Genomic DNA, 72,089 nt, shown 5'->3' with positions numbered 1-72,089 from the left:
TTGGAAACAGTGATCAGTGACTAAGGAACAATACATTCAACTTGTTGGCTGATACCCAGTTGTGTGTTGTGTTCATTTTACGTTGTTACGCTGTCCAATTGTCTGTTTATTTATATGCATTATTTATCGTTTTACTAGGGTAGTCGAGCACAATTGCTTCTGACCCAGTAGATATTCCCCAAGCACTCTGGATTAGAGGTCGTCGACTCCATCGATCTGAGGATCTGGTAGATGGACAACCAGTGTACCACTCTCTACCCTCGGTTACTAGACGGAGGACAGCTAGGTAGAGGGCATCAGTTCAACAGTCAGTACAGAGGGCTTTATCTACCTCACCCGTGTACAGTAGGGATCAGGATTCTGCTTCTCCCACAGAAAGAGAACATATACCGATAATTCAGTTAGAGCAGAACAGTATGACCAATTTAGAGGAGATGGTGCGCCAGCTCCAAGAGAGTATGAAAATGATGCAGAAAGATGCTGTCCGACAGGCAGAGTTCGCCAAGCAGCAGGCCACGGTTATAAATGGACAAGCAGAGTTAATCGTGAGGTTACAGCAGCAAACCGGAGCATCTGCTTCGCAGCAAGTTCCTCCCCCGCTAGGAATTCCCACCCCCGGGGAGACAGCTAATGTTCACAATGATACGGACATTCCCACGGGACCACCTCTACCCCAGATCCTACCCCAAATCCAACCCCAGTTATCCAAAACACCCACTAACCTACCGGACTCTCCCTTTCAGTTCGAGACAGACCCCACAGCATTGAAGTTGAGCAAGCTCAAAAAGCTATTCAAGAGATCCCAAGGAGTCAAGACTATCCCGTACATCGAAGATGGATATACCGACGCAGCTGTGACGCTGCCTAACAGATTCAAAATGTCGCACATTGATCGATTTGATGGGTCCGGGGACCCATGGTGCACCCGAGATTGTTTTCGGACATCTTAAGGCCAATGGGCCTCAGCAGATTCCAGAAGCTGTCTCTGTTCGGCCGAACCCTGTCGGGTGTGGCGGCCATATGGTATGCCAAATTAGAAGATGATGTCAAGAGAAACTGGGACGAGATGGCCGAGGCCTTCATTATGCAATACTCATACAATACAAAAATCGAGATCACAACCCGTGATCTCGAGACAACAAGGCAAGAGCCTAAAGAGAGTTTCTCAGAATTCATGACTAGATGGAGGGCCAAGGCTTCGATGATGGCCTTAAGGCTTACAGACAAAGACCAGATTCGGATGATTGTACGCAATCTTCAGTCAAAGTTGATGCAAAAGATGATTGTACTCCCCTTCCCTACCTTTTCTGATCTACATGAAATGGGGGTGCAGATTGAGGATGCCTTAAAACAAGGCTTAATTGATAATGACTGGGAGCAACCCTGAAGAATTTTCAATCGCAACACTAATGCAGGCCCGAGCGGTACTACAACTACAAGAGCCTCTGAAGTGAGCATGGTCACCACCAACCCCCCTCCAAGAACCATGGCAGCTGTGCCATTCTCCGGTGCGTCCGGAAGTCATACCCAAATAGCCAAATACCCACCCAAAAAACACAAGAACCTTCGCTCCACTGTATATGCCTCTATCCAAAGCTCTGGGGGTTTTAATCAGAAAAGGGCATTTGAAGCCCCTAGAACCGCGGCCCGTACCAGAAGGACTTCCCCCTACCCACAACCCAGCCAAGTATTGCGCATTTCACCAACAGCACGGTCATGACACTGATCTGTGCTTCCGATTACGTCATGAGATTCAAGATCTCATCGATGACGGGGTGATTCTGCCTCCTGAAAAACCCAATGTTACAAACAAACCCTCTCCCCACACATAACCAAGCCCCACCACCTAAGAGGATCAATTTCATCCAAACTGGGGTCGTGCCTTACGATCCTAGCATCTATATCACTCCTTCCCACCTGCCTATGCTGGAGGTATTCCTTCCCGACTGTGCTGACTTGTGCATGATGGACATCTCCATGACCCGACCTAAGCCAACGATGGTGACTATCAAGAACAGGAGAGAGGAGATCCCAAAGGAGACAAAGGTTGTTGGTTCAGAGTCTGCAGAATCTGGGAGTCGTATTGAGAAGACATATAGTCCGAGTGACTACATTTCATCAACAGGCCAGGATGGGCCAGATGTGGAATTGCCAACAGGGGAAGAACTGTGTGTGATCCAAGGGGATAGTCTGGGATAGAGAACAGATGATTTAAGGGCTGTGGAAGAGGACCTTGCCAATCTCCAGTTTTACAGTAACCAAGATCCAGGGGGCGCAGCAGTCAACTGGTTTGATTATGAGGAATCAGCAGAGGCTGCTGGGTGGTTGGATGATCAACTTGATGTGGTGGAAGAGTTCCAACCAGGACAGGGTCCTGCAGAGGCATGAATATCGGTGACAGTCGAGAGAGTCAGAGAATAGAATACATCACCGGAGAATGCCAGTGTCAAGAATTTCGCTCGGGATTGGAGCATTCTGAATGCAGGAATTATTGAGCAGCCAGTTATGTTGATACGGTTGGAACAGAAAGGATTTGAAGATCCCGCTAGAATCAGAAAGGCAAAGGGCCATGTGGGGACTGAAACTGCTGTGGGCACAGGAACAGAGGATGCTGCGAGCATAGGGATGGAAGGTACCGCGGGTACGAGAACAGTCATACCAGAGCCCAACAGGTGTCTGTCAGCTGCTGATGGAATGTGGTGGGAAGATGAGGATTTATGTCTTGCCCATACGGATGATGATTGGGGGAACAACCAACTCGATGACCCCTGCTACCTTGGAGAAGTCGACCATATGACACGAAGTGGGCGGTATTTCAAGCCCCCATATCTAGATCAGCCAGAGGCGTCTAGGAAAGATAAGGAGGCAGAGAAGCAGAAAGAGAAACAACTTGAAGAGGAGGCTGTGCTCAAACAGTTAAAAAAGATACAAGCAGACATCTCCATCTGGGGACTGCTTATGGCATCACGAGTGCATAGACAGGCTGTCTTATCAGCCATGGACAAGGCAAAGCTTTCGATAGAAACTACGCCAGAACAGCTAGTAGGATTAGTTTTTCCGGGAGGGGCTACCCAGCGCTGACTTTCTCCGACAAGGAACTACCACCTGAGGGAGAAAACCATAACAAACCACTCTACATCTCTATGGAGTGTAAGAATAAATGGATACCGGTGGTTCTCGTTGATACCGGATCCGCCATCAACATCTGCCCGACAAGAACAGCGTATGTGATCTGCTTGAAAGTCGCAGACTTTTTACCAACAGGCCAAGTAATTCGGGCATATGATAACACAAGTAGAGAGGTCATGGGGACAGTGAAAATTCAAACTAAGGTTGGGCCAGGACAGTATGAGGTAGATTTCCATGTCTTAGAAGTTCCGACGACTTTCAACCTGCTTTTGGGGAGGCCGTGGCTGCATCGAGTGAAGGCCGTGGCTGCATCGAGTGAAGGCCGTCTCGTCCACTCTGCATCAGATGGTGAAATACCCCTATGAAAAGGGAGTAGCCATTGTTTTCAAAAATTCATCGATCCACCCACCTCCAGAGGTATTTACACCAGTCTTAGAAATTGAGCACGGCATGAAGGACATGTTTATATCAGGTTTTACGCTTGCTGAGGCTCGGGTTGTACAAAACATCATGGCTACTAACGAGGGGATATATGTCAATGCTCAAGCGGTATACCTCATGAACAAACTCCAACACATCCCCGGGATGGGGTTAGGAAGGAGCGGCCGGAAGGGCGTCGCAGCATTGGCCGAAGTGCCACATAACCCTCATACCTTTAGCTTGGGTTATCTGCCCACCAAGGAGGATTGGGTAAGGAAAGGAAAGGAAATGGATGGAAGAGCCAGAGCGAAACAGATGGAGAAGACTTTTGAGTTGATGCACCAGCCCATCCAGGGTACCCTAAACGGACGCTTCGTCCGAGAAGGGGAAGATTTTCCATTCTGTGGTTTTCCGGAGCCATGGCTGAACGCGGAGAGGAAGCGTGTACCGAGGTTCAAGATTTTCTTTGACCTACAATTATCTGGGGACGATGTTACCGAAGAGCAGACAGACCCGACAGTCGAGGCTGAGCATAGTGGGGAAATGGAGTCTGAGGACACCGAACTTGAAATGGGGGTAGCACTGGCATGTTTACTTTCAGATCCCTCGACCGAACAAAAGTGCTTGGGAGATAACTTCTCGGTGTCCATGATCGGGAATGAAATGGCTGCGGGCCTACCATCAACTATTTTGGATGCATCCATCGCACCCTCTCTCGTTTGGCAATATGAAGAGGGATTTTTGTCCAGCAACACCGGGTCAGGTAGTGAGCCAGAATCTGATTCCACCGAGTCTTGTGAATCGGAATCAGGTTCCAGCTCGACTGAGTCTGAGTCCGGTATTCCTGGGGGTGATCACCCGGATGCCACAGTCCTGTCCAGGTCGTCTTTTTCTTTCTCCTTTGAGTCTGTTGTAATAGAAGAATCGGACGATTTGGAAGTACTTAATGAGAATAATGTGGATGTGGTTTCCGAGTACTTTTATGTGCCTTTGATATATTGCTTAAATCAGGACTTTCAAAATTTTGACGTAAACGACGAGGGAGAAATTCCTTCGGTTTTGCAACGATTAATTGATCAAGAGCAGGAAAGATTTGTTAAACCTTTAGTTGATGAAATCACTACTGTGAATATTGGTACTGAGAAGGACCCGCGGCTGGTCCAGATCGGGTCCACGTTGTCTTCGGAGGAACGCGAATGCTTAGTCGCTTTATTAAAAGATTTCAAAGATGTTTTCGTGTGGTCCTACGAAGACATGCCTGGAATCGATCTTGAGATTGTACAGCACCGGATCCCTCTTGACCCCGAGGCTCGACCCGTCAAACAAAAACTCAGAAGAATTCGCCCTGACTGGGCCATCAAGATTAAGGAAGAGGTCACCAAGCAAATTGATGCAGGCTTCCTGCTGGTATCTGAATACCTAACTTGGTTGGCCAACATCGTTCCAGTGCCGAAGAAGGATGGTAAGATCCAAGTATGCATGGATTTCAGGGATTTGAACAGAGCTAGTCCGAAAGACGACTTCCCCTTGCCACATATTGATGAGTTGGTGGATTTCACAGCGGGGCATGCTTTGCTTTCGTTTATGGATGGCTTCTCATGCTACAATCAGATAGTGATGGCACCAGAAGACCGGGAAAAGACTGCCTTCACCACCCCATGGGGGACATACTGCTACAGAGTGATGCCGTTTGGGTTGAAGAATGCTGGAGCTACATATCAACGGGCCGCGACCACAATATTGCATGACATGATCCACAGAGAAGTTGAGGTGTACACGGATGACATGATTGTCAAGTCCAAAGAAATGGAGGGCCACTACACCGCCTTGCAAAAGTTCTTTCAAAGGATCAGAGAATTTCGGTTGCGGCTGAATCCTCAAAAGTGTACGTTCGGTGTCACAGCAGGGAAAATGCTGGGGTTTCTTATTACACAGAGAGGTATTGAAGTCGACCCTTCCAAAATCGAGGCCATCCTAGAAATGCCACCGCCAAGGACTGAAAAGGAGGTGCGAGACTTTCTAGGTAAAGTGCAATTCATAAGACGGTTTATCTCAAAATTAACCTTGACTTGTGAACCACTTTTTGGTCTTCTGAAGAAAAGAAAGAAATTCCAATGGGACGGCCGATGCCAGGCTGCTTTTGAACAAGTCAAGAAATACTTACAGAACCCACCCGTGTTGTCACCACCAGAACTGGGAAGACCGTTGATATTGTACCTTTCGATGACCGAGACCACAATGGGCTGCATGCTCGCGCAAGAATCAGAGGACAAAGTGGAGAGAGCCATCTACTATCTGAGCAAGAAGATGCTAGAGTATGAGACCCGCTACACACCGTTGGAGAAGGCTTGCTTAGCTTTAGTATGGGCTACCAGGAAGCTGCGGCACTACTTGTTAGCTCACTCCGTAATGTTGGTTTCACGACTCGATCCCATCAAATATCTTTTCAAGAAACCGGCACTTACGGGTAGGCTAGCTCGTTGGTTGCTGTTGCTTTCCGAATTCGATCTGAAATATGTGACGCGCAAGTCAGTCAAAGGAAGAGCAATAGCAGAATTCTTAGTCGACCATCCAATTGAAGGGAGCGAAGCAGCTGAGTACTTATTCCCATATGAGGCCATTTTGCATATCGACGATGAAACTTGGATGATGTACTTTGACGGAGCATCAAACCAGTACGGGTATGGAATAGGGGTGTTACTGATAGCACCCGACAATTCCCGTATCCCTCTAGCATTCAAACTCCGATTCAAAGTCTCGAACAACGATGCCGAATATGAGGCATGCATTGTCGGTCTAGAAGCAGCCTTGGAACTAGGGGCAAGACGGTTGGATGTCATCGGGGACTCGAACCTTGTTGTGTCTCAAGCAAAAGGAGACTGAAAAGTCAAAGAAGAAAAAATGATGATGTATCACCGGACCTTGGACTTGTTAATTCCTCGGTTTGAGAAGCTAAATTTTTCTCATCTACTAAGAGAGAACAACCGGTTCGCAGATTCTTTAACAACTCTATCTTCCATGATAGACATCCCGTCCGGAGTCCGGATGCATCCAGTCATCATTGACCAGAAATTTGCACCAGCCTACAAGTCAGTTGCTGCCATAGATGAGGTTCAGGATGAAAACCCTTGGTATTACGACATTTGGAACTTCTTGGAGAAGGAAATGTATCCATCGAAGGAAAACGCCAAAGATAAAAGGGCAATCAGAAGAATGGCCGTTCAGTTCATCATCTGCGGGGGTAAGCTGTATAAGAGAGGTCATCTGGGAATGCATAAGTTGTGTGTAGAAGCTGAGGAATCAAAGCGCCTGATGGAGGCCAACCACGGAGGAGAATGTGGGGCACATATCAATGGGGTAATGCTAGCGCGGAAGATCCTCAGACAGGGTTACTACTGGTCTACCATGGAGGAGGATTGTATCGACTTTGTTCGGCGATGCCACAAATGTCAGATCCATGCAAATCGCATGAACATTCTGCCGTCGAAGCTGTACAATATGATTTCGCTATGGCCATTTTCAGTTCGGGGAATCGATGTGATCGAGGCTGTTACTCCGAAGGGGTCGAATGGGCATGAGTTCATCCTGGTCGCGATAGATTACTTTACGAAGTGGGTCGAGGCCCAATCTTACGCGGTGTTGAAGGCTTCACATGTTGCGAAATTCATCAGAAACAACATCATCTGCCGCTATGGGGTCCCAAACGAGATTATTTCAGACAGTGGTTCCCATTTCAAGAAGGAGGTGATTGATTTGTTAAAGAAATACAATGTGGCTTTTCATAAGTCGTCCACATACCTGCCGCAGACCAACGAAGCAGTTGAGGCTGCTAACAAGAACATCAAGCACATACGACAGAAGATGGTGGAAACCTACCGGGACTGGCCAGATAAGTTGTCGTTTGCTCTGTGGGGCTACCGGACTTCAATTAGAACTTCTACTGGGGCGACTCCGTATTCATTAGTCTATGGGATGGAGGCCGTTCTACCTATCGAAATTGAGGTTCCGTCATTGCGAGTACTGGCTGAGTGTCAAATAGCCGAAGCAGATTGGCAGCAGAGCAGATTCGAGGAACTCATGCTCTTTGATGAGAGAAGACTGAAAGCATTGTACCATGTTTAAGGTTATCAGCGCAGAATTGCCCGGGCTTTCAACAAGAAAGTTAAGTCCAAAAATCTAAAAGAAGGAGATTTGGTACTCAAGGATAACCGAGCCCCCATCCAAGACCCTAGGGGCAAGTTCAGACCCAAATGGATTGGTCCCTACATCATCAAGTCAATCTGGTCAGGTGGAGCTGTCGTTTTGATGGACCTAGATGGCCTAGAGTTCTCCCAACTAATCAACATGGACAAGTTGAAGAAATATTATCCCCGAGAGGCTCGCTAGGCCGAAAACCCGAAAGGGCGACCTAGGCAAAAGTTAGAGCATTGAAAAAATTGGAAAATATAAAAACTGAGCTCGCAAGGTTGAAAACCCACAAAGGGCGGCCTTGGCAAAAGTTAGAGCGTAAAAGGAGAGTGAAAATACTCGAGTGAACCTGAGCCTGAACTACGTAAGGCTTGATTCCCATCTTTGGGATACGTAGGCAACTTCATCCTGGAGTTCAGCCATAAACACTTCCTCGATCAACTTCGTCCATTTGATCGTCTCGGCCATCTTTGTCTATTCAACATTCAAGGGTTCGGTTACGATCTCCAATGCAGTGCTCTTCAGACTAGGGGCAACTTTCCGTTGCTGCATAGTGTTGCGGTACTCTTCAGACTAGGGGCAACTTTCCAGTTGCTGGGATCCGGGGTTGTGCACCTCAGTGACAGATTTCAGACATGTCCAGTTCTGATCCATATCGAAAATGGTTTTGAAAAGTTTTAATTAAAGTTGACTTTGTTCAAAATTAATCCTTTTACAACTTAGACCATTTTTGGAGCAAAGTAGAGAATTTTCAGTACCCACAACCTTTAATTTCATTGACTTCAATACCGAGTTCTCTTGCTCTTGCATACAAATTGAAGTTGCTTTTTATTACATTCATAAAGAGAACTTGAAAGTTCTAATAAAGCAATAAATCCGGGGCATGGCTAAGTCAGATGTTCCTGCGCCCCCTCCCAGAGCTGGTCGAAGCCTTTGATACCGAAGTGGGCCCTTCCTATGCCTCTTCATTGAGCCAATCCAAACACTCATCAGATAAGGTGCAACTGAAAGTAAGAGCAGGGGCCAAGAGCTCTCTAATCCTCCATGCTGTGGCATACCGGGCAAGTTGTGCACCTCGAACCGAGAATGCAGCAGGATACTCTATCCCCTCTGGCAGGCAAGTCTGATCATGACCAAACTAGCGTCGGAACTGGAACGGAAAGTAGAACACATAGTGAGTCAGACCAATCAACTGGATCCCGGTCTGCTGGGACATGCTATAGCTCATTGCCGGGAGATTGAGCCAAGGACAGCGCCAAGCAATGCGATCTACAGACAAACCGCACATCCAGTCGAACCACCATCCCTTATTAAGGGCATCGACTAGTCGTTGTCGGAAGAAGTAGCCGCGAGCTGAGTAGGCTGGGCAAGAGTCCACAACCTGCAATTTATCCATTAACCATACCTGGGGAGGGATGAGAAATGAGAGAATAAAGAATAGAGAGATGTACGATGAGAGAAAAGTATGAAAAGGGTTTTGTGAGAAAAACTGAGCCTGAGGGCCGAGTGATATGAGCGATGTATATGTGAGAAAGGGTGAGAAACATTACCCGCAGCAGTAGTGGACTCCCCGCGAATCTGGTCGTCTCTCAGCGATAGAAAGCATCCAAGTCCATCAGCGTCTCGACCAATGTCATGGCAATGCAGCTCTTTCCTTCTTTCAAGCCTTGAGCAACTTCAATCAGACGGACGCTAGATCCGCTAAACCCCGGGGCAAGCAAAAAGTGAGATAGTATGCACAAACAAAGGGCGTGTTGCCGAAAACCTTGCCAATGATGGTCGCCGCGGTTACCGGCATCGAAAAACCGATAGATCAAGCTGGGAATGTCCAGCATTCCGTCATAAATCAGAGACCGAGCGTCACGCATAGTGAGTCCACACATTCGCCCTAAGGCTTGGACATGGCCAAAATTAAGATGGGGCAGGACCTCCTCGTCACGCTCAGATTCCAGTAAAACTCGAAAATCTTCAAAGGTAGGACACATTTCTTGCCCGCTAAAGCTAAAGACATGTGTCACCGGATTCCAAAACCTTGCTGCCGCATGGAGAAACGGGAGGTGTAACGGGGTACGACCCGGAGTGAATAGTGCGTTTATGCCAAAACCCCGGAAATTCAGCTTTTCCGAGCCATCCAAGTTGTTAATCCAAGTTGTGAGATTTTGGGCAAGAAGCGCTTCCATTTGGGGTAAATCAGTGTTGAATTGGGAAGAACCACGAAGCTGAGGCCTTTTTGTAGAAGATAGGGTTGAGTGAAGGACAGATGTCAGCATTCTGCTGATTCTGACAATTCATGGCCGGCCGGCCAAATAAAGTGCCGACCGGCCACCACTTTTGGCCGATTGACCAAAGTTTCTGACCGATGGCCATTTCTCACGGCCGAGGGCCTTTATCTCTGGCCGGTGGTCTTCCTCCTTGTTCTCTGAGCTGTTTATGCTGAGGATTGGGGAATTCCACCACCTCCAATGCCCTCCGGTGATCGATTCTTATGGAGTCACGCCTATTTGCTTATCGAGTTGTTGTACATTTGCTTATTGAGTTGTATGTCACTCTCTTCAAGTCTTTAATTTGCTTATCGAGTTGTACTCACGCTTGTTTGGTTATATCGAGTCTCTCTGTTTTGCTTATTGAGTTGTAAATGGGTTCACTACCTGATTATTACGATGCGAACACTCTATTTTCAAACGAATTTCATTCACATTGTTATGTGATGCCATGCGATGCAATGCATAGAAAGCACAAATGTAACACCCTGTTGAACAAAAATAGCAGTTTCATTTCCATCATGTGTTTTGCGAAAATACAAAGTTTTGAAAAAATGATAACAAACCTGCCTGAGGCAGTGCAATGTGCTTAGATTACCAGTAAAAAGGAAAGTAAAGCAAAAAGAGAGTAGGGCAGCAAAGTATCAGAGTTGATACCGGTAACCCATCCCTTGAGGTCAATACATCTCTCGCACCTTTGTTGGGATCCATTATTTGGTGTGGCACCTCAAGTTTCTCAAGGCAGTGCAAGGAAGTACACCTTTGAAACGTCCGTAGACCTCCGAGTTGACCTCAAATTGTGTCTGCTATGAGCAATGCTCTGTGCGTGCGAGGAGCATCCCCTCCCGTATCCTTTGTGTATCTTGTGAAATCCACAAATCACTTCAATTATAATATATTGCAGTACTTTGTATTTCGACATCTTGGATAGCTTACCTTTACCATATTTCAAGTTTCTTTTTATACACATTGCTTGCGTAGACCGCATGCTTTACATACATGTGTTCAAGTTTCTTTTTATACACATTGCTTGTGTAGACCGCATGCTTTACTTACATGTGTTCAAGTTCCTTTTTATACACATTGCGTGCATACATGCATTGCTTCACTTACATGTGTTCAATTTCAAGTTTTTATACACATTGCATGCATACGTGCTTTGCTTTACTTACATGTGTTCAATTTCAAGTTTTTATACACATTGCGTGCATACGTGCTTTGCTTTACTTACATGTGTTCAATTTCAAGTTTTTATACACATTGCGTGCATACGTGCTTTGCTTTACTTACATGTGTTCAATTTCAAGTTTTTATACACATTGCGTGCATACGTGCAACACTTTACTTACATGTGTTCAATTTTAAGTTTCTATACACATTGCGTGCATGCGTGCATTGCTTTACTTACATGTGTTCAATTTCAAGTTTTTATACACATTGCTTGCGTAGACCGCATGCTTTACTTACATGTGTTCAAGTTCCTCTCTATACACATTGCTTGCGTAGACCGCATGCTTTACTTACATGTGTTCAAATTTCTTCATACACATTGTGCACGTTGTCACGTGTTCTTTACTTACATGTGTTTGTGCCTGTTAAGTTGTTTTCTTTTGCAGGCACGATATTGTATGTACGATTCATTTGAGGCTGGTGCAGCCAGACGAACCGGACAAGTACTGTATTCTCCGAGTGAGACGTATCGAGAATTGCATAATTCTCTTACATCCTTTCTGCATTGTAGTGTAGTTTGGTGTATGCTAGCTTAAAACTGTCGTATGTTATGCTTCGTTACAGCTTTATTTGCATGATTATAAGTTATGTTCGGCTTTGTGCATTGTCTTGCATTTTGTCCCTGTCTTCGGGCACATATCTTGTTTGTCTTGCATGTTTGTCTAAGTCTTCGGCCTTGTCAAAAATGGGTCGTCTCTGGGCTTTGACATTCACTCCCATCATTGTTATAACTTTCGAGTTCTGCCAAAGAGGGGAACCTGTAGACACCCCATTTTTGACCGTCCTCAAGACTTGGACGTCATCGCTCGAACACTCGGTGATTACTCATGTTTGTGTTTCGTTTTGAGTTCCCGGAGGTCTCGGCTACACGCCTCGCCTCAGGATCTCTCAACTCGATTGTTCTGTGTTTTGCACCAAACACGTGTTTTTTTTTGCTTCTGAGGGTAGAAAGTAGCTTGTTAGCTACCCCTGACACCCACCGGCCTTGGTTTAAGGCCACCGGCTATGTTTTGAGGCTGCCGGCCATTGGTGAATTATACCATTGGCCGGTCGGCATTCAGTATGGCCGGCCGCCCATCTGTTTGGCCGGTAACCTCGTTTTCTGGCCGGTAACCCCTTTTTACCTTCTTCAGGCATGGTGCATGCTAGCTGTGCCAGCTGGAATCCACTAAACCTACCCCGGGGCATACATGTGGCTGTTTTGCCCCTTTTGCCCCCTTTTGGTCAAAGCTTCTTGAGGAAGCTTGACCCTTTGGCAAAGCTTCCTCAAGAAACTTGTCAGCTGTCCTAGCTTCCTCAGGAAGCCTTGCCCTTTTTGCCCCCTTTGACTCTTTTTTGTTTAGCTTCTTTGAGAAGCTTCAAAGCTTTCCCTTGTCTATATAAGAGCCTCTCCTCCTCCTTTGTTAGCGTTGAGCAAAAAAACCAGAGCTATACACATATATATCTGATATATATCATCCTTTCTCTCTATATCTCCCTCTCTCTCTTCATTTTGTGTGGTTTGAGGGCCTAAAGTGTGTGTTTGTTCTTAGTTTTGCACACAAACACACACTACTACACCATACTTCGAATTTGAGAGGCTTTGGGGGTTTGTTCTTGAGGTTTTGGACTGGTTTTGATCAAAAGAAGAAGGCTGCACTTGCTATTCATCAAGGGTTCTTCAAGGGTAACTATTTTACTTTAGATTCCCCAATCTTGCACTAGACTTTTGCCTATCTTGCTCATTGTTTTAGACTTTGTGTATAACTAAAAAAAGGCTTGTATTTGCATGCTCAAGATATCTCATTAAGGTTGTTTTGGCATTGGGGGTCGACCTCCCCCTCTTAGGCCTTGTTTGGCCCCTTTTTGAGCTTCCTTTATTAAGTTTTGATTTCTTTGGTGTATTAGCCTTCTCACCACTGAAATCCAGTGGATTTTCAGTGGTGAAGAAGGGGGTTTGAGGTCTTGCATAGGGGAGGGACAACCCTCTCCCTTGGTCTCTTTTTTTGTTCATGTTTTGGCTCATAAGGGTAGCATGTATGCCTAGCTTTGTTTGGCTTAATTTCAGAGGTTATTCGGTGTTTATTTAGCATGTTTTACCTCTTTCCCATGTTGGTTTGTTGGCCTCTCTCGTGATTAATACTCTTGCTTTGTATTCCCCTATTTTGCCTAGAAATGCATCTAGCCATTAGACCATCATGCTTGCACATTCTTGCCTAGCTTTGTGAAGCTTTTGGTCATGATTTATCCTGATTGAGGTCTGTTGGGTGCTGGTTTGGTCGTATTTGATATGTTTTGTATAGCCCCTTTGCATTCTAGCATGTTGGCATCGGGTGTGTGAGTCATGAGCATGCTTGAGTTGGGTTGTTTCAGTTGATTTGGAGTCATTTCACATGCCATTTCAGTCCCTAATCCGTGCTTGTATGCTTGCATTCATCATCTCTTTCATGCTTTGAAGGGTTGTCCTTTGGTGCCTTGGAAATGGTCATTGTGCATGCCTATGTGTTTAGACATTAGGCTGCCATGTCAGTGGGTTTTGAGGGCCCTTTTTGCATGCTAAAACTTTGTTTTGTATTGAAAAATTCATGCCATGTTTTCTTGAGGGAGGCGTTGAGTAATGCTCCCTTTTGTGACCTTGAATGCCCTTGTTTTGGACTCATTCCTTGGCGTGTTTTGACCACGATCTATGTATGATTTAGTCTTGTTTTGGAGTCCCTTGGGACTGTTTCAGGTCATTATGGTCCTTTAAGGTTTGGTTGACATAGCTTTGGTTTGACCCCCTTTATTGGCTTCAAGTGTTGGTCATTGTTGCATGCCTTGCTTGCATGTTTTGTTTGATTTGGCATCATTCTCTATTCATTTTCAGAGCTTAGCATGTTGGTTTAATGCCCATATATATCGCCTTTAAGTATGCTTAGAGTTGTCCCCTTTTATGCTTAGGTGATGGACCTTGATGTGTGCATGCTTGCATGCGTCATTTGTGCTCTTGTGCATCCTATTAGGCCACTGTTTTGGGGGTGGGCTGAGGTCCTCTCGTCTCAGTATAAGTCCATCTTTGCATATTTTGCATGCTTGCATGTTGCATTGCATTGGTTGCATGCTTACATTGTATCATTTTCGCATGTTTACATGTTGCTTAGTTGATGGCATTACATAGTCTTGTTGTATGCTTGATATGTCCATATTGCATTAGTCTAGCTTGCAGGATTAGATAGTGTCATGTTGCATTAGCTTAGCATGTTCATGTTACCTTGCATGAGTTGCATCACTTTGCATTGTATATTGCACCCATGCATTACATTTTGCTTGGTTTGGGGTGTCAAACCAAGTACGAGGATTGAGAAGTGTTCATACTCCGAGTGATGTAACACGTCTCAACCCTCGGTCGTCAATCCCCTTGACCTCAACATGATAGGGTGTTGGCATTCATCTCTTTTGGTTGCATGCATTTACATCAAGTTGCAAACTTGGCCTCTTAGGCCATCATGCATCAAAATGCATAATTGATGGCCCGAGGGTCGAGGGCCATGCTCCCTTGAGTCCCTTGCATGATAGGGAGTATGCCCATGGTCACATTTGCTTGAGAATTCCATGCCATACACTGCTTGCCCTCTGCTACTGTCAACTGCAGGTTCCAGCAGGAAGATTTGGCCGGCCGGCAGTGTTGAGTGCTGACCGGTAAAGAATTTTGGCCGAGAGCACAATATTTAGCCGATAACCTCATTCCCATGGCCGGTGGCCTTTTGATCTGGCCGGTGGCACTCCACTGCACTCAGAATGAAGTTTAGAGCAGTTCTGGAGACTTTCATAAATTTCAGAGGGGTGAGGCAGAGTAAACGGAGGCAACAGTGCTATGGCAGCGAGTTTCCGAGCGAGACGAGTCAAGCATGCATCATCCACGCATCCTGAGACGGGGCTGTGGCCACTTTCATTCTGCATTTAATTTGTTAATTAATTAGAAATTATGTAATAATTAATTTAGTATCATTTATTCAGACTGTAATATTCATTCGGACCCTCCGAGCGAGGGCAATTGTGTAATAAGTGTGCGTGAGTGTGTGTATGTCTCCCAACCCAACGTCTTTCTTCCCTTTTATTTACTAGCTTTCGATGGTTAGCCTAGGGCATGTTTCAATTAGCATACGGTATGATAGCAGCGTGCATCATTCATTAGTCTTGCATGCACCAGGCTCGGTACATCATACTAACTGCATAAGTATTTCAAATCTAACTTGAATACATGCTACTTGTGCATTTTCACATATCATTTATAGACTAGCCGAGCCTACTCTAGTGACATTCTGTATGTGTTGCACTAGCCACTTAACATGGACTTGGATCATGCATTGATTGCTAACATGTTCTGTTTTGGCTCGGAGTACTAGGTAAGCATTTATGCTTTAGCATACCGCATGTGTGTGAGTGTTGCCATAATAGCATGATTACCATGAGGCTAGATGCTTATGTGATATAAACTGCTTGAATGCCTGTGGGTGAAGGTTGGATTGTTTGAGTTGGAACAACTCGTTGAAGTCCGTGCTTTAGCCTACTTGCGAGTAGCAAATTTCAAACTGTTTTTCAAACAAACGGATATGCAATGCTTCGTTCCAATTCAGGCGATTTGGTCTATACTTGTTTGCTGAGCGCATAACGTAGTAATTCTAGGCTAATAATCGGAATAAGGGCACATAACGTTTTCAAAAACGGATATCACGGTTAGTAGAGGCTGATCTTCGGATCGGGCGAGAGGGGGTGCTCATAGCTGACCTTTCCCAATCGTACCCAAGCTCCTGAGCCAAGGCAACTTTGGTGATGACGGACACATGGCCTTTGGCACCGAGTCAGGGTTTTCTAAATTTCCCAAAATAAAATATTTAGGTGGCGACTTTGTATCTGGCAAAGCAATCCATGTTTGGTACTTCTTTTCAAAAAATCTATTTCTCAAAACGATTTGCCGGAGTTGGACTCTTTGGTTCAGATTAATAACCGTGACAATTTGAGAGTCCTGAACTGTAGTGAACCCAAAACGAGCAGAACGGGGGAGGGGGGGGACTCACCCTCCCAGGGCGTTCGGGGACGTCTACAGTTACCACATGCCAAAATAACACCAAAAACATGCTGAGATAGAACCAAAATAGGCTAGCATGATGGATCAAAGTATTGATCACACAAGGCTAAATGGAAAGATTACACTACAAGTGTAAAAAGCATACATGAGGTGAATCAGCCAAACCAAAATGGAGTTATACCATGCTGAAATAAGGCCAAGAATAGGCTGAGAACAAGCCAACACATGCTAGAAACACATGCTCAATAATTAGGCCAACAAGGCAAACAAACAAGACAAGAGGAGAGGGGACCATCCCCTCTCATTTTGGACCTCAAAACCACATTTCTACCACTGAAAATTCACTGCACTTCAGTGGTTAAAAGGCCAAATAAAGATTGTCTCAAAGGCCTTAAAAGATGGCACCAAGCTCAAGCCAATAAGGCACACAAGAGGGTAGAACACCCTCAACACCAAAGAAGCCTCAAACAACCATTTTGAACACTTGAAAACAAAGCTTTTTGTAGTTGAAATCAAGGCCTAAAACAATATGTACGGAGAGCCAAATAAGCAATGAAAATAAAGCTTTTAAGAGGATATGAGACTTACCCTTGAAGCACAGCAATAACAGCAAGTTTCTGAGGCAAAACCAAGCTAAAACCACTCAAATACAAACTCCAAGAACCTTAGCTCAAGAGTGAAGGTGTTTAACTAGGTGTTGTAGTGCAAAAGTGAAGAGAAAATACACTTTAAGGCACAAACTAGTACAAATATATATATAGAGAGAGAGAAAGAAAGAGAGAGAGAGAGAGAGAGGGATATGTTTAGCCCTAATGAAAATTTCTTAACCTCTAAAAGGGGAGAGGAGCCTCCCCTCTTATAGAAATCCAAGTCTCAAGCTTGTTGGACAAGCTAGAAGCTTGGTGCAATCCCTCCATACACGTGTATGGAGGATGCATTCTGTGCTCACCAGCTGGCATAGCTGGCAATAAAAGTATCTTCAAAAGCAAAGAAAAGGGTCTCGGCCAAAAGGTATGGCCGACCGGCCATCAGTGAAGCCGACCGGCCACCACTGATGGCCGATGGAAAGAGGGCATGGCCGAGGGCATGGGGCCTGGCCGATGGTTTGTAGGGCTGGCCAACAGGCCACCCCCTTCCCTCAGAAACAAAGCCACAAGCTTTTGGTCCACAACCAAGCACAAAATAGACAAGTTGAAAGGCTCCAAGGCAAGGCGCATAGCCAAGACCTTCAGAAACTCAAAACAAACACAAGCATGGATGATCATCGAGTGTTCAAACGATGACGTCCAAGTCTTGAGGACGGCCAAAAATGGGGTGTCTACAGCTTATAAAGCCTCTTGAGCTATATTTCTAAACTTTTGTTTTAATCTTTGCTTGGCCTTTCTACCACTGAAACTCAGAGGAATTTCAGTGGTAAAAAGTTGGTTTTGAGGCTTAAAATAGGAGGGGGTCATCCCCTCTCCTTGTTTCTCCTTTGCTTGTATTGATGGCTTGGTAGTTGAGCATGTGTTTCTACCATCTCTTGACTTGATCTCAGCATATTTTTGGCTTTATTTCAGCATGCTTCAGCTCTGTTTTTGGCTGGCTTGGCCATTTCTTGCATGCTTCTTACACTTGTAGTGTAATCTTGCTAATTAGCCTTATATGCTTGATGCTTTAGCCCATGATTCTATCTTATTTTGGCTACACTCCAGCATGTTTTTGCCCATGTTTTGGTATGCCTGAACTCTATTTTGGGTGGTCTTGATCATATGAGACTTGCTTTGTATAGCCCTAGTGTAATCTTGTTCACTAGCTTTGAGTTTTAAGGCCCTTGACACGCTTTGCTTGAGTTATTTGCATGCCTTAGCATCATTCTACACATGATTTCAGTGCATGTAGCCTTGTCACACTTTCACATGTATCACTCTTTAAGTGTGTTTAAGAGTTGAGCTTTATGTCTTTTTTGTGAGCCAATGCATGAACATCATTTTCTTGCCTTTCATGCTATTATCTCAGCACATTTTGGCCACTATTTGGGCATGCATGAAGTCTATTTGGGGCTGGTTTAGTCCATTGAGCATTGTCTTGCATGTCTCTAGTGTAATACACTTCACTAGCTTTAATGCTTAAGCCTTTCAACATGCATTACATGGGTTGTTTGCATGGTTTTGAGTCACTTAGCATATTATTTCAGTGCTGAAATATATGTCATTGCACTCCATGGCTTCAATCTTTCACTTGTCTTGAAAGTGATCTTAAACCCCTTGTTGGCTTGGGCATGGAATTGAGGCTCTCGTGCCTAATGGTTTTAACCTTCTCTTGAGGGTTTCTACTAACCAAAGGCATGAGGCATCTTTCATGCTCAAGGTGCTTGTGGCTAAGGTCATCTTTCTAATTAGAAGACTTTTCACATTGGACTTAACCGGTTAAAGAATGGCTCGGTAATGTAAAATGTGTAAACAAGAATCAAATCAAGTAAAACATGTCAAGATAAACATGTTGCATGTGTGCATTGCATTGTGTTCAATCGGACGTTATATTGAACACAAGGTGAATCAGTCCATTTCATACTCAAAGTGATGAAAATGAGTCAATTCCCTTTGTCTCCTTTGCCTTTGATCTTCCATGATGAGATAATGGTCCTTGTGCCTTTGTTTGTCTTGCATTCATTGAATTTGTGCAAGATTGGATCTTTGGCCATCATGCATTCCAAATGCTTGATTGATGGTTTTGGATCCAATGGTGCCTCACCTTTGATGTTTTGAGATGATATGTAGTGGCATAGTACATACATATCCTAGTGAGACCCTCAATTTCCTCTGTTTTGTGCTATGTTGCAGTTTGGTGTCACAGCACACCAGTGCCCGGCAGTGCCACATTGATGGCCAGCACCATTGCATTATTGGCCGGCAGAGGCCCATCTTTGGCCGGCAGGTGGCCGGCAGCAGCTCCTCATGGCCAGCAGGCCACTGGTGCACTCCCCAGCATGGATTTGGTAAATTTCAGCAGCAAGTCCTTGAAGACACCCTGCAAATAGAGCCTCAAGAGAGCAAACTGGAAGGCTTTTCGGGGCGAGAAACCAAATGCGAGCATGCATATTCAACTTCTTCAAACAGAGCTAAGGCAGCATAATTTGGAGCATTTCAATTTGTAATGTAAGTAATTTGTTAATTAATTAAGTGCTGTAATAATTAAGTAGCTTAGTTTAGCTATTTCTTTATTGGCCTGTAATAATTAGTCTAATTAGCTTAATTAGATTAGTTAGTTTAGCTTAGATTAGCTTAGCTAATTTATTCAGACCCTTCATCGAGAGGGCAAATGTTGTAATAAGTGTGCGTGAGTGTGTGGATGTCTTCCAACCCCACATCTTTCTCCCTTTTATTTATCCATTTTCAATGGTTAGATTAGGGGCATGTTTCGATTATCATACCTTATGCTTGCATGCGTGCATCATTCATTTGTCTTGCATGCACTGGGCTCGACGCATCACTCAAACTGCATTGCATTTCAATACTTATTTGAATACATGTATCAAATGTCGCATTCATATGTCGTGATTAGGTAGCCGAGCCTACTTAGTTGCATTTTCCATGTGTTGCATTAGGCATCTTAACATAGCTAGGATCATGCATTGATTTCTAACTAGTTTTCTATTTTGGCTCGAAGTACACTGTAAGTGTTTTCGCTTTAGCATCCTTGCATGTGTGTAAGTGACTACCATGATAGCATGCTTGCCATGAGGCTATTTGCTTAATTACTATAACTGCATGAATGCCTGTGGATGAAGGCTTCATTACTTGAATTGGAACAATTCATCAAAATGTGAGTTTTAAGCCTACTTGGAGTGGCAAATCATCATATTTGAAGCCCACCTTGTTTGGTGGCAAATCCGCATTTCTAAGCCCACTTAAGGGTGGCAAATTCAAACCATTTTCGAAAACAAACATTGAATTGTTTTGTTCCAACTCAGGTGATCTAGTCTATACTTGTATGTTGTACGCATCACGTAGTAAGTTAGCTAAATAAATGGAATAAGAACACATGTGTTTTCAAAACAGCATATCATGATTAGTAGAGGTTGATCCTTTGATTGAGCGAGCGGGGGTGCTCATTTCATGACCTTCCCCCCTTGTACCCTAGTTCCCAAGCCGAGGCAACTTTGGTGATGACGGACGCGTGGCCTTACGCACGAGTCAGGGTTTCCTAAATTTCTCAAAAAACCTAAACATTTAGGTGGCGACTCTATAATCTGGCAAAGCAGTCCATGTTTGGCACTTCTTGATTAAAATCGATTTTCCAAAACGATTTGTCGGATTTGCACTCTTTGGTGATTTTTCAGTCATACATTGCACTTTGTGAGACTAGATATAGAACCGTGATAGGAGTCCGAACTGTAGTAGCCATGAACACAAATCCGCGTCCTCTCCGAAAGGGGGGGCGCGCGGAGAGAGTTCGGACGGTCTACAATTTCTAGCGACTCTGCTGGGGATTTAGAGAACTTGACTCGAACATCATGATATGTTGTTTTATCTACACTTATGTGTTTCTTTGCATTGCATTTGCATTGGTACGCTTAAGTCACAGTGTTTGCCATTTGTTATTCCTGAACGGTTTGCCAGAGGCTTGCTTGGAAAAGCGTGCCATAAGGCTGACCGGTTACGGGTTGTGCCACGATGGGAACACAAACCTCGGTTCTCTCAAGGCACCCTTTTTGACCATTCAACCTTGTGCATATCGGAAGCTTTAGAGACTGTTCCAAACTAGGACAGGGTGCTTACCCGAATGTAGGTTGTTTGAAACCGCATGCGTGCATAGTGAAACCCTAGCTCCTGACAAGATAGGACAGGGAAACCCTACCCCTCCATAGGGGTGTTTTGGCTCTCACTTGCTTGCTATGTGCTTTTAGAGTGTGTCTCTACAGGAATGCATGTATCGGTTTGCAAGTCTGGGTATCAGTCTGAGGACATCAGTATTTGGGGGTATCAGATTTGAGGCAGTGATTTGGGGGTAGAGAACAGTGTTGAGTGCAGTTTTTCCACCTTACAATTTATCAATTGTGTGTTGTCATCATCTAAGCCGAAATGCTATTCGTTTTCTGATTGTTGTTTCTTTTTTTGCTTTACTTATCTTTTTGCAAGGTTGTATTGCATTATTGCTTCCGAAAAGGCAGATACCCCTCGAGCACTTTGGACTAGAGGAAGGAGACTTTCCCGATCTGCGGATCTAATTGGTGGACAACCGGTGTTCATTTTGCTCCCCCCGATTACTAGACAGAGGTCAGTTAGGCACAGATCATTAGTACAGTAGTTACCAGATCAGCGGTCAGATATCTGTTTCCACCTCAGAGAGGAAATACATACCTGTTCATTTAGATCAACACTTTATAGTCAGTATGGAAGAGATGATGTGTCAACTCCAAGAGACCATGAAGTGGGATGCTGCTCGCCAGGCAGAGGTTACCGCACGTCAGGTAGAGGTCGTAGCCCAATAGGCAGAAAGTTTGGGCTGCCTTGCGCGGAAATCCACTAGGATGCCCCGATTAGCCTCTGTTTTGTGATTTTTCTTGAAAAGCGCGCCAAACTCCGAAAGTTTGCTAATTCTTCATTTGCTGCAACAGAGAGCAGGAAAGGGGCATAGCAATGCATTTTCACAAATGTATGCATGCCTCGATCCTCGTGCCACCAATCACGCATATCGATGCATGATGGCCGAGGAATCGAAATGTGAAACTCAATATGGAATGAATACACGTATAAACACAACAAAACCTAACTCCATCATGCGTAATCCGGAGTGTCGGTGACAGGGGAATTGAGACGCGTTCCGTCACTCGGAGTACGAAACGCACCTCGTTTCCCGCGCCCGGGCTGACTCCTATTCCGAACGCAATGCAATATGCATGACATGCATGAATGCAACTAAGATACAGCCTAATATGCACTATACTGTGAAAATGAGATGCCTCGAAATGCGTGCACACGGGCACGCAAACCGAGGCAATGGCATATGCAATGAAATATGGCTAAAATGGCATATAGAATGCAACATGGACTTATACTAACATGAGAGAGCCTCAGCCACACTCACATAAGAGGCCGATGGATGAAAATGAAGCGCCTCGAAACGCGTGCACACGGGCACGCAAATCGAGGCAATGGCATACGCAATGCAATATGGCTAAAATGGCATATAGAATGCAACATGGACTTATACTAACATGAGAGAGCCTCAGCCGCACTCACATAAGAGGCCGATGGATGAAAATGAAGTGCCACGAAATGCGTGCACACGGGCACACAAACCGAGGCAATGGCATACGCAATGCAATAGCATGGAAAATGATATCCAAACATGCTAATGGAATTTCAGCACTGAAATGTGGGGAAAACAGCCCCGAAATGAGGCGAAAGTACACCCGATGCGTGGAATAGTCCCGAAACATGAATTTTGGCACCTGAAATGGCCTATAGCTATACCAAACATGCGCAATATGGACATGCAATGAATAGACAGTAGGAAGGCAGCCCCAAAATAAGCATTTTTCCAGTTCAAAGCATGGCCAAACAGAAAACATAAATAGGGCAAAACTAGTATGCAAAAATGGCCCTAAATATGAGATTATGAAGCAACTCACAGCTGCTGACTCCAAACAGGTTAGGACCCTTCAACAACATTGAAGAGGGGCCAAAAATAAGTCACTTTAAAGAACTGTAAAAACCTCAAAAACAAACATAGGTATGGCTAAGCTCTTATGCAAGAAAATGGGCCAAAAGGTGGCCAAAGAAGCAAGTGGTATATGCAAAGCCCAAACTGAAAAATTCCCTTCTACAACATTGAAGAGGGACTAAAAATATGCATGTTTACAGAACTGTAAAAACCCCAAAAACAAACATAGATATGGCTAAGCTCTTATGCAAGAAAATGGGCCAAAAGGTGGCCAAAGAAGCAAGTATACAAAAAATTCATCAAACAGCCAGGGACCCTTAATGAAACATGACCAGGGGGTCAAAATATGGCTGTTTTTAGTTCGGACCAAAGTCCAAAAACAGCAACATCAGGGGCTGCCAAGGCATACAAAAATGGGACCAAAAAGAGGACATAAAGGAAAGTGCAACATGGAAGTCCCAAACAGTGTTGAGCCCTTCTTCAATGTTGAAGAGGGGCTCAAAGTAAGCCCATTTTCAGTTTACATCATGCTCCAAAACAGACCACATATAGGCTAAAAATATCATGCAAGAAGATGACATTCAAGAGGGGTAATGAAGCAAGTGCAAGATAGGGTCCTCAAATGACAAAAGTCCCTTAAACAAAAGTGAAAAAGAGCTCAAAATAAGGCCACTTTCGGCTTTGGCCGGAGCTCAAAACAATAAGCATGTATGGCTAAGAAATGTTGCAAAATTCAGCTCAAAAGAGGGGAAATAGGACTTACCTTTGAAGACAAGTCTTGGATGCTTCTTGGCTTGAGTTTGCAGCACCCTTAGGCCATAAAGAACACTTTCAAACTTCTGGAATGGAGGATGGAAGGGTGGGGGTTGGTGGTGTAGAAGAAATGGTGGTAGAACTTAGGAAGTTTTTTGCTTGAAAGGGATAGATGGAGGGAGATTTTTGCATGCAAGCTTGAAGGTAATTTTTTTCTAACCCCTAAGACCAATGTTGCCTGCTGGTTATATGGACCAAAGAGAGGGAGTAAAGGTGGGGAAAAGGTGGGGGAAAAGGAGGCAAGTTTTCCCCCAAAAAATATCCCTCGGATACAGATATTTTCTGGGGGAAACAGCTATACAACTGTAAAGTGAATTTGGTGAGGATCATGGCCGGCCACCTTTTGGAGTTGCAGGTGGCCGGCCGGCCCCCCCCCTAGCCGGCCGACTAGGGGTCAAAAAGGTCAAGTTGATTTTTTGGCCGGCCACCACAAAAAGGTGTCCTCCCAGGTCCCCTCATCACAACCCTGTGGTTCGAATTTGGAAACTGTAAAACAGGAGAGAGAACAAGCCATTTTTAAGAGGGGTTCAAAAGGGTCAAATGGAATTTCTGGCCGGCCATATCATATTAGGATCCTCCCATGTGTGTACAACACAAATATGTGGTTTGGGATTGAAGAAAGTGGCTTCAAGGTGTTCAACATTGGCTCGGAAGTGAGAAAAACGGGTGTCGGAGGGCGAAAATGGAATATAACTGGTTGCCAAGATAATTCCTGGCCTCCCACCCTCCAGTGACCTTCCTGGTGATAAAACAGAGGTACCTGCCAAAAATGAACGAAAACCGATGCAAAACGAATGCTCGGGGGCCAAAACACGTAGTTCGGGGTCCCGAAAATGGCCTGCTAAGCACCGAAAGTGGCGTTCGGCCACGAAGTGGGTTTCTCAGACCCCAGTGTCCCTTGAAAGGGAGAAAATAAGATGTATGCCAAAAATCAGAGCAAATGGAGATGGTTAAGCGGTCCCGAACCGAGGCACACGGCCTGACGGCTCTGAAAACCGAGAACCGGGCTCCGAAATGGACAAAATGGCCTACAACCACAAAACGTAGCCCACGGCCACTGAGAGATGGTCTACGGGACCTCTCCCTCCCCTCAGGAAAAGAAACAGAGAAAATCGAGTCTGGTTCGCAAACCGAGGCAAGGCACAGAAGAGGGTTCGGAAATCCGGAGGCAGGGCTCACGGCCGCGACTCTGAGACTTCCGAACGAGCGCGACATGCAACATCACCAAGCGCTCAATTGGTGACGTCTGAGTCTTAAGGTCGGTCAAAAATGGGGTGTCTACAGTTGCCCCTCTTTGACAGAACTCGGAAGTCACAAGTGACGGGAGTGAATGTCAAAGCCCAGAGACGACCCATTTTTGACAAGGCCGAAGACTTAGACAAACGTACAAGATAAACAGAGATGTGCCCGCAGGCATGCCTGCAGGCAAAGGGGGCAAAATGCAAAATGATATGCAAGAAGATTTTGAAGATTGGACTTATACGCTACGCGAAGCCGGTTTTGAAAGTTGGACTTATACGCTACACGAAGCCGGTTTGAAAATTGAGGATTCACGCAATGCACTGTAATGTAGTGGCTAAAATGCAATGTAATAGCTAAGAGGTAAAGGTACCTTACAGGGGCAATTGGCAATGACTTACCTCATGCTGCCGGGGATCTTTCGCTTCTCCTTGGTTGAACCACAGGTACTACTTTTCTCCCTGACTATGGTCGCAGCTTTCTCTATTCTCCAACAGGGTGACAGACTAGGCTGGATCAGTATCCAGAATTGAGGTGCATACAGATGCTATCTCAATCTATGGGGCTGCCATACAGATTTCAAGCCGAGGATATACCCCTGGGTATTTAAACCAGACTTTAATCTTGGAAATCCCGAACCTTTGCGTTCTAGGCATAAGCCATTCGAACTCTAGTTTCCACCGTCTCAGTTGGTCTCCTAGGAACTCACCGCAAACACAGGCAGGTAGCTATACCAGACCACCAGAAGTCGTTCGGGCACGACAAACACCAAAGGAATTGCACCTTTAGAGGATTTAAGGTCTCCTAGACCGGGGAGTGCACAAGACAGTGTGATGCAGAGTGAATGCACAAAACAGTGCTAAACAGATGCACCAAAATAGTGCGATGCTAAAGGTGTACAAAACAGTACGAGCACGGTGAATGCACAAAACAGTGCTAAACAGATGCACAAAATAGTGCGATGCTAAAGGTGTACAAAACAGTACGAGCATGGTAAATGCACAAAACAGTGCGATACAGATAAGGTGCGCAAGATAGCGCGATACAATGCACTAACAAGTACAGGTGAGATGCGCAAGATAGCGCGATGGAATGCGTGCAAAATGCAAGTAAGGTGCACAAAACAGTGCAATGCGCAAGAAAGCGCTAGTGATTTGAAATGCACAAGACAGTGCGAGTGATTCGAAATGCACAAGAAAGTGCGATTGAGGTGCGTAAAATAGTGCGAAATGTAAACTGCACAAAACAGTGCGATGCCCAAAATGGCGCGAGTGATTTTGAAATGCACTAAACAGTGCGATACGCTAAACAGCGCGATTGATTTGAAATGCACTAAACAGTGCGATACGCTAAACAGCGCGATTGATTTTGAAATGCACAAGATAGTGCGATACGCTAAACAGCGCGATTGAAATGCACTAAACAGTGCGATACGCTAAACAGCGCGATTGATTTGAAATGCACTAGACAGTGCGATACGCTAAATAGCGCGATTGAAATGCACTAAACAGTGCGATACGCTAAACAGCGCGATTGATTTTGAAATGCACAAGACAGTGCGATACGCTAAACAGCGCGATTGAAATGCACTAAACAGTGCGATACGCTAAACAGCGCGATTGAAATGCACTAAACAGTGTGATACGCTAAACAGCGCGATTGATTTTGAAATGCAATGCACAAAATAGTGCGAGTGAGATACAACCACAAGATGCACAAGACAGTGCTAGTGAGATACAAAGTGTAAGTGCACAAGATAGTGCGAGTGAATGCATGTTCTATGCAAATGAGGTGCATTTTCTATGCAAGTATGGAAGAGTGCATTTTCTATGCAATATTGAAAGCAAGCATATTCTATGCATGAAACAAGCAAAGCATATTCTATGCGGAATCGAAAGTAAGCATATTCTATGCATGAATCATAACGATGCGCGGCACGCATGTCACAGAAGTGTATATGAAAGTGCACATTCTATGTAGTAGAGGAGCATCAAATATGTACTCTGGTGCCTCTGATTTACCTCTTAGAGGACTTTGCAACACACTCAGCTCAAAAAGGGCACACCCTATTCATATTGGCGAGAGATAACATCTGCTGCTGCTGCTTTAATTGTCGTTCTGCCTTGAAGCATGCTTAAGCTTGGAGTAGAGGCACACTCATTCTTCGGGGCACTGGCAAGGCCTGAAGAGGTACATATGGAATGCAATCTCAGAATTTTCTGAAGGTGAAACACACTCAGATGCTCAAAATTTTCCCTATTTTCTTTTGCTTCGTAGTCCGGAACTTATATAGCTTCAGATAGGTCCTTGTTTTACCGTTCACACTTATCGGGGGTGGACCCTGCAGTTTTATGAAAGAACAAATCTTGTTTTGTACAAATGTGGAGAATGGCACAGCACTCTGAGCACAAAAAGATTTATGGAAATTGAGAAATGAGTTCTTAACCGGGTATTGAGCCTACGACTGCACACAGTGAAAAAGACTCAACAACGGAAAACAAAAGGTAAACAACCTAAACACATCGAGTAACACTCGAACCGACTCACAACAAGAATCGAGACAGACAAAATAAAACACAAGACTCAAATGTGCACATGGAGCCTGTTTCCCCGGGTATTGTTTCCCACCCTTTCTCATTTGTGATCCTCACATCACTCGGCCCTCAAGCTCTATTTTTCTGAAAAAGCCCTCTTCTCACTTTTTCTCTCATCGCACATCTCTCTATTCTTCAATCTCTCGTTTTTTTTTTCAATCCCTCCCCTGGGCGGTTGATGGATAAACAGGAAGTCGTGGGGCCTTGCCCCTGGTATTCTACCTGCTTTTGATTCTTGTTCACAACAGTGAATTTCTTCCAAAGAAGGGCTGCACTACAATTGGGTGTGTAGCAAATCTGCAGCTGGCATCGGTTGACGATGCTCTGCTGGGGAGTTTAGACGTGATCAGACTTGTCTAGATAAAGAAGTGGAATATCTTGTCCCATTCCGGTTCGTGCTTCGCACTTGGCCTGATACCTTGTTGCTTGGAGGATGAGGGAACCTTCAGCCGTTTTGTGATCAGCCTCAGTGGTGCACTTTTCTGGCGAATATGGTGCCCTTTCAGCAAGTAGAGTTCCCTTTCTGGCAAGTAAGTTGACAATAGGAGGAAGACAGAACATCTGACTCAACTGTGCCCCTATTTCATCATTTTGACCATTTTTTTATTTTGGTTTTAAAACAATTTTGACCAACATGAAAGTTAGATTAACATGCTTGTTCAATTTTTGATTTGAAAATCATGCAAGTCAGGCTATGAGCACTGAAAATTTTTCTTTTTTGGTCCAAGAAATGGTCCAGTTTTTGGAAAAGATGAAACAATTTTCGAGAAAATTAGTCAACCTCAGTAAAAATTCTCAAAGACTATTTTTGCAAACGGCCAATGCTTAACAAGCGCGGAACTTACTCTTGAGACGTACAACCTCGGATCTGGACGAAAATTGTCCCCTTGCTCGAAGAGAGCTGCATGGCAACGGAAAGTTGCCCCTTGTTTGAACGGCGCCACGATGCATTGAATGGCAACGGAAAGTTGCCCCTTGTCTGAATGGCCCCGCAGCGCATTGTAGTCCATCCTCAGAGTGATGAATACAACCAGACTCTCAGATACAGAGAAGACAAAGATGATCAGAACCATCGCATGGACACAGTCGATTTGAAAGTGTTTATGGCTGGACTTCAGAATGAAGTTGCCTACGTATCCCAAAGATGGGAATCAAGCCTCACGTAGTTCGGGGTTAAGGTACACTCGGGTATTAACCTCTCCTTTTTGCGCTCTAACTTTTGCCAAGGCCGCCCTTTGCGGGTTTTCAACCTTGCGAGCTATGTTTTTCTTCTTTTCAATTTTTGTGTTCTTTTCTTTTCTTTTCATTTCTTTTGATTTTTGATTTTCTTTTTTTGTTCTTTTCTTTGCATTTTTCTTCATTTTGTTCTTTTGTTCTTTTCTCTTTTTTGTTCTTTTTCTTCTTTTCTTGCTCTAACTTTTGCCTGGGCTGCCCTTCCGGGTTTTCGGCCCAGCGAGCCTCTCAAAGGGTAAAAGTGTAGCTTGGTCCATGCCGAATGGTTATAGGGTTTCGAAGCTGTCCGTATCCAGGAGAGTGGCTGTTGATTTGCAAAATGACTCATCTTCAGCTCTTCGAGCATGTCTGATATCTTTGCCCCTAGTTCGAGGGGTACTTCTGTTCTAGCTTTGCAAGCTTCTTCTGATCTTCAGATCTTTTTGACCTGACTTTGGGTGCCTCTTGTTCGAGGGCTGCTTCAAATTTGGCCACACAGGCCTCATATCGCGGTTGACCGTTGAACAATCTGAATCCAAGGTCCAAGGTTTGGAAGCAAAGGGATTGAGTCTCGAGGCTGAGAGCGATCCTAGGATGCACAATCTCAAGAGTGATTCCACACAGGTCTTCGCAGGACCGTGCAAAACATTTTTGTTTTTGAAAGTTTTCAAGAAAGCGACAAATCGCTCGCACTGAAGATAGTGTGAAACCAGTCTGGATCAAGCCAGGGTCCTTCTCAGTACTCACGCTAACAAGCATGATTTCATTCATTAAGGGCTTGGCACGCCTCTCTTTCTCTCAAATGATCAAAGTTTTGCAAATCCCGAGGAATTCCTTCCTCTTCGTTTTCACCGCAGTGTTCGAAAAGTTTTGAAAAACTTAGGTCAATGCAATGATTTTGGGGTGCAGAAGAGTAGGCGAAAAGTACTGCCGTTTCATTCAAACTTTCTGGCACAATTGGCACAAAGCAGAAGCAAGCACAAAGCATGAAAAACCACTGCTGTTTCATTCAAATCTGTTGGTACAACTGGCTCCAAGGCAGAAACAGACTCACAAGGAAGCGAAAAGACAGACGCAAAACAAAATAATGATATCTGAGGTAACACCCCCGGAATCATCCGACTTCTGTACAACAGGACTGACTCGATACAACAAGACAGACCCTACTGACTCAGTATGAAAAGACTGACTCAAAACAAAAGGACAGACTCAAAACAAAACAACAAGACTGACTCAATACCCAAGTCAGAATGTATCACTCGCCAACTGCTTAAAACGGTGCGTGCCATTACGCCATATCTGGAGTAAATCGAGCGCCATCCGCAGGTGGTTCATCCCCCGATCACATAGTCACATTATTTCCCAAGTTCAATGATCAAGTGCCGATAGGCTTTGCAGGACCTGGTGCGGGGATGACCCCGTTGTCGATCAGATCTTGTATTTCGTGGCGGAGACGAAAGCACATGTCAGTGTCATGGCCAGCTCGCTGATGGAAGGCACAATAGTCGGCTGGGTTGTGCGAGAGAGGGAGGTTCTTTGGTAATGGCTGCGGCTCCAGGGGCTTCAGATGCCCTTTCTTGATCAAAACCCCTAGAGCCTTTGACAAAGGCATATAGAGGGCATGGAAGACTCTCCGACCTCGGGGTTGGTACTTCAAGGCTTGTGGATTTTTGCTGGACGCACCAGTAAAGGGATGGGCAGGTGCTGGTCTGGTTTGCTGATCTCTTCCGAGTGCAGGATTATAACTGAAAGGAACGTTTCTGATACAACGACCCTTCTCCCAGCTTGCCCTTTGATTCAAAATGCTCTCATTCTGAGTGGCAAAAGTGTCGTCCACAGTTTTTGCAACAACCGTGAGCACTTGCTCTTTGTTCAGTCCCTCGGCCTTCAAAGCCTCAACAGCCAACAGAAGATGTTCATGGGGATCCATGTCCGTCCCTATCTTGTTTTCATCACTCGCCTCCACTTGGTCAAGGGATCGGTCTTCTTCAAATGCAGCCCGTCCCAAGATTGGGGAGCTTTTTGACATGAAGTTCCCGGTATGTGGTGTGGTCGATGATGGAGCCAATGTCCCGGAGGCCAGATCCGTCACGGTTCTTTGAAGATCTTTAATCATTCCCATCAACTCAGAAGTAATGGGTTCACGGGTTTGAGATGGTTGAGGTTCAGGTGGACCCATCATGCATAAGTCCATGCTTTCTGGGATAAACACCTCAGGCTTGGGTAGATGGACCGGGGTGATGTATATGCTGGGGTCATAGGTGGATGGCAGTATGTGGATGAGATTGAGGTAGGCAGGAGATGTTTGGTCATCGGGGTCTGAAGGTGGAGCTATCGTCCGGTTGTCGATGAGATTTTGGACCTCATGACGAAGGCGGTAGCAACGGTCGGTGCCATGACCGCGCTGCTGATGGTACATACAGTACTTGGAGGGGTTATGTCTGGCTGGGAGTGGGTCAGGAAGAGGTTGAGGATCGAGGGGCTTGAGATGCCCTCTTTCCATTAAGGCTTTTGGTGTGTTAGTCAGGCTCATATAGAGGGGGGTGAAAGTTCTGCCTTGAGCTCGGGCTGGGCCAGCTGTTTGTAGGCTTGGTTTGGCAAAAGGGTCGGCTGTGGCGACTATATTGATTTCGGTGGGTTTGGGAATAGCGCTACTACCAGCATTGGTACTCCCTGAAATCACCCTCCTTGTCAGTTCCCTTGTCCTGGGAATGATCCCACTGTTGAACGCATTCTCGACTTGAACCCCCAGTTCATGCAAACTTTTGAAAGTGAATAGTGGAGCGACTATCAACTTTTGCAACATATCATGCTCGAGGTTTCGTACTATCATCTGCACTTGATCCCTCTCAGAAGGGCGACGATCTGTCATTTGTGCTGCCTTTGCTCTCCACCTCGCAACGAATTCCACAAAAGGCTCTGTTGGGTTCTGGCGGGTTGCTTCAAGCTCTTGGATGGTCATTTCAACTTGGGTATTGTAAGAATACTGATCAACAAAGGCCTCAGCCAATTCTTCCCAGTTTTGCTTCACTGTATCCTCCAATTTGGCATGCCAAGTGGCTGCTACACCCGACAGGGTTCTTCCATACAGAGAGTTTCTGTGGCTTAGTCAGACCCATCGGTTTTAGGACATCTAAGAAAAGTCAGATATGTACCATTGGATCTCCAGACCCGTCGAAACGGTCGATATATGGCATTTTGAATCTGTCTGGGAGCTGGATGGCAGCCTCGGTGCGCCCATCCTCAATGTCAGGAATGGAGTTAAGGCCCTGTGCCTTTTTGAATTGCTTCTCAAGGTTTGCAATTTTCACTGCAGTCAGATTGAACTCATCAACATGAAAGGGTTAAGTTCTCTCATTAGGCTGCACCAGGGGTTTGAGCACCTGAGCTTGAGCCAACCCTTCTCGAGGATTTAGACACTGCAAATCTTCAACTGGCGGAATTGGGTCAAAGTTCGGTTGGGGTCCCAAAGCTGGATGTGAGGCAGATGCCCCAGATAGGCGCTGCGTTTCAATACTGGTCTCAGCCTGCATGGCAGTTCCCTGATTTAGCGCTGCTATCACGGCCGCAAATTCTTCCGAACCTTGTGCCATCACAGTCTGCTGAGTCTGAACAAAGGTGATGTGACTGGCGACTGACGGATTAGATGAACAGATGAGCCCTAACTGGCTTTTCTTTACCTTGCCTCAGCGAAAGAACACTAGTTGCCCTTGAATTGAATTTCTGACCTAAAAAAGTCTATCGGCACTAGTCCAATGTACCCGGGGGATATCGAAGCCTTCTGAAGCTATGGTTCCAAGACTACCTAGCAAAAGAGAAAACATACAGCACCTCAGCCTGATTTCACGATAACCCACATGAGCAAGCTGAGTGAGTGTACTCTCTACTGAATTCTGCCCCAAAATTCTGCCCCAAATCTGAGTCTGATACCCACAGGTAAAGCTGACTCCCAAATACTGATAGTAATGCCCGCAGGCCTGATGCCCAAATTCGCAAACTGGTGCCCGCAAGCCTGATGCCCAAACTCATACACTGATACATGCATTCTTGTAGAGACGCACTTTAAAGCACATAACAGACAAGTGAGAGCCAAAACACCCCTATGTTGGGGTAGGTGTAGACGTCCCCGAACGCCCCGGGAGGGTTAGCTCCCGTTCTGTTCATTTTGGGGTCACTACAGCTCTGGACTCTAAATGTCACGGTTCCTAATCTGAACCAAAGAGTCCAAATCCGGCAAATCGTTTTTGAGAAAACAGATTTTTGAAAGAAGTGCCAAACATGGACTGCTTGGCCAGATACAGAGTCGCCACCTAAATATTTTATTTTGGGAAATTTAGGAAACCCTGACTCGGTGCCAAAAGGCCACGTGTCCGTCATCACCAAAGTTGCCTCGGCTCGGGAACTTGGGTACGATTGGGGAAGGTCACTTCGTGAGCACCCCCACTCGCCCGGTCATAGACCGGCCACTACTAACCATGATATCAATTTTTGAAAACTTTGTGTGTCCTTATTCCAGTTTATTAGCCTAGGTTACTACGTGATGCGCACAACATGCAAATATAGACTGAATCGCCTGAATTGAAACAAAACATTTTATGTTTGTTTTTTAAAGAGGTTTTGCTACCCGCAGGTAGGCTTGAAACATTTGATGATTTATTCCAATTCAGATAACCCCACCTTCACCCACAGGCAATCAGGCAGTTATATCACGTAAGCACATAGCCTCATGGTAAGCATGCTATCATGGCAGTCACTCACACGCATGCAAGGATGCTAAAGCATAAAACTTACCAAGTACTCCAAGCCAAAATAGGAATTCATTAGAAATCATGCATGATCCTAACTATACAGAAATGTCTAATGCAACACATACAAAATGCAACTATAGCAGGCTCGGCTATTCTAAACATGGCATATGAAATGCTGCAACTATCATGTATTCAACTTTGAATTGAAAGTACAATGCAGTTAGTATGGTGCGCCGAGCCCGGTGCATGCGATACAGATGAATGATGCAAACATGCTGTCATACTGTATGCTAATTTAAACATGCCCTAATCTAACCATCAAAAGCGGATAAATAAAAGGGAGAAAGACGTGGGGTTGGAAGACATACATCACACTCACCCACACTTATTACAGTTGTGCCCTCACACGGCGGGTCCGAATAAATATACAGTCCGAATATTATAGTCCTGAATAAAAGAATATTACAGTCCAAAATATTACAAAATCCTAGTTAATTAACAAATTAACTAAGAAAGCAAATAAAACGGGCGTGCAAGCCAGGGACTGCCTTGCTTCTGATGGATGATGCATGCCCGGGTTGTCTTGCGCGGAAATCCACCGGAATGCCCCGATTAGCCTCTGTTTACACCTGTTCTTGAAATGCGTGCCAATTCCCAAAAGGTTGCTGATTCTTTATTTTGCTGCAACAGAGAGCAGGAAAGGGGCATAGCAATGTATTTGCACAGATATATGCATGTCTCGATCCTCGTGCCACCAATCACGCATATCGAGGCATGATGGCCAAGGAGTCGAAATGCACAACTCAATATAGGATGAATGTACATGAAACTACAGCTAAAATCTAACTCCATCATGGGTAATCCGGAGTGTCGGTGACTGGGGAATTGAGACACATTCTGTCACTCGGAGTACGAAATGTACCTCGTTTCCCGTGCCCGGGCTAACTCCTATTCCAGACACGATGCAATATGCATGATATGCATGAAATGCAACTAAGATACAATCCTAACATACACAGAATGCTATGGAATGACATGCCTCGAAATGCGTGCACACAGGCACGCAAACCGAGAAAATGAGATGCCTCGAAGTGCGTGCACACGGGTACGCAAACCGAGGCGATGATAAATGCAATGAAAATGAGATACCTCGAAGTGCGTGCACACGGGCACGCAAACCGAGGCGATGATAAAATGCAATGAAAATGAGATGCCTCGAAGTGCGTGCACACGGGCACACAAACCGAGGCGATGATAAATGCAATGAAAATGAGATGCCTCGAAGTGCGTGCGCACGGGCACGCAAACCGAGGCGATGATAAATGCAATGGAATGACATGAAAATGACAAATGGGCTTATACCAACATGAGTGAGCCTCAGCCACACTCACATCGGATGCCGGCGGATAAAAAAAGGGGTGCCTCAAAATACGTGCATGCGGGCACGCAAACCGAGGCGATGATAAAACGCAATGAAATGGCATGGAAATGACAAATGGGCTTATACCAACATGAGTGAGCCTCAGCCACACTCACATCGGATGCCGGCAGATGAAAATGGAGTGCTTCGAAATGCGTGTACACGGGCACGCAAACCGAGGCAATGGCAAAATGCGATGAAATGACATGGAAATGACAAATGGGCTTATACCAACATAAGTGAGCCTCAACCACACTCACATAGGATGCCGGCAGATGAAAATGGAGTGCCTCGAAATGCGTGTACACGGGTACGCAAACCGAGGCAATGGCAAAATGCGATGAAATGACATGAAAATGACAAATGGGCTTATACCAACATAAGTGAGCCTCAGCCACACTCACATAGGATGCCGGCAGATGAAAATGGAGTGCCTCGAAATGCGTGTACACGGGTACGCAAACCGAGGCAATGGCAAAATGCGATGAAATGACATGGAAATGACAAATGGGCTTATACCAACATAAGTGAGCCTCAGCCACACTCACATAGGATGCCGGCGGATAAAAATGAAGTGCCTCGAAATGCGTGCACACGGGCACGCAAACCGAGGCGATGGCAAAATGCGATGTAATGACATGAAATGGATGGAAATCATTCTAACAGAATTTCAGCAACAAAATATGGGGGAAAACAGTCCCGAAATGAAGCGAAATGATACCAAACGCATGAAATTGCCCCGAAATATGAATTTAGGCACCCGAAATGGCCAATAGCTGGGCTAAACATGCACAACATGGACATGCAATGCAAAGACAGAAGCTAGACAGTCCCAAAAGATGCACTTTCACAGTTATAATCATGGCCAAACAGCAAGCATAGGTATGGCAAAAATAGCATGCAAGAATAGGGGCCAAAAGAGGGGTAATGAAGCAAGTGATATAAGAAAAACCCAAACTGAAAAATTTCCTTCTACAACACTGAAGATGGACCAAAAATATGAACATTTACAGTATATGGAAGATCTCAAATCAGTATACAAACATGATAGAAATGTGATGCAAAATAAAGCTCAAAAATGGCTATAACATGAAGTATACAAAATAATCACCAAACAGAAAAAAAGTGTGAATGAAACATGAAGTATAGGCCAAAATAAGGCCACTTTCAATTCGGACCAAGGTCCAAAAACATAAGCAAAGGGGGCTGCCAATTTATGCAAAAATGGAGCCAAATAAGGGATATAACTACAAGTGACACATGGAGGCACCAAATGGTGAGGGGCCCTTCAACAATGTTGAAGAGGGGCCCAAAATAAGCACATTCACAGATTACATCATGCTCAAAAACAGATTAATCATGGGCCAAAAATAGCATGCAAGATTATGACATATAAGAGGATCAATGAAGCAAGTGCATCATGGAGGGCTCAAACAGGGTTGAGCCCTTAATGGAAAGTGAAAATGAGCTCAAAAGAGGGCCACTTTCAGTTAGGGCCGGAGCTCAAATTAATAAGCATGTATGGCTTAGAGATGGTGCAAAAATGAGCTAGAAAAGAGGGAAATTGGACTTACCTTTGAAGACCAACACTTTTGTTGCTTCTTGGACCAGATTTGGTGACTCTAAGCTGCTGGAATTCTTACCCTTGCTGTTGGAATGGAAGGGTGGTGGTAGAGCTTGAAGATGATGAAGAAATGGAACCCAAAACTTGAAGGAAATGGGGTGCTATGTATGTATCTCCTCCAAGCAAGCCTTGTAACCCCATTTTTTGAGTTGGGAGGCCAGCAAAATTCAAGAGAGAGAGAGAAGAGCCTCCCCCAAAGTGTAGAGAAAAATGAGCCTTTTTTTTCTTTCAAAAGGGTCCCCGGATGTAGATATTTTTTGGGGGAAAACCAAGGCACAGCTGGAATGCACTCAACCTGAAGAAGCAGGCCGGCCAGGTACTTTTGCTGCAGGTGGCCGGCCGGCTACTTAACATAGCCGGCCGGCTAGGTCAAAGAAAAAAATGGCCGGCCGGCCAGAAAAAGTGGCCGGCCACCCCCTAGGATGAAGCCCCAGAAGTTAGCTTTCCAATGGCGCAAACCTTGCATTAAAATTCCTCCTGTATAAAAAGTTATGCCCTTTTCTGTGAAGCCGCGCAGATTCAGTCCAAGCGGACTTCAACCAACCACATCTCTCCCCCCCAGACTTGGACTTGGGAGATTCTTGAGTGCAAAATGAAGCCCCGGAAGTAAGATTTCCAATGGTGGTGGCCTCATATCTTAATTCCTCTTGTACAAAGAGTTACGCCCGTTTCGGTGAAGCCGCGCAGCTTTTTCTCCTTCCCGGATTCATGCTGAACCACTTTTGACCAAAAAGAAGTTGGCTTTTCGGCAAAATTACTAGCCTCCCACCAACTTTTGGTGTCCTCTCATGTGTGTAGATCACATATATGTGGTTGAAAGTTGGCAATACAGGCTCCAGGGTGTTCAACATTGCATGTGAAGAGAGGGGTAAAAAAGTAATTTTACAATTACTGGCCGGCCATGGGTTTTTAGGGGCCTCCAAGGTGTGTAGATCACATATATGTGGTTGAAAGTTGGCAACACTAACTCCAAGGTGTTCAACATTGGCCCGGAAGAGGAGGGGCAAAAATGGAAAGAAAAATTAATGGCCGGCCATAAACTTTTAGGAGCCTCCCAAGTGTGTAGATCACAGATATGTGCTCGAAAGTTGGCAACACTAACTCCAAGGTGTTCAACATTGGCACGGAAGTTGGAAAAACGGGCGCCGGGAGGCTCTGGAGGAGAGATAACTGGTTGCTGCAACAATTACTAGCCTCCCACCCTTTAGTGACCTTCCTGGTGATAAAACAGAGGTACTTGCCAAAAAATGAGCAAAAACCGATGCAAAACGAATGCTCGGGGGCCAAAACACGCAGTTCGGAGTCCCGAAAATGGGCTGTTAAGCACCGAAAATGGCAATCGGCCACGAAGTAGGTTTCTCAGACCCCAGTGTCCCTCAAAAGGGAGCAAATAAGAAGTATGCCGAAAATCAGAGCAAACGGAGCTGGTTAGGCGGTCCCGAACCGAGGCACACGGCCTGACGGCTCCGAAAACCGAGAACCGGGCTCCGAAATGGGCAAAATGGCCTACGGCCACCAAATGTAGCTCACGGCCACTGAGAGATGGTCTACGGGACCTCTCCCTCCCCTCAGGAAAAGAAACAGAGAAAACCGAGTCTGGTTCGCAAACCGAGGCAAGGCACAGAAGAGGGTTCGGAAGCCCGGAGGCAGGGCTCGCAGCCGCGACTCTGAGACTTCTGAACAAGCACAACATGCAATATCACCGAGTGCTCAACTGGTGATGTCTGAGTCTTAAGGTCGGTCAAAAATGGGGTGTCTACAGTAGGGTTTCCCTGTCTTATTTTGTCAGGAGCTAGGGTTTCACCACGCACGCAGCGGTTTCAAACAACCTATAAACGGGTAAGCAACCTGTCCTAGTTTGGAATGGTCGCTATGAATCCGAATATGCACTAGGTCGAATGGTCAAAGAGGGTGCCCCGGTAAAACCGGGGTTTGTGTTCCCATACTGGCAGAGCCCACAACCGGTCAGCCTTATGGTCATGCCTTGACAAGACAAGCCTCCGGCAAACCGTTCAGGAATAGCAGATGGCAAACACGGTGTCCTACACGCACCAATGCAAATGCAATGCAAAGAAACACACAAGTGTAGTCAAAAACAGATATCATGAGTTCGAGTCAAGTTCTCTAAATCCCCAGCGAAGTTGCCAGAAACTGTAGACGTCCCCGAACGCCCCGGGAGGGTGAGTCCTGTTCTGTTCATTTGGGGTCACTACAGCTCAGGACTCTCAAATTTGTCACGGTTCTAAATCTGAACCAAAGAGTCCAAATCCGGCAAATCGTTTTGAGAAAAATAGATTTTGAAAGAAGTGCCAAACATGGACTGCTTTGCCAGATACAGAGTCGCCACCTAAATGTTTTTTAATGGGAAATTTAGGAAACCCTGACTCGGTGCCAAAGGCCACGTGTCCGTCATCACCAAAGTTGCCTCGGCTCGGGAACTTGGGTACGATTGGGAAAGGTCACTTCGTGAGCACCCCCGCTCGCCCGATCAAAGATCGACCTCTACTAACCATGATATCTATTTTTGAAAACATTGTATGTTCTTATTCCGGTTTATTAGCCTAGGTTACTATGTGATGCGCACAGCATACAAGTATAGACTGGATCGCCTGAATTGGAACAAAACATTTCATGCTTGTTTATTTGAAAGATGGTTTGCTACTCGCAAGTAGGCTTAAAATGCAGATTTTGCCACCCTCGGGTGGGCTTAGAAAAGATGATTTTGCCACTATCTAGTGGGCTTAAAACAAACAATTGACGATTTATTCCAATCCAGATAACTCAACCTTCACCAACAGGCACTCAGGCAGTTATATCACATAAGCATATAGCCTCATGGTAAGCATGCTATTCATGGCAGTCACTCACACGCATGCAAGGATGCTAAAGCATAAAACTCACCGAGTGCTCCAAGCCAAAACAAGAACTCATTAGAAATCATGCATGAATCCTAAGTATACTGAAATGCCTAATGCAACACGTGCAAAAATGCAAACTATAGCAGGCTCGACTATTCTAAACATGGCATATGGAATGCTACAGCTAACATGTATTCAATTTGGAATTGAAAATACAATGCAGTTAGTATGATGCGCCGAGCTCGGTACATGCAAAACAGATGAATGAATGCAAACATGCTATCATACTGTATGCTAATTGAAATATGTCCTAATCTAACCATCATAAGCGGATAAATAAAAGAGAGAAAGACGTGGGGTTGGAAGACATACAACACACACACGCACACTTATTACAGTTATGCCCTCGCACAGAGGGTCCAAATAAATATACAGTCCCGAATAAACGAATATTACAGTCCAAATGTTACAGTCCAAATAATGTACAAATTCCTAATTAATTAATCAAATTAACTAAGAAAGCTGTAAAACTGGCGTGCAAGCCAGGGACTGCTTTGCTTCTGATGAATGATGCATGTCTGGGCTGCCTTGCGCGGAAATCCACTGGGATGCCCCGATTAGCCTCTGTTTTTTGATTTTTCTTGGAAAGCACGCCAAACTCCGGAAGTTTGCTGATTCTTCATTTGCTGCAACAGAGAGCAGGAAAGGGGCATAGCAATGTATTTTCACAAATGTATGCATGCCTCGATCCTCGTGCCACCAATCACGCATATTGATGCATGATGGCCGAGGAATCGAAATGTGCAACTCAATATGGAATGAATACACGTGTAAACACAACAAAACCTAACTCCATCATGGGTAATCCGGAGTGTCGGTGACAGGGGAATTGAGACGCGTTCCGTCACTCGGAGTACGAAACGCACCTCGTTTCCCGCGCCCGGGCTAACTCCTATTCCGAACGCAATGCAATATGCATGACATGCATGAATGCAACTAAGATACAGCCTAACATGCACTATACTGTGAAAATGAGATGCCTCGAAATGCGTGCACACGGGCACGCAAATCGAGGCAATGGCATATGCAATGCAATATGGCTAAAATGGCATATAGAATGCAACATGGACTTATACTAACATGAGAGAGCCTCAGCCACACTCACATAAGAGGCCGATGGATGAAAATGAAGCGCCTCGAAACGCGTGCACACGGGCACGCAAATCGAGGCAATGCATACGCAATGCAATATGGCTAAAATGGCATATAGAATGCAACATGGACTTATACTAACATGAGAGAGCCTCAGCCGCACTCACATAAGAGGCCGATGGATGAAAATGAAGTGCCTCGAAATGCGTGCACACGGGCACGCAAACCGAGACAATGGCATACGCAATGCAATAGCATGGAAAATGATATGCAAACATGCTAATGGAATTTCAGCACTGAAATGTGGGGAAAACAGCCCCGAAATGAGGCGAAAGTACACCCGATGCATGGAATAGTCCCGAAACATGAATTTTGGCACCTGAAATGGCCTATAGCTATACCAAACATGCGCAATATGGACATGCAATGAATAGACAGTATCAAGGCAGCCCCAAAATAAGCATTTTTCCAGTTCAAAGTATGGCCAAACAGCAAACATAAATAGGGCAAAACTAGTATGCAAAAATGGCCCTAAATATGAGATTATGAAGCAACTCACAGCTGCTGACTCCAAACAGGTTAGGGTCCTTCAACAACATTGAATAGGGGCCAAAAATAAGTCACTTTACAGAACTGTAAAAACCTCAAAAACAAACATAGGTATGGCTAAGCTCTTATGCAAGAAAATGGGCCAAAAGGTGGCCAAAGAAGCAAGTGGTATATGCAAAGCCCAAACTGAAAAATGCCCTTCTACAACATTGAAGAGGGACCAAAAATATGCATGTTTACAGAACTGTAAAAACCCCAAAAATAAACATAGATATGGCTAAGCTCTTATGCAAGAAAATGGGCCAAAAGGTGGCCAAAGAAGCAAGTATACAAAAAATTCATCAAACAGCCAGGGACCCTTAATGAAACATGACAAGGGGGTCAAAATATGGCTGTTTTTAGTTCAGACCAAAGTCCAAAAACAGCAACATCAGGGGCTGCCAAGGCATACAAAAATGGGACCAAAAAGAGGACATAAAGGAAAGTGCAACATGGAAGTCCCAAAAAGTGTTGAGCCCTTCTTAAATGTTGAATAGGGGCTCAAAATAAGCCCATTTTCAGTTTACATCATGCTCCAAAACAGATCACATATAGGCTAAAAATATCATGCAAGAAGATGACATTCAAGAGGGGTAATGAAGCAAGTGCAAGATAGGGTCCTCAAATGACAAAAGTCCCTTAAACAAAAGTGAAAAAGAGCTCAAAAGAAGGCCACTTTCAGCTTTGGCCAGAGCTCAAAACAATAAGTATGTATGGCTAAGAAATGTTGCAAAATTAAGCTCAGAAGAGGGGAAATAGGACTTACCTTTGAAGACAAGTCTTGGATGCTTCTTGGCTTGAGTTTGCAGCACCCTTAGGCCTTAAAGAACACCTTCAAACTTCTGGAATGGAGGATGGAAGGGTGGGGGTTGGTGGTGCAGAAGAAATGGTGGTAGAACTTAGGAAGTTTTTTGCTTGAAAGGGATAGATGGAGGGAGATTTTTGCATGCAAGCTTGAAGGTAATTTTTTTCTAACCCCTAAGACCAATGTTGCCTGCTGGTTATATGGACCAAAGAGAGGGAGTAAAGGTGGGGAAAAGGTGGGGGAAAAGGAGGCAAGTTTTCCCCAAAAAAATATCCCCCGGATACAGATATTTTCTGGGGGAAACAGCTATACAGCTGTAAAGTGAATTTGGTGAGGATCATGGCCGGCCACCTTTTGGAGTTGCAGGTGGCCGGCCGGCCACCCCCCCTAGCTAGCCGGCTAGGGGTCAAAAAGGTCAAGTTGATTTTTTGGCCGGCCACCACAAAAAGGTGTCCTCCCAGGTCCCCTCATCACAACCCTGTGGTTCGAATTTGGAAACTGTAAAACAGGAGAGAGAACAAGCCATTTTTAAGAGGGGTTCAAAAGGGTCAAATGGAATTTCTAGCCGGCCATATCATATTAGGATCCTCCCATGTGTGTACAACACAAATATGTGGTTTGGGGTTGAAGAAAGTGGCTCCAAGGTGTTCAACATTGGCTCGGAAGTGAGAAAAACGGGTGCCGGAGGGCGAAAATGGAATATAACTGGTTGCCAAGATAATTGCTGGCCTCCCACCCTCCAGTGACCTTCCTGGTGATAAAACAGAGGTACCTGCCAAAAATGAACGAAAACCGATGCAAAACGAATGCTCGGGGGCCAAAACACGCAGTTCGGGGTCCCGAAAATGGCCTGCTAAGCACCGAAAGTGGCGTTCAGCCACGAAGTGGGTTTCTCAGACCCCAGTGTCCCTTGAAAGGGAGAAAATAAGATGTATGCCAAAAATCAGAGCAAATGGAGATGGTTAAGCGGTCCCGAACCGAGGCACACGGCCTGACGGCTCCGAAAACCGAGAACCGGGCTCCGAAATGGACAAAATGGCCTACGACCACAAAACGTAGCCCCCGGCCACTGAGAGATGGTCTACGGGACCTCTCCCAACCCTCAGGAAAAGAAACAGAGAAAACCGAGTCTGGTTCGCAAATAGAGACAAGGCACAGAAGAGGGTTCGGAAATCCGGAGGTAGGGCTCACGGCCGTGACTCTGAGACTTCTGAACGAGCGCGACATGCAACATCGCCAAGCGCTCAATTGGTGACGTCTGAGTCTTAAGGTCGGTCAAAAATGGGGTGTCTACAGCCTCGAGGGTTCACGGACAAGCCGTCCTTACAGTCGTGGATAGGGCCAAGCTTTCAATAGATACCACACCCGAGCCGTTGGCGGGATTGGTTTTCCCAGGCTGAGCTTTACCAACCCTAACCTTCACAGACAAAGAACTACCGCCTGAGGGCTCTGATCATAACAAGCCGCTCTATATCTCTGTGGAGTGTAGAGAGAAATGGATACCGGTGGCCCTGGTTGACACTAGATCTGCAATCAATGTATGTCCGTCGAGAATGGCATATGTTATCGGGTTGAACCCCGTGGATTTTGTGCCTACAGCCCAGGTGATACAGGCCTATGATAACACTAGTCGGGAGGTGATGGGGACGGTACAAGTCAAAACTCAGGTAGGCCCAGCACAACAGGACATTGAGTTTCATGTCTTGGATATATCAGCAACCTTCAATCTACTCCTTGGGCGGCTGTGGCTGCACCAGGTGAAAGCCGTCTCTTCCACCTTACACCAGATGTTGAAGTACCCCCACGGGAAGGGGGTGGCAATTGTTTTCAAGAACTCTTCAATACAGCTGCCGCCAGACGTTTCTACACCAGTTCTGGAGAGTGAGCACGGTGTGGAGGATGTCTTTCTGTCAGGATTCACCCTAGTTGAGGCTTGGGTTGTACAAGATATGCTAGTTGTTGATGAGGGACTATACGTCAGTGCACAATCTGTCTACCTCATGAACAAACTTCAACACATGCCCGGGATGGGATTGGGGCGAAGTGGCCGGAAGGGCGTCGTAGCATTGGCCGAAGTGACGCATAACCCATATACCTTTGGTTTTGGTTATCTACCTACCAAGGAGAATTGGGCAAGGAAAGGAAGAGAAATGGCTGAAAGAACCAGAGCTAAACAAGCCGAGAAGCACTATGAGTTAGTGCACAAACCTATCCAAGGGACCCTGAACGGACGCCTTGTCCGAGAGGGGGAGGATTTCCCATTCTGCAGCTTTTCGGAGCCCTAGCTGAATTCAGAGAAGCGGCGTCTACCTGTCTTCGAAATCTTTTTTGACCTTCAGTTGTTAGGGGATGAAGTTGCCGAAGAGCAGACAGACCCACCAGCTGAGGCTGAGCAGTGCAAGGAGGATCATTTTGAAAGCACAGAAATTGAGATGGGAGTAGCGCTGACTTGTCTCCTCTCCGACCCTCAGATCACACCAGAGTGCTTGGGTTCTCAGTTTCCATGATCGGGGATCAAGCGGCTGTGGGCCCATTTTTTGGCATTATCGCACCCTCCCACGTTTGGCAATACGAGGAAGACTTTTTATCGAGCAGTTTTGGATCAGGTAGTGAACCAGAATCTGATTCCATAGAGTCTATGGAGTCAGAATCAGATTCTTGTTCATGTAAGTCAGAGTCAGGTATTTTTAGGGGTGATAACCCGAATGCCACTGTCCTGTCCAAGTCGTCTATTCTTTTTCCGTTTGAGTCTGTTGTAACCGAAGGATCAGACGGACTGGATGTGATTAATGAGAATGGTACTACTGTGGCTTTTGAGTACTTTCTATGCCTTTAGTTTATTGTATTAATCAGGATTTTCAAAATTTTGATGAAAATGACGAGGATGAACTTCCTCCGGTTTTAAACCATTTGATTGATCGAGAGCATGAGAGGTATGTAAAACATTTGGTTGATGAAATCACCTCAATTAACGTTGGTACTTAGAAGGATCCGTGGCTGGTCCAAATCGGGTCCACGTTGTCTTTGGATGAACGCAAGCGCTTAGTCGCTTTATTAAAAGATTTCAAAGATGTTTTCGCGTGGTCCTACGAAGACATGCCTGGAATCGATCCTGAGATTGTATAGTACTGGATCCCTCTTGACCCCGAGGCCCGACCTGTTAAGCAGAAGCTCTGAAGGATCCACCCGAATTGGGCTCTGAAGATTAAAGAAGAGGTCACCAAGCAGATTGATGCAGGGTTCCTATTGGTATCTGAATATCTTACTTGGTTGGCCAATATAGTTCCGGTGCCGAAGAAGGACGGTAGAATTCGGGTATGTGTGGACTTCAGAGATCTGAATAAAGCCAGTCCGAAGGATAACTTTCCTCTGTCGCATATCGACAAATTAGTGGATTTCACTGCTAGGCATGCGCTGCTCTCGTTCATAGATGGGCTTTCAGGCTACAATCAAATTTTGATGGCACCCGAAGGCTAGGAGAAAACTACTTTCACTACCCCGTGAGGAACTTACTGTTATAGGGTGATGCCGTTTGGTTTGAAGAATACTGGGGCTACGTATCAACGGGAAGCGACCACGGTCTTGAACGATATAATCCACAAAGAGGTTGAGGTGTACGTGGACGACATGATTGTCATGTCCAAGGAAAGAGAGGGCCACTACACCGCCTTGAAGAAATTTTTCCAACGGATCAGAGAGTATTGGTTGCGGCTGAATCTTAAGAAATGTACTTTTGGTGTTACAGTAGGGAAAATACTGGGGCTCTTGATCACACAAAGGGGTATCGAGGTTGATCCTTCCAAGATTAAGGCCATCTTAGAAATGTCACCACCAAGGACTGAAAAGGAGGTGCGAGGCTTTCTGGGTAAGGTGAAATTCATAAGACGATTTATTACAAAATTAACCTTGACCTATGAACCACTTTTTGGTCTCCTGAAGAAAGGAAAGAAGTCCCAATGGGACGACCGATGCCAAGTTGCTTTTGAGCAGATCAAGCAGTATCTACAGAACCCACCCGTGTTGTCACCGCCGAAGACGGGGAAACCGTTGATATTGTATCTGTCAGTAACCGAAACGACAATGGGCTGCATGCTTGCACATGAGTTTTAGAACAAAGTGGAGAAGGCTATCTATGACCTGAGCAAGAAGATGGTGGAATATGAGACCCGCTACACGCCGCTGGAGAAGGCTTGTCTGGCCTTGGCATGGGTTACCAGGAAGTTGAGGCACTACCTGTTAGCTCACTCTGTAATACTATTTTCAAGATTAGGTCCCATCAAATATCTCTTCAAGAAACCAACGCTTATGGGTAGGCTAGCTCGTTGGTTGCTTCTTCTCTCCGAATTTGATTTGAAATATATGATGCGCAAGTCAGTGAAAGAAAGAGCGGTAGCGGAGTTCCTAGCCGATCACCCAGTAGAAGGAGACAAAGCAGTAGAATATCTGTTTCCAGATGAGGCCATTTTGCATGTTGACGAAGAAACTTGGACTATATACTTTGATGGAGCCTCAAACCAGTACGGGGTATGGGGTAGGGGTATTGCTGATAGCACTCGGCAATTCCAGCATACCTTTAGCCTTCAAGCTCCGGTTCAAAGTATCAAACAATGAGGTAGAGTATGAGGCATGTATTGCTGGACTAGAAGCTGCCTTGGAACTAGGGGCAAAGCAGTTGGACATCATTGGGGACTCGAACTTTGTTGTATCTCAAGCTAAAGGAGATTGGAAAGTTAAAGAAGAAAAGATGAAAATTTATCACCAGACCTTGGACGTTCTGATTCCTCGGTTTGAAAAGCTGAACTTCGCCCATCTATTAAGAGAGAACAACAGGTTCGCCGATTCGTTAGAAACTCTATCTTCCATGATAGACATCCCTTTCGGAGTACGGATGCGTCCGATAATTATCGAATAGAAATTCATGCCGGCCTACGAGCTGATTGCCACCATAGATGAAGTACAAGATCAAAACCCTTGGTATTATGACATCTGGAACTTCTTGGAAAAGGAGGCTTATCCACTAGGGGCAAATGCCAAAGATAAGAGGGCAATACGAAGAATGGCCACTCAGTTCATCATCTGCGGGTGTAAACTCTATAGACGGGGTCATCTCGGAATGCATAAACTGTGTGTTGATGCTGAAGAATCCATGCGCCTGATGGAGGCCATCCAGAGAGTGCGGAGTGCACATGAGCAGGGTGATGCTAGCTTGGAAGATCCTTAGACAGGGTTATTATTGGTCAACCATGGAGGAGGATTGTATTGGCTTTGTTCGGTGATGCCACAAATGCCAGATCCATGCAAACCACATGAACATTCCGTCGTCGAAGCTGTACAACATGACTTCGCCATGGCCGTTTTCAGTCTGGGGATTGATGTGATTGGAGCAGTCACTCCGAAGGGGTCCAACGGGCTTGAGTATATTCTGGTAACGATATACTACTTTGCAAAGTGGGTTGAGGCCCAATCTTACGCGGTGTTGAAGGCGTCGCATGTTGCTAAGTTCATCAGGAACAACATCATCTGTCGCTATGGAGTCCCGAATGAGATTATTTCGGATAATGGTTCCCACTTCAAGAAGGAGGTGATTGACTTGTTAGAGAAATACAATGTGGCTTTTCATAAGTCATCCACATATCGGCTGCAAACCAACGGAGCTATTGAGGCTGCCAACAAGAACATCAAGCACATTCTGCAGAAGATGGTGGAAACCTACATGGACTGGCTAGATAAGCTGTCATTCGCTCTTTGGGGCTACCAGACTTCAATTCGAACTTCTACTGGGGCAACTCCATATTCCTTGGTCTATGGGATGGAGGCTGTTTTGCCTATCGAAGTTGAGGTTCCGTCAATAACGAAGAATTGAAGAACTCATGTTGTTTGACGAGAGAAGGCTGAAAGCACTGTATCACGTCCAGGGTTATCAACGAAGAATTGCTAGGGCTCTTAACAAGAAGGTTAAATATAGGAATTTAAAAGAGGGGGATCCAGTGCTCAAAGACAATCGAGCTCCCATCCATGACCCTAGGGGCAAGTTCAGACCTAATTGGACTGGTCCCTACATCATCAAGTCTATCTGGTTAGGTGGGGCTGTCGTTTTGATGGACCTAGATGGCCTTGAGTTCTCCCAGCCGATCAACATGGACAAGTTGAAGAAATACTATCCCTGAGTGGCTCGCTAGGCTGAAAACCCGAAAGGGCGACCTAGGCAAAAATTAGAGCATGAAAAATTTGAAATAATAAAAACTGAGCTCGCAAGGTTGAAAACCCGACCTTGGCAAAAGTTAGAGCGCAAAAGGAGAGTGTTAATACTCGAGTGAACCTGAACCGAATTGCGTAAGGCTTGATTCCCATAGGCAACTTCGTAGGCAACTTCGTTCTGAAGTCCAGCCACAAACACTTCCAAATCAGTTGTGTCCATGTGATTATTTTGGTCATCTTTGTCTTTACTGCGTCCAACAGTTCTGTTATGAGCTATAGTGCAGTGCTATTCAGACAAGGGGCAACTTTCCAGTTGATTGGATCCGGGGTTGTATATCTCAATGATAGATTTCGGGCATGTCCAGTTGTGATCCATATCGAAAATGGTTTTGAAAAGTTTTAATAAAAGTTGATTTTGCTCAAATTAATGTTTTTACGACTTAGACCATTTTTGGAGCATAACGGAAGATTTTCAGTGCCTACAACCTTCAATTACATTGATTTCGGTAGAGAGTTCTCCTACTCTTGAATACAAATTGAAGTTTCTTTTTATTACATTCATAAAGAAAACTCGAACGTACAGATTAAACCAATAAACTAGGGGCCTGGTTGAGTCAGGTGTTCCTATGCCCCCTCCCAGAGCTCGTGGAAGCCTCTGATTCAAAGTAGGCTCAGTCTGTGCCTCTTCATCGAGCCAAACTATCCACTCGTCAGAAAGGGTGCAACTGAAAGTGGGAGCGGGGGCCAGGAGTTCTCTCGTCCTTCATGCTATGGCATACCGAGCTAGATGTGAGCCTCGGATTGGAAATGCAGTAGGGTCCTCTACCCCATCATTCAGATAGGTTTGATCATGCCCAAACTGACGCCGAAATCTGAATGGGAAGTAGAAGACACAGTGTGTCTGGCTAATCAACTGAATCCCTGACTGGCAAGACATGTTGTAGCTCATCGCCGGCAGATTAAGCCAGGGGCAGCGCCAAGCAATGTTGACAGTGGATAGGCTTCACATCCATTCGCACCACCATCCCTCGTCTGGGGCATCAACTAGTCGTTGTCAAAAGAAATAGCCGCGTGCTGAATATGCTGGGTATGGGTCCACTACTCTTAACTTGTCCATGAACCATATCTGGGGAGGGATAAAAATAAGAGAGATTAAAGAATAGAGAGGTGTACGTGGTGGAGAGAAAAATGAGAAAAGGTTTTGAGAGAAAAACAGAGCCTGTGGGCCTAGTGATGTAAAAAATACACATGTGAGAAGGGCGGGAAACATTACTTGTAAGAGTAGTGAACTCCCTGCAAATCCAGTTGTCTCCCGGCGATGGAAAGCATCCAAGCCCATCAGAGTCTCGGCTAATGTCATGTCGATGCAACTCTTGCCTTCTTTTAAGCCTTGGGCGACCTCAATAAACCAGACGCTAGACCCTGCAACGCCAGGGGCAAGCAAGAAATGAAACAACATGCATAAGCAGAGGGTTGTCGCCGAAAACTCTGCCAAAGATGGTCGCCGCGGTCACCGGCGTCAGAAAAGCGATGAATCAAGCTCGAACATCCAGTTCTCCGTCATGAATCAAAGACCGAGCGTCATGCAAAGTAAGCCCACACATCCGTCCTAGAGCTAGGATCTGGCCAAAACGGAATTGGGGCTAGATCCCTTCATCACATCGAGATTCCATCAAAGCTCGAAAGTCTTCAAAAGTGGGACACATCTCTTGTCCGCCAAAGCTAAAAACATGAGTTACTGGATTCCAACACCTAGCCGCGGAATGGAGGAACGGAAAACGCAGCGAGGTGCGGCTCAGCGTGAATAGTGCATTCATTCCGAAACCCCAAAAATTCAACTTTTTCGAGCCATCCAAGCTTACAATCCAATTTGTGAAATTTTGGGCAAGAAATTCGTCCATTTGGGGCAAAAATGGAGTTGAAATGAAGAAACCACGAAACTGGAACCTTTATGGAAGATAAGGGAGTGAGTAGAGGACAGATGTCCACGTTTCGGAGGTTCTACCATCGATGGCCAGCAGCAGCACATTGATGGCCGACAGGGTGTCATCAATGGCCGGCAGGCCCTCTGTGGTACCCACTGACCTCCTATGTGAGGATTCAGTTGTTTTCAACAGTTGTATTCTATTATCGGCACCTTTTGGGGTCTTGTTTTGGTTCTTTTCGGGCTTGAACATGTCTATTTAAGTTGTAACTGTTTAGCTTTGCTTATTGAGTTGTATGCACTTTGCTTATCGAGTCGTATGCATTTTGCTTATCGAGTTATACTTGTGTTGTTCATTGAGTTGTTTTGTTCTTTTAGTTGTTAGTTGGTTCACTACCTAATTAAGATTAATGCAATCTGACTGTGCAATTTTCAAACAAAGACCAATCTCATTTTTATGCTGTACGATGCGATGCGATGCTTAGAATGCAAAATGTAACACCTTTTGACGCAAAAGCTCTTTTCATTCTGATCATGGTTTCCTTATTACAAAAGTACAAGTTTTGAAGAAAATGAAATTGCCTAAGGCTGTATAATGAGGCTATACTACCAGCAAAAAAAGGAAAAGAAAAGCAAAAAGCATCTGAATCGGTGCCATCAGGGCTCAAAATGGGGAGGCCCTCTTCATCCTCTTCCTCGGCTGCGCAGACTCTGGAGCATCGTCGCCATCAGCACCACTGTCTGAAGTTGAACTAGAGCCCTCATCAGTCTCTCCAGCCTCATCCCCAGCTAAACCTGAGCCGGCGTCGCCGTCTCCATCCCTAGAGGACTCTGAATGCGCACTCACCACCTCAGCCTCCTTGCTCATCTCATCATTGTCATCACCCAGAATGGACTCTGAAGGGCCACTCTCGCTACGGGTGCCCCTAGCTCTGCCTCGGCCGTGTGCCTGACCTTGTCTCCCTCTCTTCTCTGCTGCTGGGGGAGGCGCTGAGGTCCTACCTCTGCTCCTGCTGGGACCTATGACGGGGCTGGCATCTCAAAAGGAATCTAAAAAGGGCAATTTATGAGGAGGCATTAGTCTGTGTATATGGGATGCACACGATGATGTGTCGTGAGCAGTAAATGATTGTAGATGATGTGCTGTGAGCAATTGATAATTGCGGTGTAGGTGTTGTGAACAGTGGATGATTGCAGTGTGTGCATGTCGTGCGTAGTGTGTGAGAACAGTGCATCGATGTAGTGTTTGGTGCAATGTGCCAGATCAGTGAAGTGTGAAGCAGTTGCAGTACTAATGTGTTGGCATAAAAACTTTATGGCATGGTGCATGCCAGCTGTGCCAGCTGGAATGCACAAACCCTGCCCCCCGTGCACATCTATGGCTGTTTTGCCCCTTTTGCACCCTTTTGGTATAGCTTCTTGAGGAAGCTTGGACCTTTGTCTTAGCTTCCTCAAGAAGCTTGAACCCTGTCCCAGCTTCCTCAAGAAGCCTTGGCCCCTTTGCCTTGGCTTCTTGAAGAAGCCTTGATCCTTTTAAATGGCTTCTCTTGGAAGCTTGGCACCTTTGATTGTCTATATAAGAGCCCCAACCCTCTCCTTTGTTTGGTTCAGCAAAAACAGAGCAAAATGCATATATATTTTGATATATACACCTTCTCTCTCTATATCTCCCTCTCTCTCTTCATTTTGTGTGTGTTTAAGGGCCTAAAAGGTTGATTTGTTCTTATTTTTGCACTAAAACACACACCATTACACCATACTTCGACTTGGGAGGTCTTGAGGGTTTGTTCTTGAAGTTTTGAGGTGGTTTTGATCATAAGGAAGAGGCTGAGCTCGCTGTTCTTGAAGTGTTCTTCAAGGGTAACACTTTTTGCTTTATTTTTCCCAATCTTGCACTAGTCTTTAACCTATCTTGCTTACTGATTTAGACTCTGTGTATAACATATAAAATTCTTGTTTTTGCCTGCTCTAAATAGGTTTTTAAGAGTGTTTTGTTGTTTGAGGTCGTTTAACCCCTCTTAGGGCTTGTTTGGCCCCATTTTGTGCCATTTTGGTTGAGTTCCAGGACCACCTTGTTTGGGCCTCCTCACCACTAAAATCTTGAGGGATTTCAATGGTGTGGACGGTGCCTTAAGGTCCTAAGAAGGAGAGGGCCACCCCCTCTCCTTGTTGTCTTCAATAATGGCCATTATAGCCTCATGTGTGAGCATCATTTTTAAGTGCATGTTGGCCATGTCTTAAGTGTTATTTGGTAGTATTTGGCCATATATTACCTCTGTTTTTACTTGGTTTGGACACACCATGCTTGCCTTGCATACATGTCTTGTAATGCCATGGATTGCCTTAACATGCCTTGTGCTTTGAGCCTTGTTTCTAGCATGCTTTTGGCTTAGCTTTGTGAAGCTTTTATGCTTGTTTTAGCATGCTTAAGCTCAGTTTTTGGTTGTTTTGGTCGGCCATGACATGCTTAGTATAGCAACCTTGCATTTTGGTTTGTAGGTCTTGGGTGTGTGAGTGTGGAGCATGCATTGCTTGCAACATCTCAGTGGTTTGGAACCGCTTAGCATATCATTTCAATCCTCATGGCATGCTTGTATGTTTGCATTTGATGTCCCTTTAATGCTTTATAAGGTTGCCATCTTATGCTCCATATTCGGCTTCTTGTATGCTTCCATGCGTAACTCATTTAGATGCCATCTAAGTGGTTCTTGGGGTTCATTTTGACATGCTAAAACCCTGACATGCTTTGCTTGTGTTGATTGGTCGGTTTGGCACCTCTTTTCCACGCAATTTCAGAGCTTATAATGAATGGTCCATGTTTATTCTCTTTTAAGTGTGCTTAAAAGTTGTCTCTACGTGCCTAAGTGTTGGACCTTGCATGCATGCATATTTGTATGTGTTTTGGCTTCCCTCCTTGAGCATGTTGACCACTGTTTTAGGCTTGTTTGAGGGCTGCCTAAATTAGTCTAAGTCCATTCTCGCATGTTGTGGCATGCTCACCTTGTGTGTTGATTGCATACTTGGCTTATCATGTGTCGTTGCATGTTTAAGTGGCTTTGCATTTGGCATGCATTTATCTTGGTTAAGTTGCCTAACATGTTGTCACATGCCTTGCCTACTTGCATGCCCACATTACATTTTGTATGCTTGTCATTCCATGCCTTGCATGACTGATTCCTTAGGTTGTGTGCCTAGCATCATTACTTGCTTGCATGTTCATATTGCTTGCCTAGTTCACATGCCTATGTTGCATTACATTGGCATGCATGCCTCACCTCTTGATCAAGCCATGATAGAGGTTGAAGGCTCCCTTGTATGTTTATATGCATTGCATTACATTTGAAATCAAAATGGCACACTTGGTCCCTTGGGCCATCATGCATTGAAATGCGCAATTGGTGGTCCGAGAACCAAGAACCATGTCCCTTTGAGTCATAAACATGATAAGGGATGTGTTGGTGCACACATTTGCTTGGAACGCATTGCCATGCCTTGTTTTTCCCTCTGCTTCTGTCAAAACAGGATTCTGTAGGAAGATTTGGCCGACCGGCCATCTTAGTGCCGACCGACCAACAATTGGTGGCCGATATCTTAACCAGTGGCCGGTGATCATTTCCCTTGGCCGGTGACTATTTCCCTTGGCCGGTGGTATCCCACAGGGTTCATAGAATGCACCTTGGAAATTTTGCAATGATTAGAGAAGGAAAACAGTGTGGACAGAGGCAACTTGTGCATGGCAGTGGACTTCCGAGCGAAGCCGAGCACGCATTGCATTGGGCCCTCTTCCCGAGGCTGTTTATTGTTTTATTAGATTAGTTAATTTGCTTAACTAATTTAATTGGTCTGTAATATTTAATTAGCTTGTAGGTTAGTTAAATCTGTATTATTCTTTCGGTCCCTCCGAGCGAGGCAAATTTGTAATCAGTGTGGGTGCGTGTGTGCATGTTTTCCAACCCCCACTTCTTTCTCCCTTTTACTTACCTGCTTTGATAGTTAATACTAGTGCATATTTGATTTAGCATACCTTATGCTATGCATGCGTGCATCATTCATCAGTATGGCATGCATCGGGCTCGGCGCATCATGCTAACTGCATAAGTATTTCAAATCTAACTTGAATACTTGCATAAAATGGTTGCATTTCACATGCCATCCTAGGATTAGCCGAGTCTATCCTAATTGCATACTGTATGCGTTGCATTAGCCATTTTAAACATGAACTAGGATCATGCATATGATTACTAACTAGTTTTTGTTTTAGCTTGGAGTACACTGTAAGTCTTTTCACTTTAGCATCCCCGCACATGTGTGAATGTTAACATGATAGCATGCTTACAATGTGGCTAGATGCTTATGTGATATAACTGCTTGAATGCCTGTGGGTGGAGGTTGAATTACCTAAATTGGAATAATGCATTAAAACTGTGAGTTTTAAGCCCACTAGATAGTAGCAAAACCATCTTTTCTAAAGCCCACTTGAGGGTGGCAAAACCTGCATTTTAGCCTACTTGTGAGTAGCAAACCATTTTCAAAACAAACATGCAATGTTTTGTTCTAATTTAGGCGATTTGGTTTGTACTTGTTTGCTGTGCGCATAACATAGTAATTCTAGGCTAATAACCGGAATAGGAACACAAAATGCTTTCAAAACAAGATATCACAGTTAGTAGAGGCCGATCTTTGACCGGGGGAGAGGGGGTGCTCATAGCTGACCTTCCCCAATCGTACCCAAGTTCCCGAGCCGAGGCAACTTTGGTGATGACGGACACGTGGCCTTTGGCACCGAGTCAGGGTTTCCTAAATTTTCCAAAATAAAATATTTAGGTGGCGACTCTGTATCTGGCAAAGCAGTCCATGTTTGGCATTTCTTTTCTAAAAATCTGTTTTCTAAAACGATTTGCCGGATTTGGACTCTTTGGTTCAGATTAAGAACCGTGACACTTTGAGAGTCCTGAACTGTAGCGAACCTAATATGAACAGAATGGGACTCATCCTCCCGGGGCGTTCGGGGACGTCTACAGTTTCTGGCGACTCTGCTGGGGAGTTAGAGAGCTTGACTCAGACTCGTGGTATCCTGTTTTGATTTCACTTATGTGTTTCTTTGCATTGCATGTGCATTGGTGCGCCTAGGACACCGTGTTTGCCATCTGCTATTCTTGAGCGATTTGCCAGTGGCTTGCCTTGTCATGGCATGACCATAAGGCTGATCGGTTGCGGGCTCTGCCAGTATGGGAACACAAACCCCAATTTTTACCAGGGCACCATTTTTGACCATTCGACCTAGTGCATATCGAAATCCATAGTGACCGTTCCAAAATAGGATAGGTTGCTTACTCGATTATACGTTGTTTGAAACCTCTGTGTGCCTAGTGAAATCCTAGCACCTAACTAAATAGGACAGGGAAAACCTACCCCAGCATAGGGGTGTTTCGGTTCTCATTTACTTGCTATGTGCTTTAAGAGTGTATCTCTACAGGGAATGCGCGAATCAGTTTGCAAATTTGAGTACCAGACCTGAGGGCATCAGTATCAGTATTTTGGGGAATCAGTTATATCTGCGGGTATCAGACTCAGTTTTGGGACAGTGATTTTGGGGAACAGTGATCAGTAGTAGAGTACAGTAATTCAATCATGTCTATTCCGTCTGGGCTGAACTGTGTTTGTTTTCCTTTTCAGGGGGTTCAGAGATTTGCATTCAGCGACTTGGTGTTCTCCTTCGCTGAGGTAAGACAGATATCTGATCCGTCAGTCACCGTTCAGTTCAGCGGACTTATGATGACCCAAAGTTCAGAGGTAATTGTGGTTATGGCAGCTGCGTTAGACCAAGGGATCATCTTGCAGGATGAGACCAATGTTGATGTACCGCATCCACCCAAGTCGCCTGCTGCACAACCGATCTGGACCCCCCAGTTGTATTAGGCTCGTGAGCCCACCACGTTTGAGTTAATGGGAATGATCGGCGACCTCCAGAGGTCCGTGGCCGATCTAGCCTATGGAATGTCGGCTTCGTCACCAGCCACATCATATGCCGGGAATTTTGTACCACAAGAGCCCCTGCTACTAGGGTGGATTGTGATCGAGCTTAGCCAACTAGAGGTTGACTCCAGCTACAACAATGACGTGTCAACAACAACCAGGTTTCGCTCTGATGTAGTAACCCAAACCCCCGATCAGGCTAAGGCTAGAGGTAATAACAAAGTGGGAACATATGTTGATCCCGTTGGACAACAGCTGTGGGCAGTCGAGGTTTTGAAAGCAAGGGGGATGAATAAGCAGCAAGTATTCGTAGTTGTGGCTAAAGTTGTGGATGATGCTTTCCCCACTCCAACCGAAGGTAGTTCAAGCCAGGCGGAAAATCAGGATGGGCCCCGTCATGCCAAGACAGTTTCTCCCAATCCCAACTCTGCACCGGGAAAAGATCAGAAAGTCAGGGCAGTGCCTGCCGACCCTTTCGCTAGTGCGTCTAGCAAGAACCCTCAGACTTTGAAGTACCTGCCTCGAGGGCGCAGAGTCTTTCACGCCCTCTACATGCCTTTGTCTAGGGCATTTCAAATCTTGGCTAAAAAGGGGCATCTTAAACCCCTCGAACCTCGACCTCTCCCGAAGAATCTCTCTCTTACACATGATGCTGCCTTATACTGCGCATGCCATTAGCAAATCGGTCACAGCACCGACGGTTGTTTCCGCCTTCGCCATGAAGTGCAAGATTTGATCGACAATGAGATCATCCTCCCACCTACCTCAGCAAAGTCTGTTACCACTGAGCTATTGGACTTCGAGGATACTGCGAGTATGTGATCAAGGGTTGGACCACCTGCGGGCGGCGCTCGGTGTATTTCAGATGTGGCGTTTGGCACGCACTGTCGAGAGCATTTGCGAATGCAATTTTGTAATTTCTGGCTTTGGTGTCGAGTCAGTTCTTGGTTTTCATTTTGGGTCTGTCTCATTGTCTTGAGTCAGTCTTCTTGCTTAAAGGGTCTGTCTTGTTGCGTCGAGTCAGTCCCATTGTATAGAATGTCGGGTGATTTTGGGGTTGTCGCCTTGAACACCCTTTTGTTTTGTAATTACCCTTTTTGCTTCCTTTTGAGTCTGTCTCTGCTGCATAGTCAGTTGCAACCAGGAAATCTGAATGAAACAGCTGCGACTATCATGTTTTCCGTGCTTATTGCTACTTTGAGCTAGGTGTGCCAGAGCATTTGAATGAAACGGCGGAGCATCTCACTTACTCTTCTGCACCTTGAATTCATTACATTGACCTAAGTTGTTCAAAACTTATTTTAACACTACGGTGAAAACAAAGGGGAAGGAATTCCTTGGGATTTGCAAAACTTTGATCATTTGAGAGAAAGAGAGGCATGCTAAGCCTTAATAATTGAAATCATGCTTGTCAGCGTGAGTACTGAGAAGGACCTTGGCTTGATCCAGACTGGTTCCACACTATCTTCTGCGCGAGCGATTTGTCGCTTCTTTAAAAGCTTTCAAAAACCAAATGTTTTGCGCAGTCCTGTGAAGACCTGTGTGGAATCGCTCTTGAGATTGTGCAGCATAGGATCGCTCTCAGCCTCAAGACTTGAGCCCTTGTTTTAAAACCTTGAACCACAATTCGGAGTGTTCAACGATCGACCGTCAAGAGAGGCCTGTGTGGCCAGATTGGAAGCAACCCTCGAACAAGAGGCACCAAAGTTAGATCAAGAAGATTAGATCTCATCGGAAGAAGCTTGTGATGCTAGAACAGAAGCACCCCTCCAACTAGGGGCAAAAATGTCCGATGTGCTCGAAGAGCCGAAGATGGGTCCTTCAGCAAATCAATACAACAGTCATTTTCCTGGATTCAGATGACTTCAGGATCTCGAAACCGTTTAGCATGGACTTGTTACACTTTTACCCTTTGAGAGGCTCATTGGGCCGAAAACCCGGAAGGGCGACCCAGGCAAAAGTTAGAGCAAGAGAAAATACAAAAAAAGAAAGAAAAAAATACAAAAATGAAAAGAGAAAAATAGAAAAAAAAAAGAGAAAAAAAGAAAAGAAAAGAATCGAAAAAGGAAAGAAGAACAAAGCTCACAAGGTCGAAAACCCGCAACGGGCACCTTGGCAAAAGTTAGAGCCTAAAAAGTGAAGGTTAATACCCGAGTGTACCTTAACCGGAACTACGTAAAGCTTGATTCCCATGTTTGGGATACATAGGCAACTTCATCCTGAAGTCCAGACCCACACACTTTCAAAGTGACTGTGTCCATATATTTGTTTTGACCATCTTCGTCTTCTCTGTATCCGAGAGTTCGGTTGCGATCATCACTAATGAGGACTGACTACAGTATGCTGCGGCGTTATCCACACAAGGGGCAACTTTCCGTTGCCATGAGTCACCCTCCAAACCAGGGGCAACTTTTCGTTGCCATGCTGTGCCCTTCAGACAAGGGGCAATTTTCCATTGCCTCCGATCCGAGGTTGCGCATCTCGAGAGTAGGTTCTATGCTCGTTGAGCAGTGGCCCTTTGCAAAAATTGGTTTTGAAGAATTTTTACTGAGGTTGACTATTTTCTCAAAAATTATTTCATTTTCTAAAACCGGGCCATTTTCTTGGACCCAAAAAAGGAAAATTTTCAATGCTCATAGCTTGACTTGCATGATTTTCAAATCGAAAATCGCACAAGTATGTTAATCTAACTCTCATTTTGGTTAAAATTTGTTTTAGTAGAAAACCAAAACAAAAAAAATGGTCAAAATGATGAACTAGGGGTGCGGTTGAGTCAGGCTTCCCGTCTTTCCCCTATCGCCAGCATACTTGCCAAGAAAGGTACAACTGAAGCTGTTATTAAAAGGCTGAAAGCTCTCTCAACCTCCGAGCAACGAGGTATCAAACCAAGTGCGAAACACGAATCGGAACAGATCAAGATACTCCATTCCCTTGTTTGGGGGATCGACCAAACGCCACCAGAAGAAATAACCGCGAGCTAACCGTATCGGGTGTGAACCCAAAACTTCCTATTCATCCATCAAACACCCCGGGAAGGGATAAAAAAATGACGATGAGAGAATAAAGAATAGAGAGGTGTAAGTTGAGAGAAAAAGCGAGCCAAAGGGTTTTGAGAGAAAAACTGAGCCTGAGAGCCGAGTGATGTGAGAATCACACAAATGAGAAAGGGTGGGAAACAATACCCAGAGAAACTGGCTCCTCGTGATCTGAGGTCTCCCGTCTTTGATAATACGTCTGTGTATCATGTCTTTTGTTTTGTCTGCCTCAACTCTTGTTATGAGTCGGTTCTGAGCGTGTCTCGATGTGCTTAGGCTGTGTGCCTTTTGTTTTCTTTATTGAGTCTTTTTCGCTGTGCTCAGTCGTAGGCTCAATACCCCAGTTTGAAAACCCCTTTTTCAATTTCAAAATTAATTGTTTTGTGCTCAGAGTGCTGTGCCATTCTCCACATTTGTGCAAAAACATGATTTGGTTCTTTCATATAACTGCAGGGTCCACCCCCGATAAGTGTGAACAAACAAACTGGGCCTCTCTGAAGCTTTTGGGTTTCATATTGCATCTGAGTGTGCTTCAACTTCAACCGACCACACCTTTGTATTCTGTCTTTTCAGATTGGACTGTTTGTTCAGGATTCGCTGTACGCAGATTAATCCCCAACAGAGTATGAGCCGAGTGTTCGGACTGAGTAGTGGTTTGTTTGAATTGTTTTACTGTTGACCAATCCATTATCTGATCATTACGATGCAAGTGTTTGATTTTCAGACAAAAGACCAACCCCATTTTACATTGAGGTGTAATATGATGCAATGCGATGCGAAGTACAAATGTAACACTTTTTTAAGATAAAAAGTTTGTTTCATTTCATCATTTTTCAAGTACAAAGTTTTGGAGAAAAAAAAAAAAAAACTTGCCTGCGGCAGTACAAGGTACTCTAACTACCAGCAAAAAAAGAAAAGTACAAAAAAAAAAAAAGAAAGAAGAAGAAAAGTAGCAAAATCTGGATCAATCTCAAGCGGCCTTAGGCCTAAGGGTCTGTCCTCGTCCTCTTCCTGGACGAAGGTCCAGGAGCATCGTCATCAGCGCCATCATCTGAGCCTGAGTCAGTGCCATCTCCGGTCTCCTCCTCAGATGACTCTACCTCCGCCTCCGTCTCCGCCTCGGACTCATCGTCATCGGGGACTGGTGCTCGTGAGTTACTCCCAACATGAGTGCGCCCCGCCTTGGTGCGGCGGTATATTCTGCCCTCTCCATCTCCCCCTCGAACAGGAACGGATGGTCCAGCTGGAGCACCTCCTACAGTAGGAATCTGGAAGGGATGCTGAAAAGTACAAATGGCAAACGCATCAGTATGCTACAGAATACAGTGTATGAATACAGTGTGTGAAATATTGGGAGCAGTGTATCAGTGCAGAATGCAGTATATGAATACAGTGTGTGAAATACTGGGAGCAGTGTATCAGTGTAGAATGCAGTATATGAATATAGTGTGTGAATACCGTGAGCAGTGTATCAGTGCGGAATGCAGTGTATGAATACTGTGTGTGAATACCGTGAGCAGTGTATCAGTGCAGAATGCAGTGTATGAGTACAGTGTATGAATACCGCAAGTAGTGCTGTGAACAGTCTGTGGGCTACAGTGTGTCAAAAGCCGTGAGGGCCGTGTATCAAGTGTTGTGTTATGCATCAGATTATGTGGAACAGTTTACGGTTTGAGACCATGGTCAGAAGAACATACCGGAATGCTATAGATCGCCAGAAGGTCGAGGCTCTGCTGGAGCATCCCCATCATAGAGGCGGTCAACTCCAGGGACTGGCGAGTGTACTCGGAGGAAGCCTGCAAAAGTGTTAGAAGTCTCAGTATTCTACAGAATATCAAATGAAATGAAATGAAAATAACGTTGCAAAATGCAAAATGCAGTAGTACATACCGAAGGCAAGTCGTAGAAATCGACTAACTCATGATCAGCCGGAGGAGGAGCGATGGGGATCTAGTAAGTCGCCCCACCCCGCCCTCTGTATGTTATCGTCGTGGGCAGTCCCGGCCAACTAACCCCCCGTTCTCTCTGAGCTCTACTCCTGCCACGGACTCGAGCCATCTTCGATGTCCCTGCTCCAGCTCCAACCACAGGCGCCGCCGGCCTCTCTCTCTCAGCTTGACGGCCGCTGCTCAAAGGCCGCATAATGTAGGTCCAAACATACTCTGTGTAGTCGCCTATGCCTCTGAAGCACGTCGAGTCCCAGCCGATCATGTAGTCGGCCATCTGCTCAGGAGTGAACCTCTCGGTGTCCCTCATATGGTCAGGAGGGTGAACCGGGACTATCTGCTCCGGTAAACCCAAGGTCTGTCGTAGGAAATGCTCACCCAGGTACCAAGCCCGACAGATCGGGCCCTCCAGCAGGAGCTTAAAGCGGGCAGTCTCCTCCGCACCGGCAAATCACTCCTGAATCCCAGCTGGCAATGGAGCCCAAGGTTGCCAGGTGATCTGTAAATGGCATGTAGTTTGTTATCTACTACTATTAGAAAATACAGTGCAAGGCGAAGCTTAAAAGAACTGCAAATTCTAAACATACCTCTGCGGGGGTGATGGTGTCAAAGTAGCGGCAGAAGAAGATGAATGCCTCCCGCGGTCTTCGCACGCATCTCACGTCGAAGCATCGGGAGAATGGAACGACAAGAGGGGTCTCCTCGTCAGGCACTGGCGCAAGCCATGGAAAGTAGGCGTAGACCCACAACTGCAGAGTAAGTATCAGTATGCTTATCAGATAAAACAGAATGTAGAATAAAGCAGAAATTGCAGAACCGTGTATTGTGCAGTGTATTGCGCAAAGTGTACAGTGTGTGCAGTGCATAGTCAATGTAAAGCAGAATATATGTGTGCCGTGTGTATAGTATATGACCAGCATGAAGCAGACCGCAGTGTGTGCAGTATACAGAGTACAGATAATGAAAAGGCAAAAATGTAAAACAAAGAAAGAGATGTACCTCCTAAGCTCGCCAGTAACCTCCGAGCAACTGTCCGCTGCCACGGGAAGCCGAGCTCATGTATCCGTATAAGGTGGCCAAGGCTACTCCACCCTAGTCATAGCGCAGGATCCTGGTCACGTCCACCAGAGCGCTCAGCAAGCAGAGGGGCACGGTGTTCGCCCGATCGGCCAAAATAGTCGTCCCCAGCAGAAACATAAGGAAGCCACATGCGTACCGCTCCACCTCCTCCTGAGTGGTAGGCGCCTGGACCCGGAAGTGGTCCTCGAACCATGAATATCTGACATACCCTGCCTGACCGGGTGGTGGCTGAGTGCCAGGCAAGTGTATCTGGGCAGCGTCCCACTCATCCATGTCGGCGCAAAGGGGATCGGATCACCCCCTCCCCCGATGCCCGTTAGCATCGAGAAGTCATAGGGAGTTATCGTCATGTCTCCCGTGACAGAGAGGTGGAACGAGTCGGTGGTGTCCCACCACCTCTCCACCAAAGCGGCGAGGAGAGGCCTGCTCGCAGTAAGCCGGGAGAGTCCTCTGCAGAAGGCGCCGAAGCCGGCCTAGTCTACGATGTGTCGAACCACATCGGGCAACTCCATGTACCAATCGCGGGCGGCGACATTCCCATACCCCCGGTGTCATGACCCGAACCTGCCCCTATGGGTTAAGGACATAACCGACCAGTAATCCTGAGATTACCTACGGCCTCAATACTAAAACAAACGTAACTCAACAGAGTAAAGGGGCCAAACGGAAGCACAAATTTAAAACTTTGTCCACAGAGCCGTGCTTATATGCACATCAAACAAACCACTTGCATATACGTTAATAACCCACATCAAAAGTACAATACCATAAAATTCTTTACTGACAGGATCATTCAAATTGAGTCAACCCCCATCAAAAATATATACAGATATACATAAAGTCCTTGCCAACAAGACAAAATGTAAATACATAACAAAATGGCAAGGATGGGTCTCGTGCGTGAGACACAAGGCTGACTCTCCAAAACTCATATTGTTCCTGGTAGACTTCACTGGGGCTGGGTTTGGACTTCTCTTGGCTCACCTACAAACACATGAATGAACGTGAGAGATAGCCTAGTGAATAACATCAGATACAGAGGTTACATATCAATAAGTAGAACAACATGCTCCGAACGGCCTTGGGCCCAATTCATACTTCTATTTAACAGATATATAAATATAACTATACGAAATTCAAATCAAGTAAATGTAGTTCCAAACATTCTGGCCCTTGGTCCATTCAGATTTCCATTCAATGCAAAACGGCCTTCAGCCCATTCATTTAGGTCGAAACGGCCTTCGGCCCATTCATTTCTGTCAAAATGGCCTTCGGCCCATTCATTTATGTCGAAACGGCCTTCGGCCCATTCATTTCTGTCCAAACGACCTTCGGTCCGTCCAAAACGACCATCGGTCCGTTCATTATTATCAAAACGACCTTCGGTCCATTTATCATTATCAAAACGACCTTTGGTCCAATCATTCATTCATGTCAGATTTTTGCCCACAATCCCAATTAGCAACTTATAAAGCTTATAAGGGAATACACAATTGGACATGGATAAGCTTTCAAATATCGATATTACTCACAGTGATCGGCTTGCGGATTTGCCCTGCAGCTTGACCCTACACATTTCATGAACACAAAAGGGGTCACTAACAGTTCAATTCATTCTTTGATTCACATATTCCTCTTTAGGCTTTATTCTTATCTCATTAACTCATTTACAATGCTTAGCATATGCCTAAGAGTGCTTACAAGTGAAAGAGAACGGAAAACAAAACACAGAACGAGCTTACAAAACTTTAGAGAACAGAGTCCCCGCTCGAGCGTCAACTTCCCTGCTCGAGCGGACTCATAAGGCCTGCAAAAGTACTGGTTGCATGAAAAATAAGCTCGAGCGTGGAATAGAGCGCTCGAGCGGAAGGCCTGTCTACGAAAACTCCCCGCTCGAGCGTGATATAGCCCGCTCGAGTGGACATCCAACTCTGCAAAAAGTGCTGGGAGCACTATTTTCCTGGCGAGCGGCTATTCTCCCACTCGAGCGGACATAAAAAATCTAGGTTTTCCAGATTGAGTTCTTGAGCTCCAATTCGAATTTCAACCAACAAAACATGCATGTTATGGCTTAAGTCTCAAATATAGTCATACTAACATGGCGCCAATGCAAGATTATAACATTATGAGGCTCAATTTCTTGATTTATCTACATGCATGTCCCAAAATATGTCAAACTCAACACCACACAACAAACTCATGCATTCAAGCTCATATCTTCTCAAATTGTACATGCATGTGATGAATTAGCCACATTCTCAACTTAGATAACACAAATGGTGATCAAAACATGAGTTTCCTTTAACATTTCACATGGATTATACACAATTGTGTTCAAACATGCAATTTCAAAGAAAGTTCTTACATGTATGCACATATTAAGCCCCAATTCAACAAATCCAACACAAATTCGTTTCAATCTTACTCTTGATCACCAAATTAGCTTGAACACACAAAATTACAAATTATAATCCAAGAATTACTCACCTAGAAGCTTTGATCTTCTAAGCTCTAGTCAATTCTTGAGCTAAATCTTCAAAACTTCTAAGCTTTAAGCCAAATTAGCACAATTCCTCTTCCTTTCTCTCACTATGGCCGGCCCTCTGTTTCTCCTAATTGTCTAACTCAGATTTTGAGTTCATATGAGTTAAAGGAGAGTATAGTGCTATTATACAACAAGCCCCACTAACATAATATTTTACTATAAAATATTTGGGCACTTAATTCATCAATTAAATTAATTTAATCTGACCTGAATCAATTTTCAATTAAATTTCACCGTAGGCTCTAAAAATTATGCCAATCACAGTGGCGTAATCAATTTTGGGTTCTGTGGCCGATAAGGTCCTCAATTTAATTTCCAAAGCAGATTATTCAAACAGATATGCCTACAGTAAACAGATAAAACTTCAAAATCACATATATTCACATAATGACACATAAAATCATGCTAAACACATAATCATACTCAAATTAAGGACCGATTAGTATATTACGGAACAGGGGTATCACACCCGGAAGGCATGGGAATCTCCCTGTGTTCAGGCAAAACAGTTGTGAAGCAATATAAAATGTACAGTTTTGAAAAGCATTCAGAATTGGCGACAATACAGCGGGTGTGCACGTTTCAAGTTCAAACAAACATCGGGTGCCAGTGTGCTTACAGTGAACTACGACATGCGATGTGCCAGTGTGTTTGGGTGGTTCAGTGACAATACAGCGTGTGTGCACGTGTTCAGATTCAAACAGATATCAAGTGCAAATGTATTCACAGTCAACCACAGCATGCAGTGTATCATGTATCCGGGTTAAGCAGTTAAAGAACAGGATCAACTTTGGTAGTTAAATGTTCTACATTACGAAAAATGAAACGGGGAAGAATATACCTCGGAAGCGCCGTATGATAGATGTGACTCCGGCTCACGCAAGAGAAGCTCTGGAGGCGCCGTCCTGTCAAAGCTCCTAAACTGGCGAAGTCCGTCGGGAGGCAGTATGTGAATCGCCGGCTGGTAGGTCGCCAGATCGAACGGGAGGATGCTCAAGGGAAGGAGCTCAGCCTCTGGATCCATCTCATGCTCCAGGGGAGTCCCGCCCTGTGGAAGGTCGTCTACAATCTCAAAGAGAGTATGGAAATGGCCGGAAATGTGGAAACCGGGCTAGAAGGCAAAAAGTCAACAGAAAGTCAACCCCGAGAGGGCGAAAAATGGTCGGAAAAGTCGGAATATGGAAAAGGCACGAAGATCAAGAGGAACTAGGGGGAAACAAACCCCAAGTGGTGAAAATCGCAAAAGAGACACCGAAACGAAGTTTCGTTCGGTTCAAAACGTTCAAAACGCGAAGGTATTCGCTAATCAAATGTCAAAACGGGCACAAAAACCAAAAGAAATAGAGGATCGAAGGAAGGAAAATACTCTAGAGAGAGAGAGGAAGAAATTTCGAGCAAATGGGAAGTGACAAAATAGGGTTTGAGGCCCTATTTTAAAAGACTCGAGGCCAAAAGACCAAACTGCCCCGATTCAGGCTTATTTGGCTGGTCGGCAAAATTTTTGGCCGGTGAACCTTTTGGGTAGCTGATGTTTAGCCGGTGACCTCCTCTGATGGCCGGTGAGCCTCCTACAACCTTTTTTGGGTCAGATATATGGTTTGTGGCCTTCATTGCTCAAGACAGTGCAAGAAAGTGCATTTTCGAAGCTCAACCGGTCTTCGTTTTGACCTCGGACCATGTCTTCTATGCGTGGCACTTGAATACGGGTGCAGTGTATCCTTTTTTTTCGTATCCTTCTGTCTCTTACGGGATTCAAAAGTCGCCCTACATGTGTCGCTTTACAAAGCTTTGATGTGAACGCGCATTGAGACACATGTCGTTTCATTCACATCGTTATGCACATATCTCATTGTCATGCACGTCATTATGCTTGCATTATCATGCATCTAAAGCCGCGCATTGTCGCGCATTTCAAGTCCATGCATTTTCATGCATCCCAAAAAGCCGCGCGTTGTCGCGCATTTCGAAATCATGCATCATCATGTATTTCGAGCGACACGCGTTGTCGTGCATTCAAGTTCATATATTACATTGTAGCTTGCAATTCATTGCATCACCCCCATCTACGGCTTGTGCCTTTCCATGTTGAGCTTGGTCTGGTATGTGCCCATATCTTTCACATCAAAGCACAGTTATGATATTATGTGTACGCACCTATTCCACGCTGGTATGTTGGTTTGAGGGTGACGGTACCGTATCTGTGTTAGACGCGGCTTGTATGTGTCCATGCCTTTCTTAGGCAAGATTTGGTTTGGCTGCATGCCATATCCATTGTATATATTACATTGTAGTGTAATTTTTGCATCTAGCATTAGGATCATTGGTCTTTCCTCAGCGGGTCATTTCCCCACTTATGTCATTCCACCCAATTACTTGTTCTTGTGTCTGTCTACATCACTCAAAGTTCTGCATGTGTACGCGCCTATTCCACGCTGGTAAGTTGGTTTGAGGGTTGCGGCACCTTTTCTATGGTAGACGGACTTTGCATCTCCATCATCCTTTTGACATTTGTGTGGTCTTGAACCGCACATGATTGGATCATGATTCAATTGCATCACATTTTCATTTGCATTATTATACATAGTTTTGTATATATTGCATATCATTTTGCATTCCTTTTGCATGTTATGCACGTTGCTAACAATATTGTACCTGTTGAGTTTTCGTTCTCTTTCAGGCACGATATTGTATGTACGGTTCAATTGAAGCTGGTGCAACCATACGAACCGCGCAGGTATTGTATTCTCTGAGTGAGACGTATCGAGAATTGCATAATTCTGTTACATCCTTTCTGCATTATAGTGTAATTGGATTGTTGTATGCTAGCTTAAAACTGTTGCATGTTATGCTTCGTTACAGCTTTCTTTGCATGATCATAAGTTATGTTCGGCTTCTTGTATTGTCAGTTGCATTTTGCCCCTGCCCTCGGGCGCATATCTTATCCGTAACTTGTTTGTTTGTCTAAGTCTTCGGCCTTGTCAAAAATGGGTCGTCTCTGGGCTTTGACACTTACTCCCGTCATTGTTATGACTTTCAAGTTCTGTCAAAGAGGGGCAACTGTAGACACCCCATTTTTGACCGTCCTCAAGACTTGGATGTCACCGCTTGAACACTCAGTGATCATCCATGTTCGTGCTCGTTTTGAGTTCCTGGAGGTCTCGGCTACGCGCCTTGTCTCAAGATCTCTCAACTCAACTGTTTTGTGTTTGATTTTGCACCAAACACTTGTGTTTTTGCTTCACAGGGAAGAGAGTAGCTTGTTAGCTACCCCTGACACCCACCGGCCCTGGATTGAGGCCACCGGCCGTGTCTTCTTGATACCGGCCATTGGTGAAATATACCATTGGCCGGTCGGCGTTTTGTGTGGTCGGCCGACCATCTGTTTGGCCGATGGCCTCCTTTTCTGGCCGGTACCACCTTTTTTCCTTTTTTAGGCATGGTGCATGCCAGCTGTGCCAGCTGCAATGCACAAACCCTGCCTCCGTGCACATCTGTGGCTGTTTTTCCCCTTTTGCACCCTTTTGGTCTAGCTTCTTGAGGAAGCTTGGACCTTTGTCTTAGCTTCCTCAAGAAGCTTGAACCCTGTCCCAGCTTCCTCAGGAAGCCTTGGCCCCTTTGCCTTGGCTTCTTGAAGAAGCCTTGATCCTTTTAATTGGCTTCTCTTGGAAGCTTGGCACCTTTGATTGTCTATATAAGAGCCCCAACCCTCTCATTTGTTTGGTTCAGCAAAAACAGAGCAAAATACATATATATTCTGATATATACACCTTCTCTCTCTATATCTCCCTCTCTCTCTTCATTTTGTGTGTGTTTAAGGGCCTAAAAGGTTGATTTGTTCTTATTTTTGCACTAAAACAAACACCATTACACCATACTTCAACTTGGGAGGTCTTGAGGGTTTGTTCTTGAAGTTTTGAGGCAGTTTTGGTCATAAGGAAGAGGCTGAGCTCGCTGTTCTTGAAGTGTTCTTCAAGGGTAATACTTTTTGCTTTATTTTTCCTAATCTTGCACTAGTCTTTAACCTATCTTGCTTACTGATTTAGACTCTATGTATGACCTATGAAAGTCTTATTTTTGCCTACTCTGAATAGTTGTTTCAGAGTGTTTTGTTGTTTGAGGTCGTTTGACCCCTCTTAGGGCTTGTTTGGCCCCATTTTGTGCCATTTTGGTTGAGTTTCGGGACCACCTTGTTTGGGCCTCCTCACCACTGAAATCTTGAGGGATTTTAGTGGTGAGGATGGTGCCTTAAGGTCCTAAGAAGGAGAGGGCCACCCCCTCTCCTTGTTGTCTTCAATAATGGGCATTATAGCCTCAAGTGTGAGCATCATTTTTAAGTGCATGTTGGCCATGTCTTAAGTGTTATTTGGTAGTATTTTTCCATATATTACCTCTGTTTTTACTTGGTTTGGACACACCATGCTTGCCTTGGATACATGTCTTGTAATGCCATGGATTGCCTTAACATGCCTTGTGCTTTGAGCCTTGTTTCTAGCATGCTTTTGGCTTAGCTTTTATGCTTGTTTTAGCATGCTTAAGCTCTGTTTTTGGGTGTTTTGGTCGACCATGAAATGCTTAGTATAGCCACCTTGCATTTTGGTTTGTAGGTCTTGGGTGTGTGAGTGTGGAGCATGCATTGCTTGCATCATCTCAGTGGTTTGGAACCGCTTAGCATGTCATTTCAGTCCTCATGGCATGCTTGTATGCGTGCATTTGATGTCCCTGTAATGCTTTATATGGTTGCCAGCTTATGCTCCATGTTCGGCTTCTTGTATGCTTCCATACGTAACTCATTTAGATGCCATCTAAGTGGTTCTTGGGGTTCATTTTGACATGCTAAAACCCTGACTTCAGTTGTTTAAATCCTACCATGTTTGGTTTTGCTAAGTGTAGTTCAATACCCTTTTAGCTTGCCTTGAGTTTTAGCCATGCTTGCATGCTTTGCTTGTGTTGATTGGTCGGTTTGGCACCTCTTTTCCATGCAATTTCAGAGCTTATAATGCATGCCATTGGTCCATTTTTATTCTCTTTTAAGTGTGCTTAAAGGTTGTCTCTACGTGCCTAAGTGTTGGACCTTGCATGCATGCATATTTGTATGTGTTTTGGCTTCCCTCCTTGAGCATGTTGGCCACTGTTTTAGGCTTGTTTGAGGGCTGCCTAAATTAGTCTAAGTCCATTCTCGCATGTTGTGGCATGCTCACCTTGTGTGTTGATTGCATACTTGGCTTATCATGTGTCGTTGCATGTTTAAGTGGCTTTGCATTTGGCATGCATTTATCTTGGTTAAGTTGCCTAACATGTTGTCACATGCCTTGCCTACTTGCATGCCCACATTACATTTTGTATGCTTGTCATTCCATGCCTTGCATGATTGATTCCCTAGGTTGTGTGCCTAGCATCATTACTTGCTTGCATGTTCATATTGCATGCCTAGTTCACATGCCTAGGTTGCATTACATTGGCATGCATGCCTCACCTCTTGATCAAGCCATGATAGAGGTTGAAGGCTCCCTTTTATGTTTTTATGCATCGCATTACATTTGAAATCAAAATGGCACACTTGGTCCCTTGGGCCATCACACATTGAAATGCGCGATTGGTGGTCTGAGAACCAAGAACCATGTCCCTTTGAGTCATAAACATGATAAGGGATGTGTTGGTGCACACATTTGCTTGGAACGTATTGCCATGCCTTGTTTTTCCCTCTGCTGCTGTCAAAACAGGATTCTGCAGGAAGATTTGGCCGACCGGCCATCTTTAGTGCCGATCGACCAACAATTGGTGGCCGATATCTTAACCAGTGGCCGGTGACTATTTCTCTTGGCCGGTGGTATCCCACAGGGTTCATAGAATGCACCTTGGAAATTTTGCAATGATCAGACAAGGAAAATAGTGTGGACAGAGGCAACTTGTGCATGGCAATGGACTTCCGAGTGGAGCCGAACACGCATTGCATTGGGTCCTCTTCCCGAGGCTATTTATTGTTTTATTAGATTAGTTAATTTACTTAACTAATTTAATTGGTCTGTCATATTTAATTAGCTTGTAGGTTAGTTAAATCTATATTATTCTTTCGGTCCCTCCAAGCGAGGGCAAATTTGTAATAAGTGTGGGTGCGTGTGTGCATGTTTTCCAACCCCCACTTCTTTCTCCCTTTTACTTACCTGCTTTGATGGTTAATACTAGGGCATATTTGATTTAGCATACCTTATGCTATGCATGCGTGCATCATTCATTAGTATGGCATGCATCGGGCTCGGCGCATCATGCTAACTGCATAAGTATTTCAAATCTAACTTGAATACGTGCATAAAATGGTTGCATTTCACATGCCATCCTAGGATTAGTCGAGCCTATCCTAATTGCATTCTGTATGCGTTGCATTAGCCATTTTAAACATGAACTAGGATCATGCATATGATTACTAACTAGTTTTTGTTTTAGCTTGGAGTACACTGTAAGTCTTTCCGCTTTAGCATCCCCGCACGCGTGTGAATGTTAACATGATAGCATGCTTACAATGTGGCAAGATGCTTATGTGATATAACTGCTTGAATGCCTGTGGGTGGAGGTTGAATTACCTAAATTGGAATAATGCATTAAAACTGTGAGTTTTAAGCCCACTAGATAGTGGCAAAACCATGTTTTCTAAAGCCCACTTGAGGGTGGCAAAACCTGCATTTTATCCTACTTGCGAGTAGCAAACCATTTTCAAAACAAACATGCAATGTTTTTTTCCAATTTAGGCGATTTGGTCTGTACTTGTTTGTTGTGCGCATAACATAGTAATTCTAGGCTAATAACCGGAATAGGAACACATAATGCTTTCAAAACAAGATATCACGGTTAGTAGAGGCCGATCTTTGATCGGGCGAGAGGGGGTGCTCATAGCTGACCTTCCCCAATCGTGCCCAAGTTCCCGAGCCGAGGCAACTTTGGTGATGACGGACACGTGGCCTTTGGCATCGAGTCAGGGTTTCCTAAATTTCCCAAAATAAAATATTTAGGTGGCGACTCTGTATCTAGCAAAGCAGTCCATGTTTGGCACTTCTTTTCTAAAATTTATTTTCCAAAACGATTTGCCGGATTTGGACTCTTTGGTTCAGATTAAGAACCGTGACAATTTGAGAGTCCTGAATTGTAGTGAACCCAATATGAACAGAACGGGACTCATCCTCCCGGGGCGCTCGGGGACGTCTACAATATGCAAAATGTAAAGTTCGGTGCATACCGGAATCGGGCCTCGAACCCCGACAAGTGTCCTGCTGGTGCAGGCTCAATGGGATCTGGCAAGTCTCCCCGGAATGTCTCCGGTAAGTCAATGTAGTAGGCAACTCTAGCCATCTAGTCTCCTGCCTTGCCTCAGGATCTCTTCTCCTGCGAGATCTGGTCGCTCTGCCTCTCCCTCTCGC

This window comes from Camellia sinensis, chromosome 5 (genome assembly GCF_055761805.1).
Source record: "Camellia sinensis isolate YWXY chromosome 5, ASM5576180v1, whole genome shotgun sequence".
Lineage (NCBI taxonomy): Eukaryota > Viridiplantae > Streptophyta > Magnoliopsida > Ericales > Theaceae > Camellia > Camellia sinensis.
The sequence above is the reverse complement of the archived record's forward strand: the minus strand, read 5'-3'. Positions refer to the sequence as shown.